The following is a 60,295-nucleotide window of genomic DNA, read 5'->3' as shown; positions in this document are numbered from 1 at the left end:
TAGGTGGGTTTTAAATACATGATTAAATTAAACTTACGACTAATCTTTGCTTCCACAAGTTATCTTACAAAATTACATAAAAAGGCGGTATAGCAATATGACGAAGTGTAGAGCCATGCATCCAATAGCATTAAAAGTAAAAGTCTGCTCTGGCAAGTCATTAAGAAAAGGAATATAATACATAATCTTTTATAGTAAAATTCCACATAGACTTGCCTTTACACAAGATTACAAAATCTATAAAAAGTATGCTCCTAAAAAACACATTATAGATTTGATACAATGATAAGAAAACGTGGATTTGACTCACTCCAGTAATGCGCGGGATGCAATTACTTATACAATATGGCATAAAATTATTGCGAATTGAACATTTGAAAAGAGCAACCGCAAGTTTCTTCCTGGTTCTTGTCGATAGGAATGGCATTTCAAACCAATGTTGGATTCTTAACGACGACCCAAAAACACTGTAAAAGATTATTTGAATTAATTATATGTCTATTGTGCGTATGACTTCTGCCTTTTATTGCTAGTGGATACTTGTCCTAATAGTAAAGTAAATGATTACATACATTTTTAAAGCGCATTATGAAATTGTAAATATTAAAAGTATTATTCGACTTTAAATATAGACTAGAAAAATACATTTTAGCAAAGTTACAGAATAGTTCAAGGACCGATATTCTTATAGAAAATGCAGTTTATACATTTAGTGCCCTATCTCACACATCAGTGGTGGCGGAACCAAGCGATACCAAGCAAATATATACAGCTCTAACGAGGGTACCTTGCCTGGTGTCTGCTTGGTTGCGCAATCAAGCGGACACCATGCGAGGTACCCAATGTGGTTGCGCCACCACTGGTGTCTAGTCAGATAGTGCCCTAACCACCAAAACCGGCGGCACGAGTAGGCATGTGAGTTCACATAGTAATTAAAAGCCCCTAACTCACAAAATATCAGCCAAGCCACCGGCTTGGATGTTTTATAAAAATAAAAATAAACCGGCCAATTGCGAGTCAGACTCGCGCACTGAGGGTTCCGTACTCGGGTATTTTTTGCAACATTTTGCACGATAAATCAAAAACTATTATGCTTAAAAATAAATAAAAATCTGTTTTAGACAGTGGTAAAGCCCTTTCATATGATACCCCACTTGGTGTAGTTATCTTACTTTGAAAATTGGAAATTTTTGAATTGAAATTATTTTTTTACATGATATAACCACAAGTTTGCGCTTTTCAGATTTATTCCTGTATTTGTGCTATAAGACCTACCTACCAAATTTCATGATTCTAGGTCAACGGGAAGTACCCTATAGGTTTCTTGACAGACAGACAGGCAGACAACAAAGTGATCCTATAAGGGTTCCGTTTTTCTTTTTGAGGTACGGAACCCTAAAAAATATACATTTTTACACCACTACTAAATACTAAAATAAATAGGATTCGAAACTATTCAAAAATATGCTGTAACAACAATCAGTAGTTTCAACCACGTGGCTGGTATGCACTACGGCATGGCAGGCGGCGTGGTCACGTGCACTTGCTTGGCGGGCACGCGCGTGCCCTGCGCTAACTCTCCCTCTTTGATGGCGCGCGCCTTGAAGAACGTGTCGAACCCGTACACCACCATCGCCAGGTAACCAAAAAACTGCAATTAAAAAAACCAGTCTAGTGCAAGTCGATTTTTATCTTTTTTTTTAAATCTCAAAATAAATTAATCTTTTTTTTGTCAGCCCTAGCACAGACTACGGTCTATTTGGGCTGCAAAATTTCAAACAAGTCTCAGTTTTTATCTAGTGCTTTGGTCTACAACAATTGGTGTAAAATGTTCTTTTTTAATTAAATAAATAAATAAAAAATACTTAAAAAAATCAGATTCGCATCCCAGGATCCCAGTACCATCATATGAGAAATAACACTTTGATTTTTTTTTAATTTTCATAGTGTCCATTTCGAAATTTTCATCATTCGTCGTTATAGCGGCAATAGAAATACACATTCTGGGAAAATTTCAACTCCCTACCTATCACAGTTCACGAGATACAGCCCACTGACAGATAGATGGATGGATGGAGATAGCAGAGGCTTAGTAATAGGGTCCCATTGGTCCCCCACTCTTTGGGTACACATCCCTAAATATATGGGTTTGAGTTAAAAGAGGTGCAGTCCTGTTTACTTTTTTATTTTCTAACAGTTATGTGTAATGTAACTTGAAACTTAACAACAAACTCACCCCAGCAGCTGAATACGCAGCAGATCCAAACGCCACAACTATCGTAGATGCAATCAAGTTCAAAAAAGTCAGTATCCCACACGCGATCATCTCCACTTTTAGCCACATAAAGTTGTGGTACTTCTCCACCACGTGGAACAGGTACAAAAGCAACAGGATCCCGCTGAACCATAGGCCAAGGTGTGCTACTATGTTGAAGTACACCCCGCGGCCGTTGGACCAGAACGCAGAGGATTGTATGCAAATGAAGCCCAAGAGGTTGAGGACCTGAAACAACATTATGTTAACATGTTAATTGTACATTCTTGTGTGTGATTTTCTCACATAAAAATGACACACCATAGACATAAGTAATATTATAATAGACAAGCTGATACTGCGTGGGAACTTTTTGATTTTCTGGGATAAAAACTAGCTGACGTCACTGTTCAGGTTTTCAGTTATACCCATGCAAAAAATCACGTCAATTCGTTGCTCTGTTGCGACGTGATTGAAGCACAAACTATACTGTAATGCTATGGAAATAAGTCTACTTTTACAATCTCACACTTCTTTAACAATTCTATATTTGTTTTGATTTCTGTGATTGTCCCCCATGAATATTTGAAACAGGAGGATGTTCTGTAGGGGGTATCCTATCCACGATACTAAGTGTCTGTCAATGCATGATGTGATTTCTAAAACTATCCCAACATACATCCCTCACATGCAGGTAACTTTCAGCTTTTATAAAATAACAAAGGCCTCTTGCCTTCACAGGCTTTTTCTCTATTAGTAGCAGTAGAGAGAATATCACAGAAAGTCAAAGAGTTCCCACAAGATTTTTAAAATGATTATCTATACAAAGTTGCAGGCATCATCTTAATTAAAATAAATAAATTTACTTACAACCACAGTGGCTTTCATCATTCCTGGAGGAGTTTTCAAATATGAAGGGTCAAAGCGGGTCTCAGTTCTGAACACTACATTGGTTGACCCCATACTTTGTGGGGGGTCTTGAGCTTGGGACACCATGGTTACCTGTAAAATAGGTAATTCTTTTAAGTAAAGATATAATTAAGTAAGAGATTTCTTAGTAAATACCTGTTATTATAGTTATTGATTATATTTATTTATAAATATTGTCTTTATTAATTGTTCTATGTAAATAAAAGTATCTCAATTCTCAACGCCTAAAATTCTAATAATATAATTGTCACTAAGTATGTAAAAAATATACTCACAGATTTAATATTTAACTAACGATCCTTATTACGATTTAAATTTTTAGCTCTGCAAGATAACACTAGTGTAGATAAGGATGTAGTCACCGTTTCTCCTTGACACTAAATCACAAACCGATACCGAAATGTGTTAAATACATCTCTGACTCACATATTTAAATAGCATACCATGATTTGTTCACTTCACGGTGTTTTAATAACACCGACGCAATTTTGTAGGTATAAAATAATCCATTGTTTACATTGCATTACAAACAATTACGTTGCTCTTAAACTTGGCGTACTATTATTTGTTAAAAATACTAACATCACGTTAGATAAATAGTGTTTGTTGATGGTGGATCTATTCTTTGAATTAACTGTTTATAATTTTCATTTCCACGAAAACCGGGTAAACAGAAAACAGGACAGAAATCAAATGAAAATATGAAATGAAAAGCATAAACTTCATAAACTTTGATTTTGATCACAGATCACGAATTGATTTTGATTCAATTCTGTCAACCTGTCAAACATTACAATATGTCAATGTCAATTGTCAAGCTACCACAGACCAGTTATGCTAAAAACTTAGCAGTGCTGCCAGCTGTTTTCCCAAAAATGGACTTAAAACTAAAATAAAACCCTATAACAGATACTTCAAAAATGACAAAAATGCTAGAAAATTGTTTTTTTTTAACATTGTCAACAAAACAAAGCTCTGTTTTGGGTTTTGGTATAAAAAATAGGTCGTATTATTGTTATTAAAATACGTACTAAAATTGATAATTTTAAGCACTGTAACATTGATTGGCAGGCAGTGCCTAGTATGCCACTAGCGACACTTTACGAATTTATACTAACTGGCCGCTATCCCTTTGATCAATGCGTTTATGTCAAGTCAATGCGTTAAAATGCGATAACCACAAGATAAAGTAAAAATAACAAATATAAGCTAGAACCGTTCTGTAGTAGACATAGATAGCACTGGTGTTAGTACCTAGCGGCTTAAAAATGTGTGATGATCATTTATTTCATAGAGATTTATTTAAATTGGTCACACTAATACAAATAACATGTCAATTGACAAATGACAATTGCCAAACAATTTCTAATTAATTGTTGTCAAAGTCAAAGTTGTCATAATTATTGAATTTCAGCACGAATTTTAATTTTAAAAAGTAATATTCCTGTGTTTCCATTAATAATTTAAATGAATTAATAATTTAAGGAGAAAGTGTTACAATTAGATTTTATACGAAGGTAAGTAATATTTACAAAATTCCATTAGAAATTTCACTTGCGCGTTACTATAGTTCTACTTGTATTGCTCAATAAACGCTATTTTAGGTGGTGACGACTTGAATTTAGTCTTTGAATCTATTAAGGCTACTAGATTGTTGTTGTTAATCAAGTTTCCCACGTTATTAAATAATTAACTAAATGTGGTGAACAAAAATGCTTGCTTTAGACATAGTTTCACCTTCCGTAGGCTTAAAAAGTTCATGGTTTTACCCAATACAGTGTAGTAACAGCGTTTATTTATTAAGCAGAGTTATTTAGATTATAATCTTTTAAGTACTACTAAGTGATAAATACTACTAGACACAGACAAAAGCAGATTGGATTGGATATAGGTAGACACACAGTAAAATATGCTACTTATGTATTTTAATGCCATGAAGACCAAAAAAGGCAAACAAATTTCTAACATGATAAGAAAAGATTACATTTTAAACTTAAAAACCATAATGAACTATTCATTTTGATTTTTACACTTGTATAGAATATTTTACAATAGTACTTAAATCCACCAATGATTTCCAATTGTTATAAAACGTAGGTTAAACAATTAAAAGTTCCTGGTCAATACTGCATGAAAACAGCTTTGTAACACTGCTTTTTACAGTTAGATATGGGCAATCCCCTGGAAGCCTTTAAACTGATTTGGACTGTATTTTATATTCAAAGTTGTATTTATATATATTGTTACATCATCTCAACCCATTTCTAGCCCACTATATTGAGCAATGCTCAGAGCTATTAAGATGTAGACATCTGCTAAAAAAGGATCTTTGAAAATTCAACCCCTATGGGGGTAAAATAGGAGTTTGAAATTTGTGTAGTCCAAGCGGACGAAGTTTTAAGTATATTCTCATGCTAAGATAAAATAAATGAAATGATTTGCAAAGAGCTGTGGCATCTGGAAGCTCCTACAAGAGGCCTATGCCCAGCCGCAGTCGTCTATTGGTTTATAATGAAGATGATGATACTATTGTAAATGGAATGTATTCCTAAGACCACTCCAGAGTCAGTATTACTAATCAAACATTATAATAAAACATGTAGTTTATATTATAGGTAGTTTCAGGAAATTCTGGTTTAGTGATAAGTTCCACTAATAACTGTACAGATAAGCTCTGTATAGGTGTAATATTACAAACTTCATTCGTTTGCGGTGTGATATAATTATAATTTACAGTAATCTATATTTATTATAAGGAAAAATGTTTTTTGATTATATAAGAGTGCCTAGTCATTAATTTAATCAACCCACATTTTTCATTTTAAATATTACGTATTCTCATAGCTAACTATAATTATTTTTATTCTTTTAGTGTGCTTTAAAAAGGTTTAAATTATTTTTTTATTTAAAAATTTTGTCTATAGATAGGTACTGATTTTACAAGTAAGGTATCAAACAAATCATGAGTAATCCCATGATAAGAAAATTGCTCAACAACAATTACGTATGATTTAGTATGATTTATTTGCCGGTACAATAACGTCAGATTTGTGTTGTACCTTGCATAGGTCTTGTAATATTTAAGTCATATCTACATGTCACTGATTAGTTACCTACTTATATAGAAATAATCTGAAAGCACAATCTAGTATCTCAAGCAACATAATCTAATAATAATTACTACTATTAATATTTGATACTTCATATGAATATTATAAAGTGGTGAAAGTTTGTTATGTAGGTAATCTTTAGAACTAATGATCTGATTCTAAAAATTCTTTCACTCATAAATAGCTACATTATCACAGTGCTATAGAGAGCATGAAACACTAGTGAAGTTACGAGCAAAGACTCGAGTCACTTCTATTCTGAATTTTGTGGATTTACTTATGAACCTATTATGATATCACTTGATATTATTCAATGAACGCTTCGTAATAATTGATGATAATTTATGTATTATGTGATGTCAGTCAGCCGTGGAATGAACATTATGCATTTTCTACATCCAAAACTAGAAACTGTCCATTAAAATTTATTAGCTCTGATGAAACATGTTTTTTACATAAATATTTTCTGACTAGAATAAATTGTATAAACATGATCCAATTTAAATCACACTATCACACTTCACATCACACTTCACACTAATCACACTAATATTATAAAGGCGAAAGTTTGTATGTATGCGTGTGTGTGTGTGTGTGTGTGTGTATGTTTGTTACTTCTTCACGCAAAAACTACTAGACGGATTTAGCTGAAATTCGAAATGGAGATAGATAATATCCTGGATTAGCACATAGGCTACTTTTTCGAAAGGATTTTAGGATTTCGAAAAACCTAAATCCACGCGGGCGAAGTCGCGGGCATCGGCTAGTATTTTATATTTAGTCTAAGAAGTAAGAACTCCTTAAAACATTGTAGGTAGTTTGTTCTATTAAAAACTTTGCTTCATGCAAATTCATCATCATGATGATTTAGTCATTTAGTCATTTATTCATGCATTCCAATATTTTAACATAATTTATAACAATAACAACCCATCCCGGCCATCTAACCCATCGCCGGCCCACTACCGAGCACAGGTCTCCTCTCAGAATTAGGGAAGGGTTTGGCACAGTCTGCCATGCTGACCCAGTGCAAATTGGCAGACTGCATAACCATCTCAAAGGTCTGCAGTCACTGCACATATCTTAGGCATACAAAGTTTACTTCCAATCTTTTCTTTCACCGTTCAAGAAATTTACATTTAATTGCTTAGGACCCCCCTAACTCTGAAAAATTGGAGGTCTGGAGGTGCATACCCGGAATCGAACTCCCTACCTCCCGAATAGACGACCGACGTCTTTTTGCCAATTGCATTGATACTAATTTTAGCTTAATGAATAATCCATTTTTTATCTATGAATACTGAGGTCCTAGGCAAAACCCATGTAAGCATGGGTTTTTCACTCGCTTTTCCTTTTGCAGTCTATACCTAGTTCAAAGAGTATGTAATCACTACGTGCCTAGTGTGCTGTGTGTCTCAACCACAATGCAATCTGAAGTGATGGTCAAAGACTAGTCGACCTGCCCCAACTTTGCTCAAATGGATTTTCTATAAATCTTTGGTTAGCAATTTTTAGGGCTCCAAATCTTTAGAGCAAAAAGGAACCCTGATTGGATGACTTCGTTTTCTGTCTGCCTGTCTGTCGCGTCTCTCAAGACCTATAAGGTAGCGTTGACTAGAATCATGAAATTTGGAAGATAGCAATGTGTTGTAGCACAAGTAAAAGCAAAAATTCGCAAACAGTGAATTTTAAATTACATTACAAAAAACCGGTCAAGTGCAAGTCGGCCTCGCACACGAAGGGTTCTATACCATACCATCTATCTATCATACCATCTATCGTACAAGAAATAACACTTTAATTTTTTAGGGTACAGTACTTCGGTACAGACAGACAGACAACAAAGTGATCCTATAAGGGTTCCTTTCCGTATTTATACAAAACATACAGTGGAATAGAGAACCTCTTTCTTTTTTGAAGTCGGTTAAAAATAAGTAACATTGAACACTTTTTGATAGTCTTTGTCCAATTCGTAAGATAATAATTAATTACACAAAACTAAGGTACGAGGGTCCCAAATGCAGGGTCCCAAATACGCTTTGATTTTTGGACTATGGAATAAAAATAGGATTGTATTGTTACAGATAAGATCAAATAACATAAGCTTCAAAGATGGCAGAGGCAGGCTTCCCCGGTCAGCACACCACCACCACCGTGACGTCAAGCACCACAGTGCAGACCAACATACGCTTTGACCCCGAGTATGTCAAGACAGTCCCGGGCATACTCAAAGTTGTACAAGTGGTGAGTACCTAACGCCTGCATCTATTTTTCTCTCTCTTTCTCTTTTTATTTTAAATTTTTTGTGAATAAAATTTTTGAGAATTTTTCAGTAGTTTATCACATACATTAAAGCCTATGTCACCCAGACCTTTACAACAAATCAATTGACACCTCATTTATCAAAATCGGCCCAGTTTAGGCGCTACGGTGGAACAGAATCTGGATACAAACATACATACATACATAGATGGCTAAAATAATAACCCTTCGTTTTGGCCTTTCCGTAGTCAGGTAAAAAGGGTAAAAGGGTTAGAGATAGCTGAATACTGTCGCGAATGTGAATTGTCTCCTTGGTTCCAGTCATGCAGTTTGCTGGGCTTCATCTGCATCCTGTGCTCCAAGTTCGGCGTGCTGAACCAGGGCACGTACTTCAGCTGGATCGCCATGATCGCGTTCTGGTTCAGCGGCATCCTGCTGGGCTTGTACCTGTTCCACCTGGTGGAGAAGTTCTACAAGATCCCGTGGCTCAAGATCGAGTTCGTGTTCACGGCGCTGTGGACGCTGCTGTACTTGATAGCCGCCGTGCTGGTCGGCACGGCGTACTATGACGACGCACACACTGCCGCCGCGGTGAGCTTTTTATTTTACTAGCTGATACCCGCGACTTCGTTCGCGTGGATGTAGGTTTTTTAAAATTCCCGTGGGAACTCTTTGATTTTCCGGGAGAAAAAGTAGCCTATGTGCTAATCCAGGGTATAATCTATCTCCATTCTAAATTTCAGCCCAATCCGTCTAGTAGTTTTTGCGTGAAGGAGTAACAAACACACACACACACACACACACGCACGCACGCACGCACGCACGCACGCACGCACGCACGCACGCACGCACGCACGCACGCACGCACGCACGCACGCACGCACGCACGCACGCACGCACGCACGCACGCACGCACGCACACACACACACACACACACACACAAACTTTCTCCTTTATAATATTAGTGTGATAGTGTGAAGTGTGATTCCATTAGGAGAAGATAGAAGAGTTAGCTTGTGACTGCGATCTCATCTGCTGTAGATAATGATACAGTCTAAAACAGCAGGCTAACTCGGAAGCTGCATGGCTGTTGTTTTTCATTAAACCCATACTTCTTACCAGTTTCTACGCGGAACGTTAAATCGCTTGGCGGCACGGCTGTGGCTGTAAGATAACGTTAACTAGTTACGGCCGTAGCCTCCTACCGGACTAGACGAGAGGTAATTTAGAAATTCCCCCTCTTTACTTGAGGTTGTCAAAAGGAGTTTATGTAAGAACTCTCAGACATGCAGGTTACTAAGATTGGACATACTATCGTCAATTTAGGATTAAACCTAGAGTTTTCTCACTCTAGTTCACTCTGATATTATTTTCAAGCGAATATCAATTCAAATGAATGATTTCAAAATGAGTGTAATATTGTTGCAGTTCTTCGGGTCGGTGGCGACGGTGGCGTACGCGCTGGACGCGGTGGTGAAGTTCATGGCGGTGCGCGCGGGCGGCCTGGCGCAGGGCTCGCGCGTCGTCTCCAAGCAGACCACCTCCGCCGTCAGCTCGCCGCGCGAGGGCTACTAGACGGGGGAGACTCCTCCGCACACGGCGGTTTACTAGAGCCGCCACGTTCACAGTACTCACACTAACGCGATTTGAGTATAGTGCATGTATTTTGACAACTCTTTCGCCATTTTTGCTCTGTGTCAACTGTCATGTCAAGAGTACGATTTTTGTCATTAGTCTAAGGGTAAGGCATAGAGATAGTATATTTAATCCTTCATCCAAGGGGTAAGGCGTACTTTTGATATGACAGATGACACATAGAGCAGAAATGGCGAGTGAAAACTCAAAATTCATGCATTATATTGATACAGCGTGTTCAAACAAATAGCGCTTACACTTGACTAAATAATGATGTTATTGCGATTATCATACTGACCCTGTGATCCCTGCCATACCATTGGAACTTTAAAAATATATATTAATAACATAATTAATACAGTTTTCGCATAAAACGTTTTAATTCTCAGTAACGTGAATGTTGCAAAGTAAATTAAACTTTGTCAATCTTATGTACTGGAAGCAGTGGAGGATAAAACATAGAAGTCGCGTTTCTAACGACTGCCATTCAAAAATAAAGGGTACAAATTCACGTTTGTTAAAACACGTGGATAGTTATCATCCTATTAGTAAAATTGTGCTGCCAAGCGATTTAGCGTTCCGACGCGATACCGATGAGAAGAGATTTTACAGCCAGTTAAATTAATGTAAATTGCAGCAGGCTCATGATTGGTTATACTGTGGTACTATGTGTCACGTGGCACAAGCCGCTGCCGTGATTGGTTGATTTACAGTGACTTACAGAATTACAATCGAACTGAAGACGCGTGCATTAGAGTATTAATTATGCACCGCCCACCACGTGATTCCACAATGAAGAATACAGAATGCTTCTATGTTTTATCCTTCACTGACTGGAAGTAGCTCAAGCTCAATTTTATAAGTAGCGGCTTCACGATTTCTTTTTCATTTTATTTCATGACATATATGGTTTGGTAAAACCTACCATATCATTTATAAAAATTCAAATAGTAATATAACTAATAGTAACAAAATATCATAGCTTTAGAAGGTATAATTTTTTAATGAAAGTGAAGTATTTTTTTTTGTAGACTTACCTATACTTTTGTATATTTTTTTGTATTGTAATTTTTATAAAGTGTCTTAAATGTTGCACAAAATATCATGACAAAGCTGGACCATTGAATATCCGATTTTTACATCAAAAATAAGAATATACAGATTAATAGTTGTAAAAAAGCCATGACTATATCATATTTTTTACTAAAGTCCGTTTTTCCTAAGTTTGCTTGAAAGATAAACTTGCTTAAAGAAAACTCGGAGAAACACGTAAGCGACTCAATTTGTCTAGCGCTTTAGACTTTCTGGAGTTAGGTTTATACTCGTATCGTGGTAAATTATTTGACGATTCAAAAGCACTTGTAAAAGTTTATTTGAATAAAAATCTATTCTATTCTATTCTATTCTATCATAGTTTCATTGTCAGTCTGTCGGTAACGACGTCGTATGGGCCGCGTATAGTGCGCCTTACGCGTTTCAGCAAGAAGCTATTTGTTTACCTTTAAAGGAAACTAAGGAAATCTGAACTATACACAAATAATTGTGCCTTCAAAAATGCTTTAATGAAATTTCACAATTAACATAAATAAGATAACCCACCTGTACATTTTTGTTTAGGATTACTTTTTTAATTACTAAAATTAATTTCATGACACCCTCGATTCCGAATTGATTTCCGTTATTGAATTTAAACTAATTAAGTATATGTTTTCGTTTGAATTTAATCAAAATTATTATTTAAAAAGATTTTAATTAAGATAAAAATAAGGTTATTCATAAGTCTAACGAACAGTACTTAATAAATTTAAGGGTTATAAAGCGCCTACACACTAAGCTCGCCGGCTCTTGAACTAGCTCACTGTACCTGCTACTCTACATCAAACACTACGCTCAAGACTGGAACCTAGTCATGAGGTTTGAAGGATTAAGTTTGTCCTTTTCTTATTACATAGGTAAGAAAAAGATGCGAATACTCTGAAATTTAGTTGCGATCAGAATCAGTAGGTACCATTACCGGCTGGGCTACTGATAGCCGCACAGAAATCGTTCGGGTATTATTTATTGTTTCTAAATAAGGCTTCAAAATAGAGCTATGTCGCTGGGCCGGCTAGTGTGATGTGTAGAAAGTCTTAGGTGGTATCAGACGGTTCATTCGAGTGAATGTTCACTCTAGTGATTGTTTCATTTTGTTTTCATTCCACGTTCACACGACACGACAAAATGACAGAAATGAACGTTCATTCGCTTTTTTGTCGAATATTATAGTCGTCAAATGAAATTGCGTGCCTCGTGATTTGTTATCATTTGATCTAACTAAGAATTGACGCAAAAAGAAACTCCAAAAACAGAAGTATATTGTTTTGCTTGTATCATTTGGCCACCATTTTGTCACATACATAGAACAATCTGGGTAACTTTAAAATAATAGTGAATAGGCATTTTCTAGGTTAACTCGGCCCATTTCATGCCTCCATCAGGTGTGAATTTAAAAAAAATCCGACGTGGTGTTTTTCCGCTACAGGACGCGAGAAAAAATGGACAAACTCGAATGAACGTTCTGTGTTCGTGTGACGTTTCATTTTTTATTCATTCGCATCCCGAGTGAAAGATGCGAATGCCAAAATCGAACATCGTTGGATCGGTTCAGTAATAAATGCATCCATAATTCATTCTGTGTTCAAACGTTTCGAGTGAAGGATGCCGAGTGAAAGACAAAAATGAACCGTTTGGTATCACCTTTAGTATAAAAAATCCAATGAAATAGGTTTATCTCTTTGGGGGCTACGATGTTACACGTTATTTATTTAATGCTTGTTTACACAAAAATTGTTCAAGTCTACCTCTTAACGTGTGTTACGTACCTAATTAGTGTTTGCTATTTCATATTTATGATATTATAGTGTACTACCGTCCTTTGACTAAAAAGCCGTTAAGCGTAAAAAATATTTTTTGAGGAATTTTCAAACACGAATGTTTCTAAAAAAGAATGCTATGGACCAAAATAAAAACTAATTTTAAACCTTGGTCCGCACCAAAATAGCTTTATACCTTGGTCCTATGTAGCATTTTTTTTAGAAACATTAAGTAGTTTTTAAAAATTCCACATCCATTAGCGACAACTCAAAGAATATTTTTTGCACATAACCGCTTTTTAGTTAAAGCCAAGGATGGCTTAGTGTAGGATAAGTGTAAATGGCTATTGTTAATCGTGTACTAAAATATTTAAAGTTAATTGTTGTTATGTCTAATCTTGTTTTGTAATGCTTTGTTATTGATTAAAACCTAGCAATATTAGAGACAATGCTTTGGCATCATGAAATAAGATCTCTGAAATTCCTCACCCCTGCCAGAGTGAACTAGAGTATGGAAACTCTCAGTTTTGATCCTGAATTGACATCTGTCAAATATTCTATTAACACTCCATCTTAGGCTGCATCATCACTTGCTAGCAGGTCTGATTGCAGCCAGGCGCTAGTCTGTAAATTAAAAAAAAATAAGCTAGGGGTGCTGTGAATTCCTTAGATTAAAGAAATTTCCTCTATGTATGATATAATTCAAGATACCTAGTCGTCTCATAGTCTACCTAGCGTCAAATGTAGGTAACATTTGACGCCTGCCAATGTAGGTGAAGGCTCCGACGTTTTGTTGCGAGTATCCTAACTGTCGTATACTGTGGGTCCTGTGCAGTATTGAAGAGAGAGAATGCATAAATAATGAGTTCTCAAGCGCTATTTTAACTTTGTGTCATTTCAAAAGTACGATTTTAGTCCTTATTTTAAAGATGAATTGTATTTTTGACATGTTGACCTATAGAGTTAATGAGACGTTATTTTGTACAGACTATACTTATTTAAAATTATTTAGAAATTCTTGTGTGTAAGCATAAGAAAGTGAGCCATCTCTGGCATTTCTTTACCATAATTTAAACTTGCATTCGTCTCTAATACCGTTAGTTTTTATAAGCTTTTATATCACTTTTAAACCCACATTCTCTATACAATTTAATACTTTTTACACATTTTAACCTAGGTAAGAAATCAATATTTTTCTATAATGTTACCTACTTACAGTTTTTTAAATACTTATCAAATCACATGCATTTTATTATATTGCAGTTAATATGTTATATTGTAAAGTTGAATAACTGATAAAAATAAAGATAATTGGAAACCATATTTTTTTTTATTTTCTCATCTTTATATTTTAGTAAGTTCATTCCTTTAATCAAATACTTAGGCTCCGGCTACACCTGAGAGCTTATCAGCACAAGCCAGTTCGCGCAGTTGGGCGCGTGCGTGTGGACGGCAAGATGGTATCCCGCGCAGTTCCAAAAGCCGCTAAAGATTGGACAGTTCTTGCGCAGGCAAGATGGAGCGTGTAGCTGGAGCATTAAACAAATTTTTAGCTTTTTTATCAATTCAAAAAGAAAACAATTAAACTGCTACAAGTACTTTTGAGTCTTCAAACCACTGGTTCGGAATGGGAACCAGGGCCTTAGAATAATAAAACAATTGGTAATATGATAGATTTTAATTGTTGGTATGAAGACTACATAACGATATAAATTATAACATTTTCAAATAAATTAGGTACACTCCTTTATAATTTTAGGCGTTTGATGTCCTCTAGTTTGAAGTCCGTCCTGTAAATAAAACATTATTGTTAATGACAACTGTCATTCGTTGGTCTAGTTAGTGGTTAGCTGTTCGACTGCCGATGACGAGGTGCTAGGCCCAATCTCGGGTCGAGTCAAAAATAGTTATCGGGTTTTTCTGTTAAAAATTTTTAAATGCTAGCCCGGAGTTACAATAAGGCTCCGTGCAGGGCCATCTAGTGTATAGATGTGGGAACTCACACTTTAATATGTAGTGCAACATGCCCTAGAGCCCTAAGTCAAGACTGTCAAGCCCTAGTCCACGAAACCCCGGCTAAAAGACAGTCACCAGGGCGCCAAGATGCCCTGCGCCCCACCCGGGTAAGGAGGCCATGCCTCGAGGCCCGTACCCCCGCTTGGATACTCCCCGCATACTCCTTTGGTCTCCACACGGCATCGTACCGGAAAGCTAAGTCGCTTGGCGGTAGAGCTTTGCTAGTAGGATAGTAGCTAGCCACGGGCGAAGCTTCCCACCAGACAAGACCAGAAATTTAGAAATTCCAAACCCCTGCCGGGACCTCCCAGTAAGACCGCAGCGAAACCTTGCTTACCTGCGAGCCAGCACGTCTCTCACTCTAGCGGGAGACAGCGGGGCGTTGGGCGGTAGAGCATCGGCCACGTGCGCGAGTCGCTCCACAGCGAGCAGCGCGGCCGCGGCGCACAGCGCTCCCGCGCGCTCACGGGCCGCGGGCGCGCCGCCGCCCGCCCACGCCGCCACGCGCCGGCAGCGCCGCTCCACGCAGATACCACCGCGCTGATACAAACATTTTTGTATACAATATGTTATTACACTACTTACATACTAACGGCACGAGCAAACTGTGGAATCAATTCCCATCGGCCGTGTTCCCACTGAACATGGGGTTATTCAAGGGGCGGACCAAAAAATTCCTGAAAGGCCGGCAACGCATCGGCGATATCTCTGGTGCTACAAATTTTCATGGGTGGCGGTAATCACTTAGCATCAGGTGACCCGTCTGCTAGTTTGCTCTCTATTTTGCTGTCATTTGACACATAGCTAAAAGGTCATTTTTACGCACTTTTCAGTACTAAGCGACTGTTAATGCCATCTAGTAGTGACACGTAACAGTTATCGGAACTACTTTCCTGACCCAAATACTCACCCGATCATAGTGATTCTTCAACATAGTTTTCTCGGCTCTGGTCAACAGGTCCGCCAACACGGCAGCCATTAAAGCATCCGCGGCCTTAGGTATCTGCAGCCGCGCCTCTTCGGCCAACACCTCCAGGGCTGCGGGCAAGGCTCCCGCCTCTTCTTCTAGCTCCTCTGGAAATTCCACAAGTTTGTTGTTAAAATCCAACACAAAGGAACTTCCAATGGAATCCTATGAATCTTCTTCAATAGGTCTTTTTACACCAAACAAAAAATGTTCAGTTCAGTTTATAAAATTAAATAATAATTAGTTTTATCAAATATTTCACTTTTTTATCTGCTCTACGTATTCAAAACGCATTAACTTGTAGTCGCCATGATGAATTTTGTCTGTGACGTCACATGGATAATATCTTTCGCTAAGAAAATGCCGTTGTTCACCAATCCGTGTGACACCATGACAGCTCATGAACTTAAACAAAATGGCAGCTATCGCTTTCGCGGGAAAAATTGAAATACAAAATGCATTCTTATTGCAGCATTTATCATAGAATAAATTTTTTGTGAATTCTTTGGTAGTTTATCACCTTACGATCAAATTAAAGCACTTTTCAAAAAAGGGTAAAATGCCCTATTGTTGTGTAGCTACTATGAACACTCACCGATGTCAGTATCGGGGTCGACCAGCGCGTCTGCCCACTCGGCTCCAGTGGGCATGAGCGCGGCGCGCAGGGCCGCGAGGGCCAGCTCGTGAGCCGCGCGGAAGGCCGCGGCGGCCGCGCCCAGCCCCGCGGCGCACGAGCGCAGCTTGGCGCGCGCGGACGCAGCGCGGCACAGCGCCTCCGCCTCGCGGCACGCCTCGTCCGCGAGCCGCTCCGACCACTCCGCGCCCGCCTCCGCTTCGTTCATGTGCGCCTGCGGACCACACCCACAAGGGAACTTAATGATCCTTCTTCTTCTTCGTCGTAACACTCTTGGCAGAACTGTCTGGTCATCACGAAGCAGTCCTTGAGGGCAGATGTTATACGCTTCACGAGCATTCGCCACTTCTCCCTGCTGGCCGACAGGTGGTAGGAGGCGCGGGGAAGGGCAGCGAGTCCAGCGGCGGGGAGTATACTCACCAAGTAGAGCGCGCGCAGTGCGTCCAGGTCCCTCGAGGCCGCGAGCCTGCTGAGCGGCGCCAGGGTAGCCTGCTGAGCGGCGCCAGGGTGGCCTGCTGGTGCGAGGGGAGCGCGGGGAAGGGCAGCGGGTCCAGCGGCGGGGAGTATACTCACCAAGTAGAGCGCGCGCTGTGCGTCCAGGTCCCTCGAGGCCGCGAGCCTGCTGAGCGGCGCCAGGGTAGCCTGCTGAGCGGCGCCAGGGTGGCCTGCTGGTGCGAGGGGAGCGCGGGGAAGGGCAGCGGGTCCAGCGGCGGGGAGTATACTCACCAAGTAGAGCGCGCGCTGTGCGTCCAGGTCCCTCGAGGCCGCGAGCCTGGTGAGCCGCGCCAGGGTGGCCTGCTGGTGCGAGGGGGGCGCGGGGAAGGGCAGCGGGTCCAGCGGCGGGGAGTATACTCACCAAGTAGAGCGCGCGCTGTGCGTCCAGGTCCCTCGAGGCCGCGAGCCTGGTGAGCGGCGCCAGGGTGGCCTGCTGGTGCGAGGGGGGCGCGGGGAAGGGCAGCGGGTCCAGCGGCGGGGAGTATACTCACCAAGTAGAGCGCACGCTGTGCGTCGAGGTCCCTCGAGGCCGCGAGCCTGGTGAGCGGCGCCAGGGTGGCCTGCTGGTGCGAGGGTGGCGCGGGGAAGGGCAGCGGGTCCAGCGGCGGGGAGGTGAGGCGGCGCCGCAGCGCAGTGCCGCAGCGCTCCAGGGCCGCGCCCGCTTCGTTGAGCACCGCGCACGCGCCGTCCACGCTACCCGTCGATATGCTGCGTCTGTACACATTAGACGATTGCCATGGACGCGGTCGGCTTTGCATTCAGCAGCCCACACGGTAGTGTAATAGATTGCTTGTTCTTTTTATAAATAGACTGGTTCTTGATTACTAGCACGTGACGACGCAGTCTAAGATGAAGCGCGCATGCCTCGAAGATGCCTATTAACTCTTGAATTCAAAGTACCTATATTCCAAACATAAAGCTTCCTTCCTTAGGTACATATTTATAATGGAAATCTCTCACGATAGTTTAAACACCTAAAATACCTATATTACAATCGAAAAGATTGAAAACTCTTGATCACACTCCAATTTTTTTTTGGATTTAATGATAACTTACCTGATGACCTTTCTGGCGATGAAGAATACGTCATCCACCAAACTGGAGGTGGTAGCCCCAGCCTGCGAGGTGGACATCTTAAGCGCTTTGTTCACACTCTCTTCTAGAAAATACCTGTGTTGGAATTTTTTTTTTTTTCTTTAAATCTGGCTTTACTCTGATTAGCCAATGTCAAGTTTGTGATATTTTCAAGTTATTGAATTTATACAAGTATGGACTCCGTCTGCGCCGGCGCCCGCCGACATACGCGCGGCGCCCATATGAGCGCTTTCCAGTCAGTTCCACCACCAAAAAACACCAACTAACACAAAAACCAGCCACTCTTAACAAAAAAAACACTCCAAACAAGCACAGCACGCGCGCCAGCAAACGCCATCACAGACGAAGTCCTGGAAAAATTATGATCTTCTATATATTGTACACCATGAAATTTTAGTGGTTTTAGAGCTAAGTGATTGAGTGAAGCCTTACGTAAGTTATCAACTACTGGTATTCAAAGTTATCACTAGTTTAGTTTAGTTTTAGCATCTCCAGGGAGTTATTCATATCCCTAAGTTTATGCCAGTTCATACCATTTTGCTGCGACATATAGATTTATTTTTACAATAGAGAGGTTTTTCTTGAACATTTTGACAATTTTGATTTTTGAATTTTGACAAGAGTCGAATATTACATGAGTTCACCTCTCGAGCGTCAGGTAGTGGCTGAGCACGTCTTGCGTGGTCCGCGTCATGTCACAGTCTGATATTATTTTCTCGATGGCTTCCAAGCAGGCCGCCTTGGATACTTCGTCCATACTTGTGTCCAACTGGAACACAAGGAAGATAAATACAGGGTGTAATAAGAATGCTAGCGAAAACTTAGCGCTATTATAAAACTACCTAAACACAATATTTTAATACACATAACTATTCTCTTTTTTCTTGTAGTTTTAGTGATTTAGTATTTTGAAAACCTGCAATGTATAGTGTGCAAACTCAGAACCCGCGGCGCCTATTCAGGGAATGCTCCACTGATCAGTTTTATGGTTCCAAAACAATGTTTAAAGGCCATATGCACGACATCGTGGTTCACAAAAAACTACAAAACGGGTCAGTCTTCTCCGTCATACAGTACTCACCTCGGGCCGTCGTCTCAAGAAGCCGAAGTAGAGCTGGAGCCGCGAATGAGCCAGAGCCAACTCATTGAGGGAATGCTCCACTGATAAGGGGTCAGTCTTCTCCGTCACCACCAACTTCCGTGCCGCGATCATTTGCTGGCTCACGCGGCGGACACCCGCGCAAATCTGTTCAATTTACACTCACACTGAGTTAAAGATTTGAGAATAAAGTAGCTTCTAGCTTTATTTTGCTACTAGCGACCCGCCCCGGCTTCGCACGGGTGGACATTTATTTTTTCTATTTTGCGGGATAAAATATAGCCTATACAGATTCGGAAGAATCTCTCTAAGTAATGGTAAAAGAAATTTTGAAATCGGTCCAGTAGTTTTTGAGCCTATTCAATACAAAAATACAAAGGTTTCCTCTTTATAATATTAGTATAGATAGTATAGATATAAAGGACTAACATCGTACTTATCACATGACAGTTGACACAGAGCAAATATAGCGAGAGAGTTCTCAAAAGTACACAAGTCGTTGTTAAAATAAAATGCAGGATGTAGTTAGGACACTCGCAAAAACTCAGCACAATCTAATATCAATAACCATTTGCCTTATACTTGTAGTTTTAGTATTTTTGAAACCCGCAATGTATAGCATGCAAAACTCGATCTAGCGACACCTATCTAAGCAACGTTCATTGACATCTCGCATCAATCAGATGTTTTGTTTGCAATACATTGCGAACTTTTAGAAAATACAGTATTTTTCGCGTTTTGTGGTATCGTATCATACAGTACTATCACTTATCCTTGTTTTTGCTAGCATTGTAATAACACCTGTATAATAATAATAATTGGAACATACTTGATAAAATACAAAACATGAAACATATTATTAAATGGCAAAATCGTTTGAGTGCGGCGGACGCAACATTTTTATAACGCGTGGATAATAAGTTATTTGATCCTGCGGAAACTCTTTGATATTCCGGGATAAGAAGTAGCCTATATGTTATGTCAGGATAAAGTATCTCCATTCTAAATTTCAGCCCAATCCATCCAATACTTTTTGCGTGAAAGAGTAACAAACATACACACAAACTTTAGCCTTTATAATATAAGTGATTTGTTTTTACCGTAGGTTGTATGAGAGCGATGGCTCGCGGCAACAAGCAATGCGCCTGCACAGGCGGCGGCGCGGTGGCGGAGGCCAGTAGCCGTCTCGCTCGCTCCACGGCGGCGGCGCCGCACTCCACCACGCGCGTGAGCGAGTCGGCGAACACGGCCGCGTCCAGCCGCAGCTCAGACACTGTGGCTGCGCGCCGGATTGATCCCTCCAACTGAAATAAACTGCTGTACAGTTTCCAAAACTTCTAATTTAAAAATATTTTTAGTTATACTATAGTCTTCGCTGTCCGTTCATCTGTCTGTATGTCAGCAGGCTGTATCTCATGAACCGTAATAGGTGGAGTTGAAATTTTCACAGTATAGTGACAGACTTTTCGAGAGTATTTTTAGTGTATTGCCATTACCATAAAAACAACAAAAAAAAATCAAAATGGCCACCATGTCAATTAAAAGAAAAAAGAACTAGTGTTATTTCTTGTATTAGATGGTACGGAAACTTTGTGTTCGAATCTGACTCATACTTGACCGGTTGTTTTGTTTCTTAATCATCACTAAAAGTATACTCACTTGAGAAGCAAGATACTTGGCCAGCAGATCCACCCCCTCCTCCGCGCGTCCGATCTGAGGAAACAGTTTGAACAGGCGCTCTATGGCAGTTTCATCCTCCTTCTTAGCTGCTTCCTCAAACCTACAGTTAAACACAAAAAATCATCTTAACTTCTACCAGACTACGGCAAAGCCAACAGCAAGGGTGGTGAATTTAGCGGTCTACATAATATGTTCTATGATAGTATTTATGTATGTAGCGCCGAAACTACTTAGCTCATTTTGATGAAGGAGTTGTTCTTCGTTATTATGGTCTGAGTGACATAGGCTACATTTTTATATCAACAAAATCAATAAGGCAGATGTTACATCCAAAATAGTGGAGGTGACAAAAATACATACATAGACTTCTAAAATCATAAACCTTACCTTCCTTTGCCTTCGCTGTAGTTGGGCAAAAAATAAACTTACACAAAATATTATAATATTAGTATGGATGCTCACTAACTTGCGAACCAAATGATCCCGTAAGGTATTAGCGGCTGCGTCCATATCACGCCGGGGGTCGGGGGCGCCCCGGGCGCGCGCCGCCGCCACCGAGCCGGGCTCCATGCTGAGGAAGCGCGCCACATGGCCCGCCGCTATATCATTTACGATTTACAATTATTTCAACACTAGGTATATGAATACACTATGGGCCTCATTTGAAAGCTCAGAGTCACACAGTGGGTGATGGAGAGAACTATGCTTGGAGCCTCTTTATGTGATCAAATCAGAAACCAGAATTGTAGGAGAAAGGGTTGTGAAGCTGAAGTGGCAATGGGCGGGGCACATACTTCGAAAAATGGATAAACATTGGGCTCCCAAGGTGCTAGAATGGCAACCTCGCGCGCAAGTCTATTGGTTGATAATAATGATGATGACTACCCCAGACACTTTTTTAGTTTTACCTATCGTCAAAGTAGTGTTGCCAAGAGATTTTGTGTTCTGGCACAATGCTGTGTAGAAATTGCATATTATACTATCGAAGATTATGTAAATGATAAAAAAGCGTGGATTTGACCTGCAATTCGCTCCAGCAATGCGCAGGACTTCAATTGCTTTTATACATGGCATAATATTGTATATCAAATCTTTGAAAAGAGCAACCGCCGAGTTTCTTGCTGGTTCTTCTCGGTAGGAAAGGCATTCCGAACCAGTGGTAGATGCTTTTGACGATTCAAAAGAACTTGTAAAAGTCTAATTGAATAAAAATATTTTGAATTTTGAATTTGAATTTGAATTGGATATGGGATTTGGGTTTAATTAATTGTCCTACCCCTTCCAAGGTGGCCTGCTTTCATCTTAGGTTGCATCATCACTTTTCACCAGGTGAGATCGCAGTCAAGGGCTAGCTTGTATTGGAATAAAAAAGCAACCTGTTTCATAGTCATGTGCTTTGATAGCTGCATCCACACCCGCACTGCACACCCTCAGGTCTATCAGGTCGTGCACTCTGCGCTGGCACTCTGCCACACGAGACTAGAACAAAAACGTTTTTACTATAATCTATTTTTCATCAACTGACTTCAAAGATAAACTAGTAACTTCTTGCTGTATTTGTAAGAGGCACACAATACGCAGCCCGTACAAGCTTATTACCGCAAAAGACAATAAAATCATGATACTAGGTCTAAAATCTCCGAGAAGTTATCTGTGATTTGTTTATCGGAGTACCTACCTAGTTGCACGAGTTGTGGACATGATGGGACAGCAATACATGGAACTGGGCTGAAATATCGATTATCCAAATCATATTACATATACTCATTTTTTATATTATTAGGATTCTTATCTCCAAAGAAAAAAGGAGCTCTGTCAAGACCTTTCAAGGGAATCAAAACCTATATGGTACTTTTCGTTGACTTAGAATCATGAAAGGTAGGTAGGAATGTCTTATAGCACAAGTAAAAGGAAAATCCGAAAGCTGTGAAGTTGCAGTTAAATCACAAAAAAAACATTAAAGTCTTGTCTCTTAAATGATGGTACGAAACTCTTCATGTACTAGCCAGACTCGCACTTGACCAGTTTTATTATGATGATGAAACTTACTCTAGCAAGGTCCAACTGGCGCACTTTAGCACTAACATCTCTCGCCAAGAGTGCAGTCTTGTCCACCATGTCAGCAGCTACTTGTGCATCATTCTTCACTTCTCCCAGCTTGGTGTAAGCCTGGCTGGCAGTTCGCAACTTCCCCTCCAGTGTGCATGCTCGGGACAATGCATTGCAAAGAGCTTCATTTACTTCACACTAAAATTATATAGAAAGAAAGTAAACACTGGCATCAGCTGTGTTGGCAAGTACAGCACTAGCACTTATATATAATTTATACATCATTGCTAAGGGTTTTAACCACTTTTTCCATTAATAACATACCACATATTATATGAAAAATCAGACTAATTATACGGTTCAGAGGCCAAAATCTTGATAAATACAAAATGCATACGCGTCGTTCTGGTGTCGGTGCTGGAAATTTACCTCTTCCTTCTCAATTTCACCGAGAGCTTTTTGTAGACCTTCTTCTGTAGATACGTCGTACTTTTCTAGAAGTAGTGTTAGTGACATTATATTGGTAATTTATTATAATAATCAATTAGAAATAGTTCCAAACCCGATCCGCAGTGTTGTTGTGTAATTTTTTTGGCATTTGTTTGACGTTGACAGCTTATGACCTTCTTTTTTTTTTTTCTCTTTAAATCTGGCTTTACTCTGATTAGCCAATGTCAAGTTTGTGATATTTTCAAGTCATTGAATTTATACAAGTATGGACTCCGTCTGTGCCGGTGCCCGCCGACATACGCGCGGCGCCCTTTTAGAGCGCTTCCCAGTCAGTTCCACCACCAAAAAACACCAACTAACACAAAAACCAGCCACTCTTAACAAAAAAAAACACTCCAAACAAGCACAGCACGCGCGCCAGCAAACGCCATCACAGACGAAGTCCTGACCTTCTTGACAGTGACAAACAGTCCGGCACTATTATAATAATGACAGGAACATTTTTTAGAATTTAGCTTCTTGCTTCCAAAAAGCTTTTTAGTAGTTTTAAAAATAGACCCAAAACTTAAAGCTGAATATATGATATCAGTTAATATAATAGGTTTCGTATAAAATTTAGCACTATTATGGGTAAAAATTCGCTTTGTAGATAGAATAAAATTGATTGAAAATTACTTTTTATCTCCAAGTCTAAAAGACAGGACTCTAGATTAAAAAAAAAAAACAAAAACATGACACTTCTACATGTTAGACAACTTTGACAAAACAAACTTTCAGCCACTTGACTACAAAAGCGTTCCGAAAATGAAAAATGGAAAAGAAAAACTAGAGTCCAAAAGTAAAATTGAAATATTTTTATCAAATTCATGTCAAATGATTATTTTATCGATTTTTTAATAAAATAAATAGGTAGTATAGTAAGTCGCTGCGGTTAACATTTATTTTATAAAATCACAGTTTTCCAAGGTAAAGTGAAAGATTGAAGACATTCTGAATGTGCCCAAATTAAAATAAAAAGTAAAAAAGTGGTAAAAAAGTAGGTAGGTACTTTTGCAAGATGTCTAAACCAGTGTAACAGTAAACATACAAATTTTTGTGATAAAAAAATTGATGTGTCGTTAAAACAACTTTAATTTTTACCTCAGGGCGCATACCTAACACTTGCGCTCCTTTGAGGATAATTTCGTTGTGCGTGTTGAAAAATCGTCAAAGGTAAGTCGGGGCAGGGAGCATTGACATTCGCATAAATTATCGAGTTCTAACAAAATGTGTTTATTGTATCCTACCTGTGTATTATGATAATATGAGTGAAATGCAAAGTCTCCTCTTAATATTCCTCAGTGCTACGGCTAGTTTACATTACTCCAGTATTTTAGGAATCTGATCGAGTGCACGTATAGCTACTGGGTTACAACATGACAAATAGTTCCTAATAATTAATGAGAACAATGTTTTTATCCCAGTATGGTGTACTGAGTCCACTGTCTAATCCATTATTTACTAGTTTGGTCTGCTTTCATTCTGGGATAACTGGAATAATCCTAATTTATTCTCATTCCAGTATCCAGTGTTTACATCACACATGCCTATACCTGTTTGCATGTTAGCCACATTTATTGGAATAAATGTAGTTAAAACTATGCCATTGAAAATGTGCTTATTGGTTTCAGTGACTGTAATAATGTAAACTGGCCATAATATCTCTCAATGTTATGTAGATGTTATTCTTGTATTAATGTGCATAAATGTAACTCAAGGTACTGAATATTGGCTTGAGTTTGAGCATATATTCAGAGCCAATAATTAAGAATCTTAAATGGCAGTGTTAATCAAGCTCTCTCTTCTTCATTTGTGATGCAGCTACGTAGGCTTTTTTAATTACAAGATAGGCTTTGCGGTTGCCGGTTGACAACAATCATGCTTAAAAAAGCAATGATGAGGTCTACGTTGGAGCATGCTTGCCTATAAGATGCTTATTCACTCTTGCTTTGAAGGTATTTTGAATATATTATATGTGGCAAGAAATACGGATGCCCAAGGACATTCTATACCATAGCAGTTGAGTCAGAAACCTTGAGCAAAAACTTTAGTGTGAGTAGATTAGACCACAGGAGGAATGAAGATGCCAATGGTCACATTCTCTTGCTGTTCTGTGGTAGAGAAAGGAGGAACAGCTGTGAAGTTTCTGAACTTACATTACAAATTATATCTGATAAAAAACTGATGAGCAGGTAGGCAGGCAAACATTTTTATAACATTTGTTTAATTTTTGGGGGCATGTTTGGAACTTACATAGCTGTAATTTCAGGTTTATCATCTTACAATTCTGACTATCAAAAAAAACCTACTTTGAATAAATGATTTGATTTGATTTATTTCATTATTGTGGATGATGGTTGTCGCAGATTGACTCCGTGTGGGGCTGGGCTTCGCCCCCGCTGCGTCTGCAGCTGGGAAACGCACGTGGACATAAAAGGTAACAACATTTACTTTCATCAAACAATTAAATGGTTTGATTCACCTTATCTATGTGTCTGTCCTCTCAGTATGTGTCCTCTATCAAAGTGGGCTAACCAACTTGAGATGACAAATGTATGCCTTGAGAACTTTTTATTTTTTTAATTCATTATAGGCAAGGGCTTGACCACAACCACACCTGATGGAAAGTGATGATGTGTGCCTAAGATGGGTCGCGTTTAACTAGAAGATGCCTTGAGATGAAAGTGTGTTTGTGTGTTGGTTTATTGGTTTGCCCATCAATCATGTAGCAATGGATCAACGTGATTTTTGCATGGGTATAGTTACAACCTGGAGAGTGACATAGGCTACTTTTTATTCCAGAAAATCAAAGAGTTCTTACAGGATTTTTAAAACCTAAATCCATGCTGACAAAGTCGCGGGGATCAGCTAGTTATTCAATATTAATATATTGGAAAAAAAACTTAGTCAAATATCTCACTAAGCCTAGCAATCCTACTCCTTCAGAGACTAAGCATTTTGCAATCTTCAACGCATTGCATGTTTATGTAAGTAGATGTGTGTTGAAGCAAGTTGTGTAATTGCCTTTATATGTTATCCCTCAGTTGCTTTTATAAACAGGTTTCACATTATTGTAATAATATGATCTTGTTTGCAAAGTAAAATTGTAAAGTCAGCCAAAATTACAGAATACTTATCTGGGTCATTTAATTAGGAATTAAAATTATGACCTTAAAGTAACAAAAATTAGTACTGTATGATTTTAAAAGCGGTAATAGTCAAGTGGTTAAGATGTTTGCCTCTTATTTTGGGGGTTCAGGGTTCGATACCAGGCACACCCCACTAATGTGCTCAGCAGTGATATGGCGATGGATTAACATGATAAATTTTAATTGGCTGTTAAGGTCTGTTAAATAAAAATTTTAAAAATTTGTCACTAAGCAAGATACTTGACAAATGAATCTTTGGATATAAGCTAGTACAGCTGTTGCTTTCAAGTTAAAAGAACACTGGATCAGAGGATGTGGTCTGAGAATAGGTTCTGTTTCATACTGCCCAGAAGTCAAAACAGATGATTAACAAGCCCATTGGTCATTAGCATAGACGTCCAAGCCTTTGTGCAGCACTAACTAAACTGACAAAAAGATTGATAAATTGCCTACTTCGCAGGTATAAGGTCACTGGCTTTTTTTTTATAAGAAACAAACTGTAAAAGTCACATGAACACATATAGGTTTACCAATAATATTTTGCAACCTTAGAGTGTCTTGCAGGTTCTTCTCGGTAGGAACAACATTCCGAACCAGTGGTAAAGTATTTTGATTATTCAGAGACCTTGTAAAAGTTTATTTGAATAAAAATACATTCAATTACATTTAGTAAAGAGGTTACCTACTTATTAATAATAATCAAGTAACATAAACCTACAAACCAAGTTAGATTGCATAAGATATGTTAGCACAATGGAAACTATAATTGATTAGTTCTAATAACGAGTGTGAACATTTATTGATTGCAGCACTGTTGCATCATGTGTGTCTTTACGTGTTTGTAAATCAAGGAAAATATTTTGAAAAAATATATCTACTTAATACTATGACTGAAATGGACATAATTATACAAGTATGCTGGAAAATGTGTACCATACAAAATGACAGTTATTTTTTGTGCTGATTCGAACGAGACTAGCAAAGATTGATGTAGTTTTACTGTAAGAGCGATTACACACTTACCTGATCCGAGACCGTGAAAATATATAAAAAAGCTCGAACTGAATTCAGATATTGGTTATGCACCAATCCGATCTCTGATCCAAATCCAAGCTATTCAGTGGACATCTTTAACATATCTAAGTCATATGTCCAATTTAAATCCGATGCACATCCGAGATATTCTCACGAGTGACGGATAGAACTCGGATGTCGGAAGTCGAAGCTAGTGCATAAGCTATGAGTACCATACAAATAGTTCTATGACTACTTCGGAACGTATTTTCACGGGTTCGGATCGTATTTTCACAGATTCGGATCGGATTCAGTGTGTAATTGCTCTAAGCCACCAACTGTTTTATTGTATCAGGATGGGGGAGGGCGGGTCGCCGGGCGGCGGCGGCGGCGCGCGGCTTTCGCACACGTCGGAAAAGCACCCGCGCGCAATATTGGGCGAACTGTCTGCTCTGCGGAGACATCGCGAGCTATGTGACGTCGTGCTCAATGTGGCCAACAGGAAACTCTTCGCGCACAGGTGAGACCAATTCATCTAGGTCCTTTGGGATGCGATTTAACCAAGCTTGGACTACCGTGACACGGGTAGAGGAGAGATGGTCCAAAAGGCGCACGGATATCGCATAATATGAAAAATACGCGTAACTGTTTGCGCACAGGTGAGACGACGGATCCTTTAGGTTGCGAACCGACCAAGCTTAGGATGTCGTGTCAGGGTAGAGGAGAGATAGTCCAAAACGCGCACGGTTGTCGCATATGTCGCGGAAACACCCTCGCGCCATTATACTCAGCGCTGCGGAGACATCGCGAGCAATGTGACGTGCTCAACTTTTTCTCTGACTGTAGGCTCAATGTGGCCAACAGGAAACGTTCCTTCGTGCACAGGTGATACCAATTCATCTAGGTCCTTCGGGATGAGACTTAACCAAGCTTAGACTGCCGTGACACAGGTAGAGATGAGATGGTCCAAAGGAAGCACGGTTGTCGCTCAATATGAAAAACATGCGTAACTGTTTGTAACCGTAAAATCGGAAGCACTTTTTTAGCTGGCTTGTTGAGAGGTTTCTTTAACTCAAAGCTATTTGAGATTTCATAATGTTCGTTGTCATTATCTGATACAAGCGGTGATTTAATGAAAGAAATGCGCTTTCACATCTTAATGACTCTGACAATATCAAGAACACTTTATTGGTGGGTGGGTAGACATTGAATTATTAATGTAATAAACTAATTATTACTTTTTGATTTCCAGACGGCCATAAATATTTAACTAAAGGAGTTGCATACTACTTGTATAGGTCATGCCAAAAATTTATTATGATTTATTCAATTCACAGTGCATTAACTTTTATTCTTATTATTTAAAAGTCATTTCTGACTATTACAAAGAAATTATCAAACTGCAGCGAACACATTGGTATGAAGTATGTATTCTTTATTAATTTCAAGAAAATAAACATAGTGGAAAAAACAGTGGTCCCTGGATTATTTTTTGGGAGATAATTTGTATCATATCATTTCTCAATTCACATCCAGAATTTGTCTGTCGTCAGAAAAATCTTCACGCTCTGCTTATACATTTTGTTTCATTAAATCAGAATTTTGTACTAGACTGTGTTGACAGATCAGAATGTCTGAATTTTAACTATTACAGAATTTGACTTTGCAAACCATCACCAAGCATCAGTATCAGACAGTTAGGACGACTTCCACCTCCTATGGCTCCGGGCGCCTTCCTGAAGCACTTTAAATTATTATTTCTACCCTATCCCTAGTCCCTACCCTGCCGCTACCCTACCCTACCCTACCGCTACCCTACTCTACCCTACCGCTTTGGATCTTGACGGTAGTAGAGAGAGTAGAGTTTGCAGCGCAGACCTTTGCGATGCTTCGTGGTCCGTGAGTATAATGGCGAGAGGGCAACTAGGAACGAAGCGATTTGCTGCCTCGTTACTAATTCGAACTTCTAGGATATGGAACGCCCTTTCGGTATCAGTTTTCTCCTTCACTTTTCATATAGGTACCTTCAAGTCAAGAGTGAATAGGCATCTTTGATTGCAGCTAAGCTCTAGTCTATAAATTAAAAAAAGGTTGAAGAGTTCCGTGCACACCCTCCGAAGTATTTTCTATTCTACAGGATTCTCTAATGGGTATTTTTCTGTATACGCAGGGTGATCCTGTCAGCCTGCAGCCCCTACTTCCGGGCGATGTTCACGGGCGAGCTGGCGGAGTCGCGCGCCACGGAGGTCACCATCCGCGACGTGGACGAGCATGCGATGGAGCAGCTCGTGGAGTTCTGTTACACGGCGCATATCGTCGTCGAGGAGAGCAACGTGCAGGTAATATGTGGGTCGAGTACACTGGCTTTATCCTTGACGTTTATCCATCCATATCCACACTCCCGTACTAATATTATAAATGCAAGCATGTATCTGTCTGTGTTGTAACGAAGTTGGCTAGGAAATGAGTATAAGTTTATCCCGGAAAATCACAGAGCTCACACAGGATTTTTATAAACCTAAAACCATGCGAACTCTTCTCATTCTGAGAGGACCTCTGCTCAATAGTGAACTGATGGTGAATTGATGATGATAATCAACTGAATTACCACAAATTCCCTATTATTTTTGTCCAGGCGTTGCTCCCGGCGGCGTGCCTGCTCCAGCTGCAAGAGATCCAGGATGTGTGCTGCGAGTTCCTCAAGCGGCAACTGGACTGCTCCAACTGCCTCGGCATCCGCGCCTTCGCAGACACGCACTCTTGCCGCGAGCTGCTGCGCATCGCGGACAAGTTCACGCAGCAGAACTTCCCCGAGGTTACATTTCATTATATAGGAATAACGAGCAAACAAGCAGGCGAGTTACCTGGTCAAAGTGCATACAGTGGCCCATGAACAACTGTACAAGTTGAATCTAGCTAAATATATAAACCCGTCCTCACCTATGGTGCTGAAACGTGGACACTGACAAACGGCCTTGTCCACAAATTCAAAGTTGCTCAGCGAGCTATGGAGAGGGCTATGTTAGGAGTTTCCTTGAGGGATAAGATCCGAAATGAGGAGATCCGCAGGAGAACCAAGGTCACTGACATAGCCCAAACTATTAGCAAGCTGGAGTGGCAGTGGGCAGGCCATGCTTGTCGTAGAGGCGATGGCCGTTGGAGCCGGAAAGTCCTTGAGTGGAGACCGCGTTTAAGCAAACGTAGTGTGGGACGCCCTCCAGCACGATGGACCGATGATATTAAGCGGCTGGCGGGAAGTGGCTGGATGAGGAAGGCTGAGGACCGGGTGTGGTGGCGCTCTTTAGGGAAGGCCTATGTCCAGCAGTGGACGTCCACAGGCTGATGATGATGATGATGATGATGATGATGAAATATATACAAGGAAAAGCTGATTGACTGATCTATCAATGCACAGCTCAAACTACTGGACAGATCGGGCTGAAATTTGACATGCAGATAGCTATTATGACATAGACATCTGCTAAGGAAGGATTTTTCAAAATTCAACCCCTAAGAGGGTAAAATAGAGGTTGGAAACTTATGTGGTCCACGCGAATGAAGTAGCAGACATAAGCTAGTTTATTATAAATATATCTTACGGCTGGACTCACATAATCAGTCGGAGTATGCCCTATTAGTTCTGCACCCATCTGGGTGCTCTACATCTCGCCCTTCTCTTTCTTCTACTTTGGGGCTATTATGCAGGTTCTTGTATACCCTGTATCATTTCGACCGTCTCCGATCCGTTGTGATCGCCTCCACTTCATATTTCCTCATAAGAATCAGTAGCCGCCAGATATAGCAGCACTTTTTTGACTGGAAAAGTAGCATCTTCTGGGTATACAAAGTGTTTCCCTAGGTGAATGCTACGTTTATATTAGAGTGGGGCAAAAGCAGACTATGTGCATCAGAGTCTCGTCAGACTCCTAGCACAGTCTCTGTAGATGTAATCTCACCCTTAGACGTTTTTATCTACTGTGTTCAGTTCAAGTTCTTCCTATTGTGAAGTTGATGTCTTTATGTGCTCAACGTTGACTAATCTGATACCAAATGTCCTCGTATCTATCCAGGTGATGGAGAGTGAAGAGTTCCTGCTGTTGCCCGCGGCACAGCTGATCGACATAGTGTCCTCGGACGAGCTCAATGTGCGCTCGGAGGAGCAAACCTTCCAGGCGGTCATGTCCTGGGTCAAATACAATGTGGCGGAGAGGCGGCAGCACTTAGCTCAGGTACATGTTTCTTCCTTTTTGTGTTTTCATCCAAACGAGCCCCAGATTGGGCCAGCAAAATACCCAAAATGCCTGATCACAGAAAAAAGGTGAAATTAGCCAATTTCTGTCTCTTGACTCTTCAACTTAAGTACTCTGTACAAATAGTTCGGTCCAAAAACTAGCCGTTTATTAGTGTATCAATTAATTATTCCACCTTGTCTCAACTATCTTTTAGTGCAACTTTTTTTCCAAATTCGCAGGTTCTCCAACACGTGCGATTGCCGCTCCTCAGTCCAAAGTTTCTAGTGGGGACAGTGTCTTCAGAGCTCCTGATCAGATCTGACGACGCGTGCCGGGACCTGCTGGATGAGGCCAAGAATTACCTGCTGCTGCCTCAGGAGAGGCCGCTCATGCAAGGCCCTAGAACTCGACCTAGGAAACCTACGAGACGAGGTATAGTTAGCGACAAGTCGAGATGGGAATCGGGGTATGAGACGGAGGGACGCCCCGCCCCGCACACCCGCACGTCACTCGTGCTATCCCGAAACCGGGGTAGCACGGCGGATGTGCGGGATGCACATTTTAATGTAACTAACTGTCATGCAGATGGACCTTGGTGGACTTAGGTCTGCAAATATATTGACGTGATCATTTAGATGTATTGACGTGGGCAGTAGATGTATCTTTACCTTTTATTTTATTTTTTCTTTTTGTATTTGTATAATAATAAATCATCTAGTTCGTGTAAGTGGCACTGCCGTTCAATTAGATGTAAAATAAAATAAATAAAATAAATGTATTGACGTGGGCGTCTCCCCTCAGGCGAGGTGCTATTCGCCGTGGGCGGCTGGTGCTCAGGCGACGCCATCGCGTCGGTGGAGCGCTTCGAGCCCACGGCGGCGGAGTGGAAGATGGTGGCGCCCATGTCCAAGCGGCGATGTGGCGTGGGCGTGGCCGTGCTACACGACCTGCTGTACGCCGTGGGCGGCCATGACGGGCAGAGCTACCTCAACAGCATCGAGCGATATGATCCGCAGACCAACCAGGTATAATCTTTTTGATTTGACCATACTTATCAAGGGAAGGGTTTTTTATGGGATGAATTATTATTTAATAATTTTATTAATCGTTTCTTATTCATTGGTAAGAAAAAGATGCGAATACTCTAAAATTTAAACTGCGATCAGAATCAGTGCCAATATCTTACGAGAATTGAGGTACAATACAAACACAACATGTCTAACTCGAATCCCCTTCTTTAATAATACTTGAAAGCTAACAATAATATATTCTTAAATTACTACACGTTAATCTAAGCATTTGGCTTGCAGTGGTGTGGCGCGGTGGCCCCTACGTCCTCGTGTCGGACCTCAGTCGGCGTGGCCGTGTTGGACGGCGCGCTGTACGCTGTGGGCGGACAAGATGGCGTCCAGTGCCTCAACCACGTGGAAAGATACGACCCCAAGGAGAACCGGTGGAGTAAGGTAATTCATTTCTTTTCACTAAGTTTTGTCAGCCTTCTTGTGGAAGTTGCATCCGCTAAGTTATATTTCTGAACAACTTCGATTTTTATATGAATTTTTAAGCCCACCACCAAATCAGACCATAGTTAAAAAAAGTTGAAGTAATATTATCTTATATTGATTTGAATAATTCAGATGAAAAAGCGATAAGATTATACAAAGCCACGAGCATAGATGATGCTCGTGGCCTTGGTCCGAGTGGATTTAGGTTTTTTAAAATTTTGTGAGAACTTTGATTTTCCAGGATAAAAAGAAGCCTGTGTCCATTCCCAGAAGTGAGCTAACTCTGTACATTTAGTCGAAATCGGTTAAATTGATAAGCCATGAAAAGCAGACAGACAGGCAGACAAATTTTTGCATTATAACAATAGTATGGATGGATGATTAATTTTGTAGGTGGCGGCGATGACTACGCGGCGGTTAGGCGTGGCAGTAGCCGTTCTGGGAGGACATCTATATGCTGTGGGCGGCTCCGACGGACAGTCGCCGCTCAATACTGTATGTATATAGTGCTTATGAAGACAGTTTGTGTGTTTGTTCGTTTCAAATATGAATATTCACGCACGGCATTGTGGGCTAATAACTATGTAGTAATATTTTTATTACCTAAGGGTAGTAAAAAAAAAAATCTACAGCTGGGATAAGTATTTTCATAATTTTGATTTTCGATCGAAAAAAAAAACGAGGGTCCGTAACCCAACTAAGTAATTTAAAGTTTTGACATGTGTATTTTTTGGCCCTTCGACTTGGACTCTCAATGTCTTTTGTTTTTGTGCACAAATGTTGGTGTAGTGTTGTGTTTTTGGTGTTCATAAAGTGCGTGTAATGTTTATTCCCTTTTCTTTCTGTGCGGAGACCTGTGCTCAGTAGTGGGCCGACGAGGAACTGATGATGATGAATGGATTGGATTCAGGTGGAGCGCTACGAGCCCCGGGCCAACAAGTGGACGCCCGTGGCGCCCATGTCCACGCGGCGCAAGCACCTCGGCTGCGCTGTGTTCGACGGGCAGATCTACGCGGTGGGCGGCCGCGATGACTGCACGGAGCTATCCTCCGCTGAGCGGTACGTATGGTTTACTAACAAAACAAGCAGCTCGTGATTACGATCGTGACATTGTAGCTGCGATTGCATCTGATTGGTTGACGCTCGCTCACTATTGGCTACAATGCATTGTTGCAACAAGAATAGCATAAAAATTAAAAACCAATCAACAGATGCGATTGTAATAATAATTGACGCAGGTTTTCCGCAATCGAGCACCTCGTGGAAAAATGGTTCTGTTAGACAGCTATTTTCATCGATAGTGACATTAAGTTATTCATTCCGTAATAAGATCAAAGTCACTTTCAAATCACGCGTAAATAAGTCAAATGTGAAAATATTAATTGTGTAGATACGAGCCAGCGACAGACTCTTGGTCGCCCGTGGTGGCGATGACGTCACGGCGGAGCGGCGTGGGGCTCGCCGTCGTCAACGGACAACTGTACGCCGTCGGCGGCTTCGACGGCACCGCCTACCTCAAATCCATTGAGGTGACGTACACGCACACACTTTCACCACAAAAACACACACACACACTCATTTGACATTTATTTTTAATCCGTTGGAGTCTTTCTACGAAAAATTATTTTAATATCACGTAATGAAGCAGCAATGTAGAACCAACCTATGCCAAATGAGCTCGGTGTTAGACACTGACTTAGCGAATCACCCCGTTGGACAGTAATGTATTATCAACTTGAAAGTAACGTGTTTGTGCGTAGGTGTTCGACCCGGAGTCGAACCAGTGGCGCCTGTGCGGCGCCATGAACTACCGGCGCCTCGGCGGCGGCGTGGGCGTCATGCGCGCGCCGCACCACGACAATCACTACATATGGTACGAATTTCTCTTTAACCTACTTCAAGAAAAAAACCGGCTTCAATAACCACAAACACAAAAAAAAACCGACGAATTGAGAACCTCCTCCTTTTTTAAAATCGGTTAAAAAGGCGGACGTGGCAGATCGCTGCAACTTACCTATAGGTATTTGGTTAAAATGTACTCTGAACTGTGCAAACTGGACGTCCGATAGAGTTTTGGCCCTCTGCGTCCGCCTATCGCGGCTGGTAGCCGCAGCATACGGACACGTCCGATAGTAGTCTGATGTGCAGTTTGGCGAGATTTAAGTTATAAGTTCATATATCCATCCATACTCCATTTTAACCGATTCTGACGAAATTTGGTACAGGGTTAGCTTATATCCCGGGGACGGACATAGGCTTTTTATCCCGGAAAATTAAAGAGTTCCCACGGGGTTCCCAAAAACCCATCCGCTTAACCGATTTGTATAAAATTTGGTACCGAGGTGGCTTGCGTCCCTGTAATTGACATAGGCAACTTTTTATCCCGGAAAGTCAAACAGTTCCCACGGGATCTTTAAAAACCTAAAAATGTGGATGAACTCGCGGGCATCCTCTGGTACCTAATAAATAAAATTGTTTCCGTCTTATGACAGAAGTTTGAATTCAAATGTGACATTGAAAGAAGTAATCAATATAGATTTGTTCCAGGAACCGCAAAGACTCGGTGGTGTGAAGAGATCGCCATCCTCCTATCAGGTTAAGTCGTTACACATTTTATTTTATTGTTAAAGTAATTGTATTTATAGTAACTAAATAAAATTAATTGACTATTTATAAATAAATGATAATACAAATTTTAGAATATAAAACGCATTTTTATTTAAAAACTATTCAAATTCGTTTTGGCAAAGATTTCACATGATATCATAACTTATATATAACTTATATATATCATAACTCTACCGCTTGGTCGTAGATTTCTTGGAGGAGCTTCCACACGGCACAGTCTTGCGCCATTCTAACTCGTTTGATGTCGTCTAGTTTGTATCATTATGATATGATACGTACAGATGACGGTGATGATGATGCTATATAGACGGCAGCTGACGAAAATTATGGCAGCGGTCAAGTGGCCAGGATTTGCACACACTGTCATATCAGTGTTTCTCTATCGGTTAAAGATGATGTAGTAAATAAAGCTCAGTTTAAGTTCATATATTTTATGATATCAACCTATGGAGTGCAGTGGAGCCTTAGCTTGGCTTCACCACTTTGCTTTGGTGGTGAAGCCTGACTCCACTTCATTCCGTAGGTGTGCGCTGCGCCTAATCATTGTAGGATGTTGAATAAAATGAAACAAGAAGTAGGTACAAATAATGATTTTATTAATACTGAATTCCAACAATACATCTGCGCAAAAATACCTACAGCATGATGCATCGCTTAGGTACTATTTCTGTCAGAAAAGGACAGGATATTGTAGTCCTACTAAATCAGTTGACGCATTAAATTGTAATTTAACAGTGTTTAAAGGTCTGACCACATCTCTACCCAGTCTATCCTATCCAATAGTACATTTGATGAAACATTACAATAAGAACCTACGGAAACGGATGTCAAAAAGTGTTCGCAAAAATACCTAATATACGCTCAACCATTGCAGTATATTTGTAACATAAGAGGATTTAATTTTATTCGAATAGGGTAAGTTTTACAATGCAATGCACTTATAGTACGCGACAGGTTTAGATGACAATCGGGGTATGAGGCGGGGGGACGCCCCGCACACCCGCGCCTACGCGCTGCGGGTGTGCGGGGCAACCCCACCCGTGTTGCCATCTCAATCTGTCGCGTACTAGATGTACCTAGGTTCAGGCTGTTCTTGAATAAAATATTCTATGTCGTCACAGGCGGCGGGGAGGTCGCCTTATCCACGTGCGTGTCGTCTTCCTCGTCATCCCCCTCGCCGTCGCCTTCGCCCTCCGCGTCGCCCTCGCCGTCGCCGTTCTCCTCCCCCTCTCCCTCCCCTTCGGCATCCCCCTCCCCGCCGGCCTCCGCGTCTTCGACGGCCTCAGGCGCTTCCGTGGTTGCGCCTTGTTCCACTTCGTCTTTGGTTTCTTGACGCTTCTGAAAATGTTTGCAAAGATTCAATGATCTGGGCTTGAACTGACTGAAAACTACCGACTTCCCAAACAATTTTATAACTAACTATTAAACTCCAACCAACCTTCTTTTTCTTCTTGGACTTTGGTCGTGGTTTCTGCTCCGGCACGCTGTACCCTGGCGGGAAGAATCTCCCGCACTCTTCAGCTCCCACTACGGTGTCCTCACTGACGTGGAGTGGCCCCAAGGTCAGCAGCTCGTCGGGAGGGCCATTGGGGGGGATGTCCTTGGGGTCCACCAGTAGAGGTTCTGCGACTCCAACTGCCACCATGAGGACTATGGTTTCTGAACTGGAGAAAGTGAGAAAGAGCGCGGTGTGAGTTAAGTAATGGGGCTGATTAAAAAAAAATTGATATTGTGTCCCTCATGTTTTAATTTCCTGAGACGCCACGCATTGTTCAAGGAGTTTCCGATCTCCGCAGCATAAAAGGGTTTGACTTTGAATAGTCTCTAGCTGATTGGTTACAGTCGTTTGAGCTTCCGAGTGTCCCAAAATAACCACCATTGAGATCTGGAAAAGTTACAAAGCTTTTGGAGTTTTTGGGCGAGTTTTTGTTGGACATTATTTTCTGTAGCCAACGGTTGCCTGGAAGATATTGCTTACTGCTTGCATTGAAGGACTCAAATCAGGCGCGTAAAGAGATTAAGTAGCCACATCGCACTCACTTTTCTGTAATAAATATGCGAATGACGTCATCAGCTTGCATCAAACGCATCGGAAACGCCAAAAAGGGTGAAACCAATTGCATTTTCAATACAGTCAGAACAGTTGTCGATTATTTATTTAAAAGTATACTTATCAGCAACTTACTAGTCTTTCTCAGGCCTTTCCTCATACTTTTCAAGAGTCTTACACAAGAGCTTGGGCTCTTGTATGTTGGCGTCAGCGAAGAACCCGTAGCGCAGGAGCCTGGGAGCCAGTTTCGGTGTTGCCGCGATTTGGAGGACGGCGCGGCGCTGCCATGCTCCGAATATCATTGCGATGTGCGGTGGTTCTGGTGGTGTTGGGGGTTGAACCAGACCTCCTACCATCTAAGAAAATATAAGAATATTATAACCAGACGTTGCAACAGCGTTGGCGGTTGGTGAATAAATTCCAATTAGCAATACTCTCCAACCTCCAATAGGGATGACACTTAAGAACTAAGAAGTTTTACCTTGGGAAATAATAGGTCTAGTATAGACGCTCTTTGATGTCGGTCGGCTGGCACGAATAGCCCTGGCACGTCGTTAGCCTTCAGTTCGTCAGCTACTGTTTTTTTGGCTTCACCCTCTTCTGCTTCCGTACCTTCCCCATAAAGGGCTCTGCGTACTAACTCTGCGAACAATACCTACCTAGATTAGTACAATGTCCACTTTTAATATGGAGTCGAGTGTTAATAAGGCTGCATCATCACTTACCAGCAGGTAGGATTACCTACAACCAGACGCTATTCTATGAATTAAAAATAATAAATTAAATATTTGTTTAACTCGTACAATCGACGTTAACTACTGTTGCAACTGGACCAAAGGTTTCTTGTTTTCTAGACAAGAGGAAGGTACTCACCAATAACGTTTCCTTCTTTGTCCGGCATTTTCTTGAGTAGCAAAGCAAGTGCTGGTCTCTCAGCGAGAGCGGCCGCAGCCTCCGGGTGCGCGAACTCTGGGTCCTCCATCGCGAGGATCCTTGCCCCATCCTTGCCCACTACCACTGGGCATTTGTCGGCCACTAACACACCTGGAATTATTCATCACTAGCTGATGCCCGCGACTTCATTCGCGTGGATTTAGGTTTTCCGAAATCCCGTGGGAACTCTTTGATTTTTCGGGATAAAAAGTAGCCTATGTGCTAATCCAGGATAATATCTACCTCCATTCCAAATTTCTGCCAAAACCGTCTACTAGTTTTTGCGTGAAGGAGTAACAAACATACACACATACACACAAACTTTCGCCTTTATAATAAGTGTGATAATATTTTAACTAGGTGCATATTATTTGGTTGCTTTAGAATTTAAACTGTCCTGAGTTACTGCGGATAGATAAATTCAATTCATCATTAAGAACCATAAACGGGTTTGAGAATAGTCGGGCACACTTCGACAAAACCGCAGGATTTATTACCGCAGCTCTACACCTACCTTATTCTTGGGACCTTAAATTTTTCAGCTGTAAAATACCCTAAAATAATACGTCGCCTTCGGAATACGTGAAAACATTTACCATGACATCAACACTCGTCATATATAAAACTGATGGCACAGCTAAATTTCTGTGCCTTCAATATGGGTTCAGCAATTTAATCATGAAAAGGTAAATCTGTGGCAGTGATCCATCTTATGCATTGGTGGACATTAGAGGTCTGCAGTGCTATGTATTGAGAATTTCACTTCGATTCGCTATCAATGTGAATCGATCCGATTTGAATCGTACCGAAAGGCTCCAGGCTATCGGAGATCCTCCTGAGGTTCTTCTGCGCATGCGGCATCATGAGTCCCGGGCAGATGTCCGCGAAGTGCGTCTCGAGGCGCGCGGCGCGCTTCTCTCGCCTCGCGAGGCGCGAAGCCTCGGCTGCGGACGCTTCCTTCTCGCGACGCTCTTGGAGGAGCTTCTCTTGAGCGAGCGCTACCTCCTGGAAAAGCAAGAAAAACCTTTTTAGACATTTTTTAGGGTTCCGTACCTCAAAAGGAAAAACGGAACCCTTATAGAATCACTTTGTTGTCTGTCTGTCTGTCCGTCCGTCCGTGATATGAAAATATACCTACATGTAGGCATAAAATGCTAGTGGAACTGCTCAGTAACTAAGTGATTAGTTTTGAGGCTACCTTGAGATCATAGATGTGAGAATGACGTGCTCATTCTGACTAATAATAAATATATTGTTTTTCTATTATGAAGCTGCAAGAGTAGGTATACGGAAGGTCTTAAACAATGAAGGAACAACTAAAGGCGATAGTTGTTAAATTTAGTTGACCTGTTCTGGTGGAGTCAACTCATGGGGCGCGCGCTGAACACGTTCCTTCTCCCCCTTCTTCACCAGCTCCTCGTTCTTCAACTCCTCGACGATGGTGCGCGCCAACCGAGGAGCGTCTGCGCCGAACACCACGTTCATTAGTTGACCACCCTGGAAAATATTTGACAACGGTGTTAAATTGTGAACAGATGGATTTATTGTGACTAGGTTGATCCAGGGAAAGTTCTGAGAATACCGATCCTGACTTTTGGAAGGTTTATGACATTCATAGTATAACGAAATGAATGAACAGAATCTATCTATCTACCTGTCTATCTGCGAGCTTTTTACGACCCCTTTGACAAAAGGTACAGCGATAGCTTGCATCCCGGGAAACATTTTTTATCCTGAAAAATCAAAGAGTTCCCTCGGGATAATCCACGCGGATCAAGCGGTGAGCATCATCTATTTCTTAATAATACCTTGCCTCTACCTACTTTGTAACAGCCACCTGTAACAGGTAGGTAAAATAAATACTTTGGGATTTTGTAATCTCGTACGATGTTTTGAGCTATCAAAAGCTATTTGAATCGGGGTCATATAGTCTAATATCAGATCAGAATAAGGATTTTTAGTAAAACAAATGAACTATTGAATATAGTTTGCGGTTTTTATTCTGTCGATGTTTGATCAATATCGTCCAGGCCCGTGTATGGTGCCACCCCGCCACAAAACGGTCGCTCATGTTTACATATACTACAAATCATAAACCTTAATGTCTTATTATACAAGCTACATTTTATTTTAAACTTACTGGGACTTATCTTTAGGTTGATATTCCCTTAAATTTTCTTTGGTGCAATCCTTTCCAAAGTCTCTGGGTATTGCTATAGAAAGTTTAATGTTAATGCCTTTAGTTTCAGGAAATGGCATGCTTATCATTGGATAGTTAAACGGCAATTATAACTTAGTTTTAAAGTCAGGGCGTCGATTCTTTTGGTGTTTCGCTAAATCTACTGATTTTCTATTTTGAATGCTTTATTCCTTTTTTGATCAACAATACGCTTTTTAGTTGAAATGTTGTATCGGCAATGCCCCCAATTTGGTTATATGTATGTATACTAGTTACTTAGTAGGTTTTGAAATCCAAAATATTTAAAAGTGGGTTTTCTGAAGTTACTTACTGCTAGGAACATCCAGGTCGGTTCACTTCTGTTTCTGAATCTCTTCAGGCATTCTATTGTATCCGCTTTTGCCTGTGAAGAAACGGTAATTTATTTAAAGTTTTTGCAAAAAGGACCTATAAGGTCCATTGTGTAGTCATATTGCAGAAGACTGTTTTAGAATAAAATCATCATAATATGTGCCAACTCGGTGAGGTGATCAACAATATGAATAAAGAAAGCTCTGCGATTATTTGCAACCTCCTTGGTACCTATCTACCTAGCTTAGACCTGGCAAAACTTACAAAAGTACCAACTACTAAATAATACCCTCTTACAATCTATACTAATAAATAAAATTGGAGTGTCTGTCTGTAATTTCGAAATAACTACCTCATATTAAGCTCATATGGTTATTTGAACGATACCATAACTGAATCACACGTTTTTAAAATTTTTATCTGTCTGTCTGTCTGTTTGAAAAGGCTAATCTTCGGAACGGCTGAACCGATTTTGACGGGATTTTCACAGACAAGTAGAGGATTGACCAGGGAGTAACATAGGCTACTTTAAAAAAAAATTAAAAATGAAAAAACTTTTTAATCGACTTTCAAAAAGGGAGTTGTGTTTTTCGACCTATGTACACCGAAATCTCCGAGATTTCTGAACCGATTTGCGTCATTTCTTTTTTAATCGATAGAGGAAATTTGCGACATTGTTTCATAAAAAATTTGGTTTCCAACTCCTCAATCCTGATGCTGTAGGGGATCTGACCAATCCACGCGGGCGAAGCTGCGGGCATCAGCTAGTCAAACATAAAATCTTATGCTATTCTCTTTAAAATTTCGTCCCTTTTTAGCTCATTTTTGTAAAAGGGGGTATTCGGAAACCTAAACTCAATTTTACTTTACAATTTTTGCATTAACTTAGAGTTTGAAACTGACCACAGCTAAATGTAGATTGTCGCCACCAATCTCCACCTTGATCTTCTTGAGGTTGCCCACCATGCCGATGCACGGCCCACACCACTCCGTATACACGTCCACAACTGCGAATTTGAACATCATGTCATTCCTGAAGACATTATGAGCAAACCTAAGCAAGCTTACTATGATCAAGACTAAAGGTGCCCCCACGCACTTGAACTGAACTGCAGCTGAACTGCGCGTCGCGTCAGCGCCCCGCACGATATTCTCTCCAGCCGCGACGCGCGTACGTCACTGCCGCGCGGCGCGACTGGAGAGAATATCGTGCGGGGCGCTGATGCGACGCGCAGTTCAGCTGCAGTTCAGTTCGAGTGCGTGGGCACCTTAAGTAGTTGCACATGAGACGATCCAACGAATAGACTCTTCTTATTCGGGCTCTCCAAGTTGAATATTGGCAGAATCGTCATATAGGTGATTGAAGTACATTCTATCCAGTATCGCTTAATGTTTCTTTAATTACGTGTATCAGTAACTAGCTATATGTTCTGTTTCCCTCGGGAGTTGCCCTGTAGATGCCTAGCAGTCCATTTCTGAGCAGGATCTAGTTTCAATAATTTTTTCTAAAGAATACCTACTTTTAAACTAGGTATTCTCTTTATGAATTACCCTAAAGGAGCTCACCAAACAGTCCATCTCTGCGCACCTACCTACTTGTCTAAATCATTGATATAGCTGTACCTACGTGCTCCATTTCCCCTAGGAGTCACCCTATAGGAACTCACCCAGCATTCCATCTCTGAGCTCAAACTTGTTCTACTCATCACTGAAGTAGCTGTATCAGTACATGCTGCATTTCCTCTTGGAGTTACCCTGTAGGAACTCACCCAGCAGTCCATCTCTGTGCAGGAACTTGTTCCACTCGTCGTCGGTGGCGAGCTCGGCCTGCAGCTGCACCTGCGCCGCCTTCTTGCCTGCGCCGGCCGCGGCGGCGGCGTGCGCGTTGGCGACCGCACTCGTTATGGACATGCCGCCGAGTGCCGCCACATACGTGTGGGGTTGGGGGCGTGGTAGGAACGGGTAGAGGCGGCATTTTGGTTGAGGATTTGCGGGCTTTACATGATTACAACATGGGGTTATTCAAGGGGCGGACCAACGAATTCCTGAAAGGCCGGCAACGCAACAGTACATAACAGTATATAGTACTTCTGGTGCTGCAAATGTTCATAGGCAGCGGTGATAACTCGCCTGCTCGTTTGCTTGCTATTTTTTTTATAAAAACAGGGAGATAGTGGCAGGATTTAGGAGAATAAACTGGCCCGTACTTCACGGCACATCGCCATAGACACATTGTAACTACCTAGGTCCATTATTGTTGGCAAAGAAATTGAATGGAATTATGATTTAAAAAATCGTCTTTGAAATACTAATCAAGGCAATATAAGGACTCAGTTAAGAGGGCTCTCTCCGTCACTCGTTTCCACTCGTTTCATACAATCGTAGTTCCAATTTTATTTGAATATTAAGCAACCAAAGTCCATGAAATTATGCAGACATATTCTAGAAACTAATATCTATGTCTGTGGTTTTCCAGATTTCTGTTAAAATATTCGGTTTCAAAGTTACGCGGTCTTAAACATTTTCATACAAATCTTTGAGCCCCTGTAATTTTAAAACTACATATTTTAAGAAAAATCTAAAACACCACAGACACAGATATTAGTTTCTAGAATATGTCTGCAAAATTTCATGGACTTTGGTTGCTTAATATTCAAATGAAATTGGAACTACGATTGTATGAAACGAGTGAAAACGAGTGACGGAGAGAGCCCTGTTAATACAGATAAGTGTTTTAAAATTTTATGAGATATATGGGATAAGAGAAGAAGGATAAATTAGAATTAGAGATAGGTAGAGTAGAGAAGTAGGAAAAAATAAGGATGGCACTCGGAAGATGCTCATAACGTTCGGACTTCAAGCAATGCCTTTCATTCATCATTTGTAACACCCAAAGAATACATTCATCCCACAATTTTTTTAATATTAATACCAAGTGTCTAATAGCAATCAAACTTGCAATCAGTTCTGGCAACTCACTTGCGCTGTGTATAGCAACATTCGCAGCAAAGTTTTTTTCGTGGGAACCATTTAACTTCTGCAAGTACTTATTATAGCAAAGAATCGCGGATACAATATGGCATGTCTCAATCAACCTCCAACCATCAGTCATTCATACAAAATTCTGGTTATTTTCCTTTCTTTTCCAAATTCCAAGCAATTACGTAGTCATTATGATTTTCACCTAACATTTCCTTAATGATTTTCTTGCCTGACCTAGATAATGTTTGTGTCCTATTTAATGTCCAAAAAATACTTTATTTTATAATCAATATTTTGTACCAATTCTTTGAGTTTCATAGCTCTGCTACACCTCGCATGACTAGTAATGGAAAAATATACCTGGCCAAGGTGAAAGTTTGAGTTTTATAGGGTTCTTTTGTCTTTGAGGTTTGCATGCCTATCAAGTCGGTCTACCTGCGATGAAAGTCGCCTTGTTCAAATGGAAATTGTGTGTTACAGCTAAATCCGAAACATCACCACATCTGCAATGTCTAATTTTGATAATTTCATAATAATTTACACATACACACACACATTTTTTTTCAAGAATATTAGCCACGTATTAATCATAACTATAATATTCCCATCTCCCCTCCAACTAAGCGTAAAGCTTGTAGTAGGAGTAGGTACGACAATAAGTAGTGCAAGGGTGGCGTTTGAATCGTCAACCTTTCATTTCAGAATCCTTGCTAGGAGAAACAATTTTTACTGACCATTATTATGTCACAAAGAAAGATTGTCTTTATACTTTATAGGTATGTCTATATTGGTCAGCTCACGGACAAGGTCAAGAAGTGGAATGAAGGTGGAGTGATCTTCGTTACCTTCGTGTTTTTTTTAAGCATTTAAACCTTTTCTAAACAAAACAGTCTTTCTTACAAATATGCATGACCTGAGTCAATTGACTGGTCGAGTAGGTGCCGAATCTTTTCATGATCGCCTAGGCAAAAGATGCAACGCTGTTTCGACATTTTGACAATAACATACACGTTCATACAAGTTATTGTCTGTTCATAAAGTTTCAAGATGGTTTCAGGCTGATAATAGGTATTCTACTAGCTGATGCCCACGACTTTGTTCTCGTGGATTTGAGTTTCTAATAATCGTGTGCGAGCTTTTTGATTTTACCGGGATAAAAGTAGTCTATATGTCACTCTCCAAGTTGTTTACTATGTTCATGCAAAAAATTACGTCGATTCGCGGTTGCTCTGCTGTGACGTGATTGAAGGACAAACCAACGAACAAAAACACTTTCACAATACAAATCAACAAACACACATTTATATAATATCGATACTTAGTCATTTATTTATGAAATTGTATGAAAACATAAAAACTGTCAATCTCAGAATTAAAAACTCAAGATTAGCGATTATATATAGGTAATTTGATTTAAAAACATTTTTTTTTAAATTTTTGTGTCTGTCTGTCTGTACGCGCATCACGCGAAAACTACTGAACGGATGACAGTGCAGCGGTAGCTGATATATAGGTATAGGGTAGTTTTTATATCCCAAAAAAATTTGGGATTCTTCAGGATCCTGTACTATTTTTAACCCCCGACCCACAAAGAGGGGTGTTATAAGTTTGACGTGTGTATCTGTATATCTGTCTGTGGCTCATCCATAGCTCCTAAACTAATGAACCGATTTTAGTTTTTTTTTTTTTGTTTGAAAGGTGGCTTGATCGAAAGTGTTCTTAGCATCCAAGAAAATCGGTTCAGCCTTTTGAAAGTTATCAGCTCTTTTCTAGTTACTGTAACCTTCACGTGTGTGTTATAAATTTTTAATTTACACTTGTATTATATTTATTGTAAGTAAATAATATAATCCTACGCTAGTAGCTCTAACGACTAAAGATTCTTTCATATTATGACTAGAACGTGTTTTACTCAACAAAATACAGTTGGCGCTTCTTTCTTTTACTTGAATGTGCACAGTAGCGACATCTCTATGCGTGACGTAGAATCGTGCAGTTTCAGTTGGCGCCCAACGAGGGACTGTTTACTAGTGCACTCTGCTGTTGTTTTGTTAAACTAGCTGGATCCTAATGAACTTTGTGAACCATAAGAAGCGTTGAAGTTTATGTTATGAAGTAACTATATTTTACAGATGTCGCCACAGGGTTTTATGAATTAAATATTTTTTCAATGGTAGACAAAAATTTTAGGGAGCATGGAAATATGTAGTTGCAAAAACACTATTCTATTTTGATTTTTACTGTCTATTACCCGAGATACTTCTCGATAGGCAATGGTGGTCTATGTAAATAAAGATAAACCGTTCATGTATCTGACCACGGGCAGTGTGGAGTTGTACATATAGTACGCGACAGGTTGAGATGGCAATCGGGGTATGAGACGGGGGACGCCCCACATACCCACACGGCACCCGCGCTCACCTGCAGTGGGTTAGCGCGGGGGCTGTGTGGGTGTGCGGGGCGTCATCCCGGTTGCCATCTCAACCTGTCGGGCACTAGGTTTAATTGCACACATAACTCTAACAGAAATTAGTACTTTAAAGCTGAATATCTGAAAATATCTAAAAATAAAGATTAATATTTCGCAAACAGATCCCTGAATCGAAAAAAGCTTTCTTATAATGAAATCTCTGAGCTAAGCCGTGGACGGACGGAGGGACAGACGAACAGACATTCGGATATGGCGAACATAAAGGGGTTCCTTGTTTATTACCTTATTTATAAGACGTACATAACGGTCCAGAACTTTTTCTAATGAAGTCTAAATCTAGTCTCGCGTGATGTAGCCCTTTAGAAGCGGTCGTATTCTTTCCGTGCCGTAATGTCGGCTTCGCATGCCGCCTAACGTTGCCTTCCTTTGTGAGCTACGCGAACTATCCGTGATGGTATAACTTGGACGACTTTGAAATATCTGGCGAAATACTCATCACAATGTTTGCAGAATTATCTGTTATATTGGGTATTGTGACATACCTAATCAGGGTTGGCAACATTTTAAACAAATGTAAACCAGTGTTTTAATTTTTTGATTACTTGATACTGTTTTAAACACTTTTTGCCTCCACTGTCCGTCCGTCTCTCCGCTCGAGCCTGCCTGTCTGTTTGTAAGTAAGCGGGCTGCATCTCATGAACCGTTAATAAATAGAAAGCTGAAATTATTACAGTGTTTGTATTATTTCTGTTGCAACTACAACAGATAAGAAAAATGGTTGCCATGTAAATTACAAAATACATAATCTTATACGACGCTACAGTACAGAACCCTTTGTGTGTGAGTCCGAATCGCACTCAACGGGATTTTTATTTTTTCTCTTTTATCGAACCATTGTGATCAGGGTTGGTAAAAATTGTTTTTTTTTTTAAAGAAAAAACGTCTTTTTTGAATCAGTTTCTTTTTCAGTACTCCGTTTCATGGATGACGCGTCTCAACAAATAGACGAAATTTAGCAATGTTTGCTTTGCATATCATTTACAGATGTCAGCAGAGAATCGAGATCCCGAGATGAAATATTTGTCTTTTCCGTTGCCGCGCACCGCAGCTCGGCAAATATGTCAACACAATCATACATGATGTGAAATTGTTCCTTCATGCTTCTTTACAAAATTTTCAAAAGAAAAATAAAACCGACTTCTCAAAAACCACAAACACTAAAATGTAAATAATAGTTTTTGTTTAGCTACACGTGTAATGTACCTAGGTATGAAGTCGGGCGAGCTTCACTCTTGGATTTCTAATTTTGTTTTAATATGCTCGTTCGACTTTCTTTTGAATTTTTTTTATTTTACAATTTTTGGTGGCCCCACTGCACTATAATATGCTATGCCCAGTTAAAACCCTACTGTTTACTAAGCTATTACACTGATCGCGAGCAATTTGCTCCTATCCATTGAGGAGTTCTGTTCTCCATCTCCGAAGATATTCATCAGATCTCCACCAAAATATGGGACCACCTGCACACTGCACAGAATACCCTTTCAAACAAAAAAATCCAAATCGGTCCAGGGGTCTTTGAGTAATCGGGGAGAATCCGACGAATTAAGAACCTCCTCCTTTTTTGGAAGTCGGTTAAAAATGCCTGCGACTCTCTCTACTGTTTTCGCGCGAGTTCAAACTTAAGTCTAAGCAAAGTTAAAGTGCGCTCTATAGGTACATAGATCAACGTTAGTCGCGTATCGCAAGGTCCTTTAGTCGCGTTTAAAATATGAAATTAGTTGCATGAAATTAGTTTCAACTAAAAATCGAGTTGCATTGTGAAATTAGACGTTTACACGTGAAATTATTGGTGAAATTAATGTCATGACTCATGAAACGAATTTTATGCCACTAATTTGGTAATGTAAATTAATAAATGTTTATGTGGAAAGTATAGTTTCAAGGTCCTATAAGGATAAGTACTCGTATGACTGTTCCTTAACGTTTTTAAGCATTAATTTAAATCTTATGTCTATTCCCACAAGAATTTTTGTGTAAAACACTCATATTTCCATATTAATGGTCTCAGTACAGTAACCATGCCCGGATGTGTCTGCATAATTAAAGCACCATTAGTAGTTAATGATGCAGCGGCCGGGCCGGCGCGGCGCGTGGGGGACGCACGGAGAGGGATGCTTCGTCCGGGATACAAACCTGCGTATTATTTTCAAAAAGCTCCCCCTTGAAAATATTCGTGAGCGATTTTCGTCTTCTCTTTTGTTCTTATATTTCACGATTTTAGAGGATCTTCTTATTTTTTTATTACGAGCTAAATTCTTAATATTGTTTTTTAATTTTAATAATATTAAAAATAATAAAAATGTCATGCAAACCACTGTAACGAGGCAGGGTGCCCAGAACGCCATTTTTTAAATAAACTCGTTTTGTTTAGTGATCATTATTATAGAGTTCCATAATAAAACAAGGAACCCTTAGTCTCGTCCAGTTCATCTGTCCGTCTGTCCATCTGAATTTTCGTCTGTCGTCTATAATGGGTTACAGCCATTTTAAAAATAAGCTCTTACACTTTGTAATAGCTTTTGGTTGTCAAGTGCGAGTTGTAAAATAAGATTTAATATTATTTACTCAAAACAGGATTTGACCCTAACAGGCGTTGATTAATTACAGGGCGACCCGGAGTCGAAGAAACCCTTTTAAATAATAAAGGATTAAATGATTTTATCTTATTTTGCAAGATCTGCCTGCGGGACTTTTATTATCGGATTGTTTTATCAAAATCTGTGACAGTGATTTATTGCACGGAATAATTCAAATAAACCGGAATATTAGGTGTTTTGAAGAAATTTTTAAAACATTTTTATTCTTTTCCTGAAATCAACTCTTTTTCTGGGATGAAGGTTATGAATTAGTAACAGCGATTACGTCTTTTGTGAAAGTATCGGACTACTAGATCCAAAAAATCCATATCAATTATTATAAATAGCTCGATTACCACTCACTGACTCACTCATTGACATAATTGTTCTCCTAGAAAGAGATGGAAAATGATATAGTGATGTAGGGGAGATGTGTTCGGATTCGGGAACCCTCTGGGGAAAAATTATGACATTTCGGAAAAACAAGATGGCGGCCGACGTGATTTTTGCAGCTCCGTTGTTTTCCAACCGATTTCGTTGAATTTTGCAATATTTGAAGAAAATAGTAAACGATTAATGGGAAATGTCGAAAAAATTGAAAAAACAAGATGGCGGCCGAACCGTAGCGTTTTCAAAATTTTGATTTTTCGACCCCGAACCGCGGCGCCACAGATCCGAAACGGAGTAATCGAGGATAATTATTTTTTTTGGTTTCGCCCACGATTATCCTGTATTTTGACAGAACGGGAGCGGTTTTTAAAAATTCAAGATGGCGGCTGTCGTGGCGGCCGTTTTGTTCGAGGTACGAAAAAACACAATTTTAAAAGTTAAATATCTCAAAGTTGGCAACATCGGAGCGATTCGGCTTCTATGAAGCGATTGTACGTACGAACTTGAGGTATAGATTGGTGGGGAAAAATTACCCCATTTTTCGGGAAATTTCAAGATTTTCGGGAAATTGTAAAAAATCGAAATACGCACTTTTAGCAAAATCCGAGTATTTTGATAATAACGTGTTTTGCTCGTACAAATGACATTTGGGTATTTTTGTCGCCGGAGACTGGCAACACTGGAATTTATCAAAGTAAAAGTGATTTTCGACACGGTCTTTTTCACGGTATCCCCTTTCGCGTGGGTGCGAGCGAGAGGAAAGATTGAAACGTCATCGGGAGCGGTATATCCTGTAGTTAATAGGAAAAATATGAAACCGTGTAAAATCTTTCTGTGAAACAAGTTGGCGGCCATTTTGTATTTTTTTTAACTTTTCGAAATTTTGATCACGTTTTTGAGGCAGTTGGCAACATTTTGGAAAGTCAATATGTATGAATCGATTGTGTATCTAGGCTGGCAGTATGGAGATATGCAACCGGTGTTGCCACTTTTGGGGAGATTTTCGAGATTTTCAACTAAGAAACTCCTGTAAAATTTTGTATGAAAATTTTTTTTTTCACTGATGGTGTCGTATAGAAAACAAAAACTTAGTAAGCCAAAATTATGGAGAGAGCTGATGATTGAGGGTTTCGGAGACGGGTGGAGGGCCCGCTTAAGGTATTGAAGATAGGCGGGGGGTGCTCGAGCAAATGTCATTCATGACGTCATCCAATTGCCAAAAAACTAAAAAAAAATTCAAAATGGCGAAGAAAAGATGGCCGCCATACAAATTTCGCTGGTGTCCAGCTCGGAAGGTATAAAAGATGGAAGTGAGGTTTCTTGGCAAGAGATGATCAGAATCCGAAGGTCTACTCGATGAATAGAAAAAAAATCCAAAATGGCGGAACTTTTTTTTTCCATACATTTTGTATGGCGAATATTGAATGCCTCATTCTCTTAGAAAGAGACAGAAAACGATACATTGATGTATTGGAGATATGTTTTGGTGCGCGATATGAGTAAGGAAAAATTATGACATTTCAGAAAAACAAGATGGCGGCCTATATGATTTTTGTAACTCTTTTGTTTTCCAACCGATTTCGTTGAAACTCGCAATCTTTAAAGAATGTAGTAAACGATTAATAGAAAAAGTGGAAAATTTTGGAAAAACAAGATGGCCGCCGTACAAATTTCGTCGGTGTCTATCTCGGAGGCTATAAAAGATGGAAGAGTGGTTTCTTGGCAAAAGATGATCAGGGTCCGAAGGTCTACTCGGTTAAACAAACTCTGCATGCTCGCGGACCACTTTAGTGGTCCGCGCACCCACGCACCCTACTAAATTATTATCCTAATTTACAAAAAATAATATGGATATCGTTTTCAGGGTTTTCCAGAGTGCTGATTTTGATAATGACATTTATTTTCAAATCCAAGATGGCGGACTTACATTTTTTACAAAAAATAGAAATGCCTGTCATTTTATGGGGTTTTTCGGGTTGAATTATGTATCTTATTAAATCAATTTGGTTTTATATAATAAAGTTAACTTTACCACGTCACGTGAGCTGCTTTAGCAGCTCGCGCACCGAGCAAAAACTAGTCAATATTATAAATTCAAAAGTATGCGTATGTCTGTCAGTGTGTTAGTTTTTCACGGCCTATCCGTTTAACCGATTTTGACAAACCGAGATAGCTTGTATCCCAGGGAATGACATAAACTAGGTCCCTTTTATCCCGGAAAATCAGAGTTCCCAGGGGATTTAAAAAAATCTAAATCCACACGGATGAAGTGGCGGGTATCAGCTAGTACCTACAAGAGTTTTATCTTTTATCAAACGTGCGTGAAATAATTTTTTAAATGTCTGACTTTTTGATTTGGATGACTGCGTTTTTTTTCAAATAGCTACACTAAATCTGTTGAAAGTTTAAGCTTACAAAATAACTCTGGCATAGTTATTAAGAATAATGATAATAGATGTATCTACAATACTTTATTTTTATCATACGTAGAGTTCTTAATCTTATAGCCCTCAAGATAACTTTAAATAAGTAGGTTTCATTCCCCATTGCACTCATCTCTCAAGACTCATGAGTTTAGGAGTTTACTCAGCAAACACAAACAAACACTCAGCGCTCATTCCTTCGCAAACACATAAGATACCGACGTGAGAGCCTCATTCCCGGAAGATCCCTTGATTACACCAGCTACATTAAGTTCACACACAGTTCACTTTAAGTTAACGAAATTTTCACTTTATGTTCACAAAACATGTCCGGTACTGTTCACAAGAATTTTTCGCACTATGTAATATTTTATGGTCGGTTTAATAAGATGTTCACTAGAATATTTTTCTTCTCGAGATTTGGCAAATGATTATATTTCATTTGGAAAGACAACTATCCACACTATTCGGGATACGGCGAATGTTTTGTATTTGGCAAATTATTTTTGAATAAGTTTGGCAAATCTGATTTCTATGACAAGGAATAGTCGTCCCTGTGGCGTATTAGACATAATATTCCGGAAAAACAGAGTTCCTGCAGGATTAAAAAAATATTTACTCGCGCCAACCATTCGGGTTGGCGCGAATGTGCGGCCATACGTTTGACGCCGCCCCATACAATTCGCGAATCATTTGCCGAATACCGATAGTGGAGTTAAATAATTCTTTTTTTTAAATTTAATTTTTTTTAAATTTTCTAGAAACCATCGCACTTTGTCTGAAGAGAAAATATTTACTGTTTGACGCTGTATTGAATTAATAAAAAAAAAAAAAAATTTATATTGAAGAATGTTTAAGATTGCAATTTAGGGTACTTCATATTATTAGGAACGTATTGTACAAGATAACGCGACTGATGAGCTCAGCTCATGCTCTTGGAATGAATTCAAACCCCTTTTTCGTCAATTTGATTGGTAATATCAGGTATTTTCGTGGACTACAAAGTAAACAGTTCGTGATCAGACATAGTTAAAAAGAAATTCCGATTTATTAGCTTCGTTTCCGTGGTACAAATAAAAAATTATTGGCCAAATTACTTTGACATAACTTGAATATCTAACTCTTTAGTCACTAGCGCATCGGTGCTCTATTGCTTCGTAAGTGAAAAGTTTTAGGTTCCATTCCGGGTGTAGAGCCAATTTTAGAAAAACATTTTTTCTTCTTATATAAAAAAATCGTCATCCACGCCCGGCCTAGACCCTTTTCTAGAGGTTTCCTTTTTACATATAATGTTGAAGACAAGGAATAAGGCCAATTTTTTAATCCCTACGGGAGCGAAACTGTGGTTGATACTTAGTCTAATAATAATATTATAAAGAGGTAAAGGTTGTAAGTTTGTTTGTAGGGGGTTATCTCTGGAACTACTAAACTGATTTTGAAAATTCTTTCACCAGTAGAAAGCTACACTATTCCTGAGTGACACGATTTTATTTTATTTAAAAAAAAAATAAGAGCTTTCTACGAAAATTGTAATAAGCTACCAGTGCAAAGCCGGGGTGGGTCGCTAGTAAGAAATAAATAGGGGTGCCCCAATAAGGGTGCCAACGCTCAAGGATTTTCACTATTCTGTTCTGCTGAACTGCACGTGAAGTCACCATGTGTGATGTGATACATTATTCAACAGGTTGTCGTCTGAAGCAAAACAAGATAATCAAGCAGTGCTCTACAGAGTATTTCCATTTGACTTCTTACCGTTAAGTGTAAAAATATTTTGAAATGAAGTAAGTACCTACATAGTTTATTTGTTTCAATATTGGACGACAAGGTGTTTACAAGGAGTTGACGACCAACACATCCAGTAAGGAAACCCTGACATACATTTTTTTTTACAAATTAGCAAAAACAATGCTACGTAAGCCCAAACTACGTAGCATAATCTTGGTCCTACGTAGCATAATTTTTTAGAAAGATCAGGTTTTGAAAATTCCCACGTTTTTTGGCGACTAATTAAAATTTAATTAATTAAATAAGAATTTCTTGCGCTTAGCGGCTTTTCAGGTAGTAAGGTCTACTGCAGTAGGTACATATCGTTTCTGATACGTATTAGTGTGATTTTAGTCATAGAAATTCGTACTTAAAAGTACGACACGACGCGACGTAAAGTATACGACGTAAAACATACAACTACCTATAATTAAGGTACCTGCCTATAATTTTATGAATGCAAAAACTGGAAGTAATAAAAGTGGTTTAAAATGTGGTCGGATGTCGCTTGTCTGTTTTTAATATTTAGAGAGATTGTCCGCAACAGGCGTACGTGAGAGCCTACGTGCACAAAATACTGGTTTTCTCACCAAATTTTTATGTCATTTTTACGTTTTAGACATTGAAATTGTTAGGCTTTTACCATTTTTCAAAATATGATTGTTTTGAAACCGAGTTCATTATCTATTTAATCTTTTGCATTTCTAGATGGATTTTTTGTCTTTAGAATGATAGAAGAAGAAAATAGAACGTAGTATATAGAGTATCTTATTTAGAGCTGCGATATGATAACAGCTAACTCAGTCACACTTTTGCGTCAATGGGATTGCGCAGAATATCACATGTTAACGATTTTTTTATTATTAAGAATTACATGATTACTGGGTGGTGTAGTGATATTAACCGAGACTGCTGGTTACGAACTCCAACATTTTAACCGCGGTTAATAGCCTCATCTGGTCACAGAACTTTTGGTCTGGTGGCAGGCTTCGGCCGTGGCTAGTTACCACGCTATCGGCGATGCCGCGTAGAAACATAAAGGGCTTTAAATTAAACCTGCCATACCCCTTCCAAGTGAGCCCGCTTTCATCTTAGACTGCATTATCACACTACCACCAATCTCACCGCAGACAAGGCTAACTTGTATCTGATTTAAAAAAAAAGTCTGGTTCATTTTGTGCGCAAAAGATCAGCCTGTCTGTTCAATGTGGGAATGCAGCCAGTATTTTTGGCACCATTCCACGCGGGCATGATTTGTACAGTAATTAGATAAGGTTAAAACTTTAAATTTTAGTATAGTAATTTATATATAATATAGTAATTTAGTATTAATCTTCAATAAAAAAAAAAAAAAAAAACAAATTAGTTTTTTATAAATCATTGATGATAATGTGTACTAAGCATGGAATGCAGTAAGTAATAGTTTAGCAGGTAGGTACCGCCCGGGCCGCCCGCCGCCGCGAACTGCGCCGCCCGCCCTGCGGCCCGCCCGCCCGGCGGCGCGCGGCGTGCGGCCCGCAATTAGGCGGCACGCGAGACCGGCCCGCGCGCTGCCAAAACATGGCTTTTGGCTTTTTAGGGTTCCGTATAGGTACTTACCAGTATACGGCACGTGAAAACTAAAAACTATTAAAAATTCCTTTATAAGCTACCTACCTATCTTTATAGGCTAGGTTTCATGATTCTAATTAAATTAATTTAAAAAAAAAACATAGACTGGTTTTCTTTTCGCTCTAAGCGTAAATGTTATATGTATGACAAAGACATAAACTAGAGGATATGATGTGGACCAATGGCCTTGCGAATTTTAAGCTACTCAGATCTTATTTTTTTACTCTAATTTTTTTTTACTCTAATGATGATGCAGTCTAAGATGAAAGCGGACTAACCTGGAATTAAATTATTTTAGAAAATAGTGCCTATTGGTTAAATTTTCGCATCTTGTACTCTGTAGTTTTATATAGAATTAGAAATAAGTATGTATCTACTAGACAATAATTGTTGAATACAAAGGTTTCCTTCGATAATAATAGGTATTTGTAAGATTACTTTGAAAAGTGGTCGACGACTTACTTTAAAGACGGCTCTGCAGTCCTCTGATGCAACAGACTGGTGACGTTAATCTACCTATACCTACTTACCTAGTTCTTTGTGATAATCAGCTTATCTACTGTCTACTTTATTACTGCCCCGTTTAAGGCTAGCAAGAACGAGGGAAAAATTTAAGACTATGAAAAATACTTGCCTGCTGCGCTTAGGTCTCGTCCCTGGCACTATAGTGTGAACGCTTGACTGGGGTCTTATTATAAGCCATTAATGGCACTAAAGGCGAAAAGGTTCGGACTACCTCGAAGACTCTATGGACAGGTACAAAGTGCCTTGGCTTCCTTGTTTCTAATTCGCAAAATGATTTGAATGACTCTTCAGTTTTTCCCTTCATTAAAATTAAGAGTGAATAGGCATCTTCTAGGCAAGCGCGCTCCACCTTAGGCAGCCTCATCACTTGCCAGCAGGTCTATAAAAAAACTACCTTCTTTTTTATTTAAGTCGGGTTTAAGCAGGGTTTTTCTTTCTTAGTAGTTAAAACTCGAAATAAAGCTGCATTAATATCGAGCCTAATTTATAAATATGCAAATTACTCGCGATGAGCATTCTCATTTACATTTTAAACAGTAGGTACTAGGTAGGTATTCGATCGAGCCTATTGGGTCAAGTTATACAGGGTGTAACCAGAACGCTAGCAAAAACTTAGCGTTATTATTATATTACCTAAACACAATCCAATGCCAGTTAGTTAATAAGTAAATTGCCTTGTTTTGTAGTTTTAGTGATTTACTATTTTTAAAACCCGCAATGTACAGCGTGCAAAATTCGAGTCAATACCCTATCTACAACACGGCTTTGACTCCGAGTGGCCTACTTACGTAACGTTCATTGACCTCTGGCGTCAGTCAAAGGTTTTATTTGCAATACATTGTGAACATTTAAAAAATACAGGATTGTTTTATGTATTTTTTTCACGTTTTTTTGTAGTATTTTATCTGTAATCATCAGTATTATCACCTGTGTTCATTTTTGCTAGCGCTTTGGTTACACCTGTATACGATGTTCTACTCACGGACTGTTCTGGAGGGTTCCTAAAATGTAATTAGAGGAATATTAAATAACGATTAGGCAAATATGATAATTCTTTATTAATAAGACAATTTCAGGGCATAATATTAAATTATATGTATTATAGGTTTAAAGTTGTACGAAAAAAGAACTCTAACATCAAATATAAGGCTATGGGTGACGTGAAATCAAAGAAAAGTAGGCGTTCCTAGTTGAAACGTAACAACGCTAGGTAGCGTATATTATGAAACGTTTCATATACGCTACCTAGCGTCGAGCTACGCGACAGGTTGAGATGGCAATTGCAGTATGAGGCGGGGAGACGCCCCGCACACTCGCACGTCACCCGCGCTGTCCCGCACCGGGTTAGCGCGAGGCTGTGCGGGTGCCATCTCGACCTGTCGCGTAGTACCTAACAGGTACGTAACATTTGACGCCTGCCAGTGACGACGAAGCCTCGACGTTTTGTTACAAGTCTATTAAAGCGGAATTCACATTACGAAATTATCGCCACGAAAGTAGTTTCACGACATTAATTTCAATATCAATTGCACCTATAAACGTTTAAATTTCGTAGGTAATGTAAATTCCGCTTTACTGTCGTGAACTGTGCTCTAGTTCACTCTGGTAATGGTGCCTTTAGATAAGTAGATACATTAGTAATTGTCGCATGTCACTGTTTCAACGATGCATTCCCTACGACCTAGCTAGTGATTGTTGCACTAGATTACACCTAGACAGGTAGGCGAATAATTCCTGCTAAGGCTGCCCATATATCACTGACGATTGATTGTAGCTAAGTTTGCTGGAATAGGCAGATTACATTTTATAATATAGGTTCTAATTAAAGGGCTTAACTCTTACATAATAAAAGGCTAAACTAACTGACTAACATATCAACGCACAGCTAAGCGTATAGCATACTATTGTAAATTGTAAATTGAACACTTGAAAAGAGCAACCGCCTAGTTTCTTGCTGGTTCTTCTCGGTAGGAACGGCATTCCGAACCAGTGGTAGATTATTTTGACCATCCAAAAGCACTTGTAAAAATTTATTTGAATAAAAATCTATTATATTCTAAATTACTGGCCTTAGAAACTTGGGATTTTGCAATGTCTTCGTACCTAGGCATTCTTTAGTCAACGTACCTAATTGATGCCTAGGTCACTAAGAACAGATTTTTAAAATTCCACCCGAACAAAGCTGGGGTTGGTTAGCTTAGTCCTCGTAAAAAGCCAAATTAGGTTTACCCTCGAATTTTCAAAACACACAATATTTCAACAAAAATATTGATTCAGTTTAGGGCATCGTCGAATTTGCTTGAGGAATAACCTATGCATTAATTACATATTCTTAATCAGCCATCATAAGCCAAATCAGTTGAGTCATTGTGGCGTAAAGGAATGTAAATTATTATTATTCGTAGTACACAAACATGCAAACTTTCACATAATTATGTTACTAATTGAGAAGTTATTATTATTGCAATATTTTTCTATGGTACAGGTACCTATCTATTAATTAATTATTATTATCTGGAATTCTCACAATAATTATTTCTTCCTACAAAAACTCAATGAATAGAAGCTCTTAATTAAGGATTAGGGGCAACATAAGAGGAGCAACAAATACAAGAGGTAGATTTCCCAAAAATGAAGTCCCTTTCACGTCCTTTTCACTTGTCACGCGTCACCATCCGTCACCCGCAGCCAGGAGCCCTACCCCGGGCCACGGGTCGACGGGCTTTGACTGCTGGGCCACGACATCGTCGAATAGGCGGTAACTTGGGTACAACAAAGTGGGCTATTAAAACAATTTATCTTTGCAACTGTGGAATCAACTCCCATCGGCGGTGTTCCCACTAGATTACAACCAAGAAATTCCTGAAAGCCCGGAAACGCATCGGCGGTTCCTCTGGTGCTGTAAAAGTTCATGGGTGGTGGTAATCACTTATCACCAAGTGACCCACCTGCTGGGATGACGAAGTCACTATAGAAGATTTAGGTCCAGCTGTGGACAACTATTGGTTGATGACGACGATGAAAGAAGAAGTTCTCTATCGCCCGTAGTTTAGCAGCGCCATGGGTATGTTTTTATCACCTTTTTTTCTTGAGGAAAATCCGTCATGGATACCACTGGCCATGGGGGAGTACAGTGGTTATGTCGGACTCCTACCGACTAAAAACTTCACGAAGTTCCACCTCATCCATCCCACCGCTGGCTACGGAGCACAAGAGACCGACAACACCTTATTGCTTCGTCTGTGGATGTCCGCCGCAGCAGACCCACCACTGGGACACTACGTGCCCCCAGACACCGTTAGAGGCATGCCGGAACCACAGCACGCCAATAGCGCAACTCATCACATTAAGAATTATCGCTTTTGCGACAGTTTCGTGGCTCAACGGCGAGGGTGGAGGAGGAAGGGCGGAGGGTCGCAGGGCCGCCACATGAATCACGGCCCGGAAGCAAATTACTCTGTTTAGATGCATACTCGACGTAATGAACTATTGTCGCAATCAATGGCCGACGCCCGACCCACGCGGCGTATTATAAAACTTTGATCCCAATCAATGTGACAGTCGCAATCTTCTCCATCTTCTTCTTCTTCTGATTTCTAGCAAGTACTCGGCATCTATACAGGTTCTGTTAATTCCTAAATCCATTTAATAGACAGGTTTTTAACCCCCGACCCAAAAAGAGGGGTGTTATAAGTTTGACGTGTGTATCGGTGTATCTGTATATGTGTGTATATGTGTATCTGTGTATCTGTCTGTGGCATCGTAGCTCCTAAACTAATGAACCGATTTTAATTTAGTTTTTTTTGTTTGAAAGGTGGCTTGATCGAAAGTGTTCTTAGCTATAATCCAAGAAAATCGGTTCAGCCGTTTGAAAGTTATCAGATCTTTGTGGGTTGTTATAAATTTTTAATTAACACTTGT

At 39.9% G+C, this 60,295-nt stretch overlaps 5 protein-coding genes and 2 long non-coding RNA genes across 10 annotated transcripts; 4 read left to right on the top strand and 3 right to left on the bottom strand.

Annotated features, from left to right (window-relative positions):
- Nucleotides 1-1,323: 1,323 nt before the first annotated feature.
- Nucleotides 1,324-3,930, bottom strand: LOC123864951 (CKLF-like MARVEL transmembrane domain-containing protein 4). 2 transcript variants are annotated; one of them, XM_045905763.1, is made up of 4 exons: nt 3,611-3,930; nt 3,125-3,256; nt 2,237-2,503; nt 1,324-1,651 (listed from the first exon to the last, which is right to left on the bottom strand). In XM_045905763.1, exons 1-4 carry the CDS (start codon nt 3,623-3,625, stop codon nt 1,511-1,513), a joined length of 555 nt encoding a protein of 184 aa, XP_045761719.1. In that variant the 5' UTR covers nt 3,626-3,930; the 3' UTR covers nt 1,324-1,510. The 2 variants fall into 2 exon arrangements, with proteins under 2 accessions (XP_045761719.1, XP_045761727.1); XM_045905771.1 differs by having other exon boundaries at nt 1,325-1,651; nt 3,460-3,930.
- Nucleotides 3,931-4,568: 638 nt separating this feature from the next.
- On the top strand, nt 4,569-10,302 carry LOC123864963 (MARVEL domain-containing protein 1-like). Of its 3 annotated transcripts, none has more exons than XM_045905793.1 (4): nt 4,569-4,701; nt 8,379-8,538; nt 8,878-9,147; nt 9,986-10,302. In XM_045905793.1, exons 2-4 carry the CDS (start codon nt 8,407-8,409, stop codon nt 10,130-10,132), a joined length of 549 nt encoding a protein of 182 aa, XP_045761749.1. In that variant the 5' UTR covers nt 4,569-4,701; nt 8,379-8,406; the 3' UTR covers nt 10,133-10,302. The 3 variants fall into 3 exon arrangements, with proteins under 3 accessions (XP_045761749.1, XP_045761740.1, XP_045761757.1); XM_045905784.1 differs by having other exon boundaries at nt 4,578-4,701; nt 8,372-8,538; XM_045905801.1 differs by lacking the exon at nt 4,569-4,701 and adding an exon at nt 4,776-5,075.
- LOC123865121 lies at nt 4,956-14,363 on the top strand. The gene is made up of 3 exons (XR_006795912.1): nt 4,956-4,966; nt 7,673-7,677; nt 13,890-14,363. It is a non-coding gene; the product is annotated as an uncharacterized LOC123865121 (long non-coding RNA).
- On the top strand, nt 11,604-12,915 carry LOC123865047. The gene is made up of 2 exons (XR_006795884.1): nt 11,604-12,602; nt 12,639-12,915. It is a non-coding gene; the product is annotated as an uncharacterized LOC123865047 (long non-coding RNA).
- A 344-nt stretch (nt 14,364-14,707) lies between the features above and the next one.
- Nucleotides 14,708-23,694, bottom strand: LOC123864608 (conserved oligomeric Golgi complex subunit 4). The gene is made up of 14 exons (XM_045905193.1): nt 23,509-23,694; nt 23,080-23,277; nt 22,407-22,509; nt 21,497-21,629; nt 21,010-21,130; nt 20,451-20,654; nt 19,333-19,497; nt 18,896-19,020; nt 18,213-18,326; nt 17,648-17,870; nt 16,623-16,875; nt 15,971-16,134; nt 15,398-15,600; nt 14,708-14,834 (listed from the first exon to the last, which is right to left on the bottom strand). The coding sequence occupies exons 1-14, from the start codon at nt 23,593-23,595 to the stop codon at nt 14,792-14,794; spliced, it is 2,136 nt and encodes a 711-aa protein (XP_045761149.1). The 5' UTR covers nt 23,596-23,694; the 3' UTR covers nt 14,708-14,791.
- Nucleotides 23,695-24,319: 625 nt separating this feature from the next.
- On the top strand, nt 24,320-36,176 carry LOC123864658 (kelch-like protein diablo). Its single transcript, XM_045905273.1, has 14 exons — nt 24,320-24,741; nt 25,935-26,005; nt 28,087-28,251; nt 29,902-30,070; nt 30,367-30,546; nt 31,802-31,960; nt 32,203-32,395; nt 32,765-32,988; nt 33,274-33,426; nt 33,862-33,963; nt 34,379-34,527; nt 34,859-34,997; nt 35,229-35,341; nt 36,016-36,176. The coding sequence occupies exons 3-14, from the start codon at nt 28,088-28,090 to the stop codon at nt 36,038-36,040; spliced, it is 1,770 nt and encodes a 589-aa protein (XP_045761229.1). The 5' UTR covers nt 24,320-24,741; nt 25,935-26,005; nt 28,087; the 3' UTR covers nt 36,041-36,176.
- LOC123864674 (thioredoxin domain-containing protein 3 homolog) lies at nt 29,745-43,520 on the bottom strand. Its single transcript, XM_045905297.1, has 12 exons — nt 43,379-43,520; nt 42,513-42,616; nt 41,590-41,661; nt 40,427-40,576; nt 39,886-40,084; nt 39,020-39,190; nt 38,628-38,788; nt 38,282-38,502; nt 37,535-37,760; nt 37,164-37,434; nt 36,271-36,272; nt 29,745-29,755 (listed from the first exon to the last, which is right to left on the bottom strand). The coding sequence occupies exons 1-10, from the start codon at nt 43,518-43,520 to the stop codon at nt 37,204-37,206; spliced, it is 1,677 nt and encodes a 558-aa protein (XP_045761253.1). The 3' UTR covers nt 29,745-29,755; nt 36,271-36,272; nt 37,164-37,203.
- Nucleotides 43,521-60,295: the final 16,775 nt, after the last annotated feature.

Source organism: Maniola jurtina, chromosome 1 (assembly GCF_905333055.1).
Source record: "Maniola jurtina chromosome 1, ilManJurt1.1, whole genome shotgun sequence".
NCBI classification, from domain to species: domain Eukaryota; kingdom Metazoa; phylum Arthropoda; class Insecta; order Lepidoptera; family Nymphalidae; genus Maniola; species Maniola jurtina.
The sequence above is the reverse complement of the archived record's forward strand: the minus strand, read 5'-3'. Positions and strand labels throughout refer to the sequence as shown.

What these genes read in the sequence shown, in the direction of transcription:
- LOC123864951 (XM_045905763.1), bottom strand. An exon ending in TGATGAAAGCCACTGTGGTT is followed by an intron (nt 2,504 to 3,124) that starts GTAAGTAAATTT and finishes ATGTTGTTTCAG; the next exon opens with GTCCTCAACCTCTTGGGCTT. An exon ending in CTGCGTATTCAGCTGCTGGG is followed by an intron (nt 1,652 to 2,236) that starts GTGAGTTTGTTG and finishes TTTTAATTGCAG; the next exon opens with TTTTTTGGTTACCTGGCGAT.
- LOC123864963 (XM_045905793.1), top strand. Translation starts at nt 8,407, where the DNA reads ATGGCAGAGGCAGGCTTCCCCGGTCAGCACACCACCACCACCGTGACG. An exon ending in TACTCAAAGTTGTACAAGTG is followed by an intron (nt 8,539 to 8,877) that starts GTGAGTACCTAA and finishes CCTTGGTTCCAG; the next exon opens with TCATGCAGTTTGCTGGGCTT. An exon ending in ACGCACACACTGCCGCCGCG is followed by an intron (nt 9,148 to 9,985) that starts GTGAGCTTTTTA and finishes ATATTGTTGCAG; the next exon opens with TTCTTCGGGTCGGTGGCGAC.
- LOC123864608 (XM_045905193.1), bottom strand. Translation starts at nt 23,595, where the DNA reads ATGTCACTAACACTACTTCTAGAAAAGTACGACGTATCTACAGAAGAA. An exon ending in CACTACCTGACGCTCGAGAG is followed by an intron (nt 18,327 to 18,895) that starts GTGAACTCATGT and finishes ATTCCAACACAG; the next exon opens with GTATTTTCTAGAAGAGAGTG. An exon ending in ATCGCCAGAAAGGTCATCAG is followed by an intron (nt 17,871 to 18,212) that starts GTAAGTTATCAT and finishes TAATGTGTACAG; the next exon opens with ACGCAGCATATCGACGGGTA.
- LOC123864658 (XM_045905273.1), top strand. Translation starts at nt 28,088, where the DNA reads ATGGGGGAGGGCGGGTCGCCGGGCGGCGGCGGCGGCGCGCGGCTTTCG. An exon ending in GAGCTATCCTCCGCTGAGCG is followed by an intron (nt 34,528 to 34,858) that starts GTACGTATGGTT and finishes TTAATTGTGTAG; the next exon opens with ATACGAGCCAGCGACAGACT. An exon ending in CCTACCTCAAATCCATTGAG is followed by an intron (nt 34,998 to 35,228) that starts GTGACGTACACG and finishes GTTTGTGCGTAG; the next exon opens with GTGTTCGACCCGGAGTCGAA.
- LOC123864674 (XM_045905297.1), bottom strand. Translation starts at nt 43,520, where the DNA reads ATGTCCATAACGAGTGCGGTCGCCAACGCGCACGCCGCCGCCGCGGCC. An exon ending in ACAATCTACATTTAGCTGTG is followed by an intron (nt 41,662 to 42,512) that starts GTCAGTTTCAAA and finishes GTTTCTTCACAG; the next exon opens with GCAAAAGCGGATACAATAGA. An exon ending in CAAAGAAGGAAACGTTATTG is followed by an intron (nt 38,789 to 39,019) that starts GTGAGTACCTTC and finishes TATTGTTCGCAG; the next exon opens with AGTTAGTACGCAGAGCCCTT.